Source organism: Tachypleus tridentatus, chromosome 9 (genome assembly GCF_004210375.1).
Source record: "Tachypleus tridentatus isolate NWPU-2018 chromosome 9, ASM421037v1, whole genome shotgun sequence".
Taxonomy (NCBI): Eukaryota; Metazoa; Arthropoda; class Merostomata; order Xiphosura; family Limulidae; genus Tachypleus; species Tachypleus tridentatus.
In genome coordinates, this window is record NC_134833.1 from 94383818 (window position 1) to 94455906 (window position 72089).

General features: G+C 32.8%; 1 long non-coding RNA gene across 2 annotated transcripts; it reads left to right on the plus strand.

Annotated features, from left to right (window-relative positions):
• The first annotated feature begins 20053 nt into the window (after window positions 1-20053).
• LOC143227192 (uncharacterized) lies at window positions 20054-47706 on the plus strand. Of its 2 annotated transcripts, XR_013014928.1 has the most exons (4): window positions 20054-20369; window positions 28299-28561; window positions 45730-45810; window positions 47449-47706. It is a non-coding gene; the product is annotated as an uncharacterized LOC143227192 (long non-coding RNA). The 2 variants fall into 2 exon arrangements; XR_013014929.1 differs by lacking the exons at window positions 45730-45810; window positions 47449-47706 and adding an exon at window positions 28794-28881.
• Window positions 47707-72089: the final 24383 nt, after the last annotated feature.

Consider the following 72089-nt stretch of genomic DNA (forward strand, 5'->3'; position numbering starts at 1 on the left):
GTTTGCGAAGTTTGGCTTCTAGCTCTGTTCTCTGTTCTATTATACTGTCGATCAGATAAAGAATAATATTAGATCACTCTATTGGTGTCAAAGATATCTATATATAGCCATGTACATGTTTTGTTGCATCTTTATATGTTGTGAGATAGTCAAACATAGATTAAAATATTAAAATGTAACAAACAAGACAAGTTCGTCCTGATGCTAATACACAGCCTATTTAAATCATACTTAAGTTGATATTTGATTGCTAACCGATAATCATTCGAAATGGCAAAATGGGCAGATTTTTTTTAGGGATGGAAGTCTGCTTAGTTTGAAAGAAGTGTTATTTAATTGAAGAGAACTAGTGGATAACATAAAGTTACAACGTATTATTTTTGTTACTGTTGAATTTTGTTTTGGTCGGTATAATAAAAGATATATTTGCTTGGTTTTACCACTGCTCCAGTCCAATATATAGTTCTCCCCAGTGACACAGTGGCATGTCTACTGATTTACAATGATAGAAACAGGGTTTTGATACCCGTGTTGGGTAGAGCAGAGATATACCATTGTGTAGTTTGAACATAAGTTCAAACAAGCAAATAAACAAAACAATATATACTCTGTAAATTATAACTCCTCTATTGTGTAACATTTCTTTAAACAATTATCCTGAGGTTAATGGTGTATACCCCTCAACCTAGATCTGTCATTTGCCTGAAAAATAAAGTTAGTTTGTTTTCTTATACCTCGACCATGGTCCGTATGTACTTTTATACTGAAGTTAACTGATTTTGAAACTTCATACTCAGGATTATATGTATGCATTTACATTTAGGTTAATTAATTTGTGTTCTCCCCAGTCACATTTTGTTTTGGGCTTAACCAAGGTTTTAATCAGTTCTTTGTTAGTTCTTGTTTGTTTGTCGTTTAGCACAATGCTACACAAGGAGCTAATTTTGCTGTACCCATATCGCGTATCACTGTTATTAAAGTTGTATTGAGAACGGACTTAATCCATATAAATATGTACACATATTGATATTTTATACTCTTAAAAACCTTTTGATACCACTTTGAGCTCTCAGAAAAAATACTATAACAAAATGGAGAAATATTCAACATCAAAGTTATCTACGTGATTCATTGTTGCTTAGTGAGGTATTATACTAGGATAGATAAAAGTATATAATGTTAGTAAATAGTATGAAGTAGTTTGGTGTATATATATATATACGTTATTTATATATAACGTTCTGCCAAGTTCTTGTATACAATTATAAATAAACAGAACAATAACATCTCTCCATACTTTTACTATGTTACATCACCAAATATTCCATTCTCGTTGAGTCTTTGTGATACTGTCGATCTGGACACTTTTGGAACATGATTGTTTGTCTTATGCTTGAGATCAGCGACAGTCTTTCTTCTGCCCCTAACGCTGCACAAATTAAGGCAGTTGATATCACTATCGTTATGTTTAGGTGTTCTGCCTTTTCCTTTCCTATTTTTAAATTTATCTGTCTCGGTCTCACAATCTAGTGTTAATTTACAATGTTTAGGGACATTTCAAGCGTGTAGTAATTTGTCATGGGGTCTAACTAGCATCACAAAGCTTTTATGCGAACTATCTGCTCTACTGACAATTCTCTCTGTTTTTTGGCCATGGCGTGAAAACAAAACTTAATGTATGGTGTTAATCACTGTTTTGGTCAAGATTTAGTGATGAAGTGCTGTTAAATTGACTTATTCTAGCATATACTGATACCGTATAGTAGCTCCTTGCTAGCTTCTTTAATATAATTAAGACACTTCCAGTTATTTCAGACCCTAAATTTGATCAAAATGCACGTTCAAGCAGAACTCTCGTGACGTGCCCTTGGTACAAGTATGAGAGAATTATAAAGAACAAGTATTCTCACCCTGACTCATTCAGTTGCCAAGAGGAACCAGTGAAGCATTACTATAGTGTAGTGTTGCAATTTATATTCTGTAATAGCATGGAAAAATTAGCTCCATAAAGAGGACAATAGAATGTTCTGTTACTCTTTCCAAACTCTTTTACTCGGTACTGTGTGTATATAACAAACGTTTTCATTTCTAATGATTAATGTTCACAGGGATTTATATATATGCTTTGTTTCATTTGAAATGGTTAATGTTTTATATTAAACATGACATCGTTTCACATATTTTAAAATTGAGAAAAAATCAAAAAGTGAAGCTGTTGTCCTTATAGTTGATAAAATGTATACATGAAAAAGGTAGAATCAATAGAAAAGAAGTATAAGGACCATTATTTATTCCTGTAAAATCCACGAATATTTTTACATATGTAACATAAAAATGCATTTTAAAGAAGATCCTAGAGTACACACTACAATGTAAGATTATAAAGTGTTTTCTTGGTTTTGGAGGTGACTGAGAAGTAGGACCCACACTGCAGTGGAGATACACAGTCTATCAGTCTTAACCTCCAATTCTCTAGCCTCACATAAGAAATAGGCACAATTAGACTAGAAATTAGGAGAGCGAGATGTGGGTGTTCAAGCCCACAACTTCCCATACCTATATCACCCTTCGCCATCTGCAGACAGTTGTGGGAAGGTGACTGCTCTCCCAAGTTAAAATAAGAAAAAGATAAAGGTAAAAAGATAAAATAAGGAAAATTAGGTACTACCGTTTGGGGGGTTAAGTAAGATGAAACTTATCTCTTGATTTTAGCATTCCTGCCTCAATATCGTAGATAGACTAATTAACATGACATTGAACTATACCAGTATAATAAGTTTACTGTGACTACAGTGCTTTTATAAGGGGCTCAAGGTGTACATTCGCATAAAGTAGTGCCAAGTTCTTAAATTACCTTATTTTTAACTAAAAATAATTATTAGTAATTTTATTAAAACTTCTGATTTGTATTTCTTTGTATTTAATTAGTACAATTTTGTATTTATTGCAGAATAATTTAATTTTATCTAAAATTTCTTTATTAAATCCATTAACTATTAATTTTTGTATCGATATTTCAACATTATCTATAAACTATTGTAATTTGTTACAAATTTTGCAATATCTGAATAACTGCAAAATTATAATGTTTATAACAAATTTTTATGGGGCATTACTATTTAAGGAGAGTAAACCATAAATTAGAAAATCAAAATCTTTTGTTTTGTCAAAAATATTTATATTGGTATCCCTATCAGTTACTTTAATTTCTAAATCTAAATAGTATGTATCTGTATTAGACATTGAACTATTTTCAATTTATAATTCTGTTGGATAAATGGTGTTAATAACATAATATATTTCAGAATTGTTTATGCTAATTAAATCATCTATATAACTGTAAATTAAAGTAAAAATATCTGGATTTCGTAGTTTTCAATAAATATATTTTCTTAATATCTTTTATGTTTTTGGAACTATATTTTCTCTTTTCCAGTTCTATAAAAGGATAACAATATTGTTCTATCAATAAATGTAAAATAAAGATTACATCTTTTAATGGAATTGTGGTACATAATGTAAAATCAAATGTTTGAATACTCCTCAGCTGCTAACACATTCTCAGAGATTCTAAAATAGGTTGGTTATTTTTTATTATTCAAAACGTACGTTTTTTATTGTTAACACTTACATTTTCTATTTTATCAAGTAAAATAATGAGTAATTTATTTAATAATATAGCTAGTTGTTTGATAATTGTTTTTACTCAATTGGAAATAAATCTAAATTTAGTTGGAGATTTATGTAATTTTGGAATAGCATAAAGAAACGGCAAATATACATAAGAATTATGTTTAGAAGGAAGTTTATGAAAATTATTAATTACTGCATCTTTGGATTTACTCTAATTGTGTTTAGTTTTTATGTGAGACTAACGAATTGGAGGTTAAGACTGACAGACGGTGTATCCCCAACGCAATGTGGGTCCTATTTCCTCAGTCACTTACAAAACCCAGGATATAATTTTTAATCCCACATTGTAGCTTGTACCCTAGGATCTGTTTTGAAAACATATAGCGTATTTTGTTTAAGTTTTTTGTTTTGATGTGTGTGTTGTTGTGTTTTTTTTGGCTTTTAAAAATTGTGGTTATAATATAATTAATCAGTTGTCGAGATTTGCTGTTTCTAACGCATACCTTTCTCATTATTTTATTTAACTTATTAAACTTCATTTAAATGTACTTATTTAATTTCACTAATATAAATAAGTAACAAATGTTTCATTTTAAGTATATATAACTTGCAAAATGAGTTATATCTGTATTACTTTTAAATGTCAAAAGTCAGGTGACATTTGTTTCTTTTCGATGTGTCAAACGTCGAAGCTTTCTGAAAGAAACCGCACTAACATCATCGTTTATAACTTATTGAGAGGAACTGTTTATATGTCTAATATGACTGCATTACAGTTTTATTATTTCTCATCAGTTTATATATATATATATTTACACACATGTAATAAATATATAATGCAAATATTATTCATGTACTGGTATGTGTATAAAAAGGAATATTACCATGCTAATCGAATGAAAGCCTTTTTTTATAGAATTCTAAATAAACTACTTTCCAGAAGTGACGTAAATAATCAGAAGTCACTGATGGAAACTAAGCGTATAATTACGAATACATTGAATTATCTCTTACACAAATACTTTTATTTACAACTTGGAGAGAAAATTGATTTCGGTTATTAGCTTCGTTGGACATTTAATGCGTAGCTTACGAGAATGTTAATTATAAATTTTATGTTCAAAGAACCAGTCACAAGGTTCCTAACAACCGAGCTGAAACCTTCAATTTGTTCTCACGATACACTTAAAATTCATTTCCTGGGGTTTTATTTCATCCATGAGTAAATTCCTGTATGTCGGTATCGGAGAGTAATTATTCTGTATATAAATATTCTAAACACAAACACAGATCGTGATGTCTCAAAAAGTTGAAAATATTCTTGCTGAATACACTTTTTGTTCTCAATCAAAATGTAATATGATTATCTATATCGTTATGTCGAAATCTGTCTTATAATTACAAAAACAAATCACGGTTTAATTAGCAACAGTTACTTTAGTATGGTGGCGACACTGTTCGATGATTATTGACCAACCCTGCTTAATAACTTACTGCCCCCAAACGCTCAGCGGAAAGTTCTAAAACTTATAAACCGGTTTCGATTCCCGTGATAGGTAGAGCGTAGCTGGACCATTGTGTTGTTTTGAGTTTGAAAACAAATAACTAAATATTAATAAATGTCTCTACTTGAGATAACATACTCAACTCTATTATAGAGAAGGAAACGTAAGGCACTGATATGTTCAAATGAATGTTATTGATAATGAAATCGAAAATAATGTCAAACGCCTTTTGTACAGATTAACTTCACCTTGTTCCGTTCTCAGCTGCTGGACCTGCATCTGTTATAAAACACTCATATAAAAAACGCGTACTGGTGTTATATAGATTATATATACAATTGAACTTGTACCTTTTTAAGTCTTTATTGCTACAAAATAATACACGTAAGTTATTACTATATTAATTGTTACTATAATTTATAATATCAGATCTTGTTTGTTTTTATAAAATATATGTATGTAAGGTTACGCAAAGAACGGAGATAATATATAATTTTTTATTTGTTTGGAATTTCTTGCAAAGCTACACAAAGGCTATCTGCATTAACCGTTCCTAATTTAGCAGTGTAAGTCTAAAGGGAAAGCAAATGGTTATCACCACCCACTGCCAAATCTTGGGCTCACCTTTTACCAGCGAAAAGTGGGATTGACCGTAACTTTATAACGCTCCCACGGCTGAAAGAGCAAGCATATCTAGTGTGACGGGGATTCGAACCCACTACCCTCAGATTGAGAATCAAGTTTCCTAACCTCCTGGCCATACCAGGCCTATATAAATGTTAATAAGTTTATTTTATTTCTCCACGTGAATCGCTTAATACTGATAAAACAAATTAAAATCAATGCAGCAGTCACACATACTTTAGAAGTAGTAAGAAAAAAGTCAAATATAGACCTATGTTGTTCTATATATATATGTGAACAAGACAAACAATAGCAGTAGCTGTTAAAACAAGTATGAGACTTGAACATTTCGATGCAACATTAAAAAGTTGTCTAACTATCCTGCGTTAAATCTCATTCAGATGTTTTATATCGAAACTAGCAACTCATTATTACAAAACTTTATTCTTTAAACTGAAGATCACGTAAGATAAGAACGTTGTTAAAATGTGTTTTACTGTAATTTACTTGCATTAAATATTTGATTTAACGTAAAAACATAATGATAAAACAAATCTTAAAAACTTACTTTCTTATCTTACGTATTCTTATACAGAGTATTCTGACTAAAAATTTTCTTTTGATATAAGTTATTTCCAGTTTTATGAACATAAATAAGACAATACCGTAAATCGACTTGTTACGTATTATAATTCTCCGATTTATTATGGTATTTATTACTAATTTAAATAGCCGGAAACTTGAATTTAAATTTAGAAGTTAATTGAATGTTAATATGTATTAAATTTATGGTTATTTGCCAACAAGTCTAATACACATAATTTTCTTTTTTTTTAACACAAATATATTTTCAAATAAAAACAAACTAAAAGAAAAAATACAATTTGTAATAGCAGTTATTACTAATAGTTATTACAAATAATAGCTTATATACAACAGTTTTACAAACTTACAGACAATACCAGTCTTATATCCAGTTCAGAACTCAATATTTTATGAACGAAAAAATTATTTCTAAGTTAATATTGTCACATCTCCCTGAAGCTTGCTAGCTATCGTTTCTTGGTAGGCCTCACATTGCTCACAAGTTCACTTCTTACCGATGACGATATTTAATGTCCTCGTAGAAATTTTAACATACGAAGAAAAACACTGCAGTGTAACGGTTTCTAGTGCTCGAAATTTATAAACGTTCCTGGTTCAGTTCTGTAATTTTCTGATTAATAGGCGTTAATCAGAATTTTAGCTTTTAAGGCCTATAGCGTACTGACAGTAGCTGTCCAATAATAATACTCATTATCTTTCGGTGCGCCTGTTTTTACATAACCAATCACGCAAGTTTATATAGAATTTTCAACAATAATCGAGCACGCCGACGATTTGATAAAACAAGTATTGTTGATTCTTACACTCAAGAATCTGCAAATGTCAAAGACCAGCAATATGCAGTTAAAATATACGTCACATGAAAACTTGTTTGTTTGTTTTCTTGAATTTCGCACAAAGCAACTCGAGGGCTATCTGTGCTAGCCGTCCCTAATTTAGCAGTGTAAGACTAAAGGGAAGGCAGCTAGTCATTACCACCCACCGCCAACTCTTGGACTACTCTTTTACCAACGAATAGTGGTATTGACCGTCACATTATAACGCCCCCCACGGCTGAAAGGGCGAGCATGTTTAGCGCGACGGGGATGCGAACCCGCGACCCTCAGATTACGAGTCGCACGCCTTAATACGCTTGGCCATGCCGGGCCCTACATGAAAACTAGAAAACTAAACTGAAACAAACGTAGGCACTAAAATAAATGTACAACAGTAAATCCGTTACATAACAAACTATATGGTAAAATTTAAGACTTATGTCATAAACTTTCCCAATATTTTGAAGCGAGAAAAACCACTCTGTTTTTTATTTGTTTATGTACCTTGAAAACAAACGGTGAAAAGAAGTCTCTTATAAAGAAAGAAAGTAAACTTTGAAATGAACCTAATAAAAGTAAAGCCGTACTTTTAAATTGTCTAAACTATGGTAAACGGACAAAAAATAAATAAAATGTGGCCAGTAAACAAGAGAAAACCGGAACTTTGGAGCTGTAAGCAAGTCGGAGGCAAAGGTCAAACACAGAGAAAGAGACGGAAAACACAGATCCGAACAAAGATATTCTAATTAGGTACAAAGTAGATATCGGAAAAACTTTGTGCAGCACTTTGGTAAAGAAAAGAACACTATCAATAAGAGATAAAAACTGTCTTTAAAATCGCTGAAATAAAATATGTAGATGAGCTGCTTGATGGAGAAAATCTACTAAGTTGTTGATTATGGAGCGTAGTGATATTTCGTATGCAACAAAGAAGAACAAATTCATTTGGCTTTACTAATAAAAATCTACAAGTAAAGAAACTTTTGTCCGAAACTGTCATATAATCTAAAAATAAGAAACCTTCCTTCCAGAAGAGCCATACAGCCTATATGTAAAAACCGTATGGTCAGATGGTTAAGACACTCGACTCGTAATCCGAGGGTCGTGGGTTTGAATCCCCACCACACCATATATGCTCGCCCTTTCAATCGTGGGGCCGTTATAGTTACGGATAGTCCAACTATTCGTTGGTAAAAGAGAAGTCCAAGAGCTGGCGGTGGGTGGTGAGGACTAGCCGCCTTCTCTCTAGTCTTACACTGCTAAATTAGGAACGGCTAGTGCACATAGCCCTCGTGTGGCTTTGCGCGAAATTCCAAACAAACCTAATCATACAACCTACATGTAAAAACTTTCTTTCAAAAGTATAATTTAGCTGACATGTAAGAACTAAATAAATGTTTTAAACAAACACAACTCTCAATTGCTGATACTGATTAAGTGAAAATAAAACTGTTTATCATTGTAATGGAAAATTTGTAGCTCCTATTGCAAATCGAGACCAGTCTATCGTAACGATACCTTGTTGTTGTTTTTTTGTGGTTGTTTTTTTTGTTTTTCTTGGCGTTATTGTTTGAGATACAATGTGAATAATTCTCCGATGAATCCACTAAATCTGCTTTTCTGGATATTTTGATTTGACGTTTAATTTTGATAAATTATTATTGTCGAACAAATATTACTTTTTGGACTTCTTAGTGACACGACTTTTAAAGTATTGAACTGTAGAAAACGTTATGAATGAAAAGCTACTGCTGTAACTAATAATTATTGTTGTTTTTTTCATCGAAAATACTTGATATTCAACAAAGAAAATTACTTTATCATGAAGAATGCCCTAAAATCAAAAATAGACCGTAAGAAGATTTAATTACTTATCAGAAAAAAAAACCTAAAGAAAAGCCTTGTAAATTGCTAAGTTGATTGCTGGAGGATCTTTCTATTGTTATACTCACAAGGTCTTAAATAATGATCAATATTTAATAACACGTGCTAACCTATAGAGTAGGTCTGTTAGTTTTGAATTTCGCGCAAAGCTACACGAGGGCTATCTGCGCTAGCCGTCCCTAATTTAGCAGTGTAAGACTAGAGGGAAGGCAGCTAGTCATCACTACCTACCGCTAACTCTTGGGCTACTCTTTTACCAACGAAGAGTAAGATTGATTGTCACATATAACGCCCCTACGGCTGAAAGGGCAAGCATGTTTGGTGCGATGGGAGTTCGAATCTGCGACCCTCAAATTACGAGTCGAACGTCTTAACTCACCTGGCCATGCCGGGCGACAGGGTAGGAATAGCTATTGAATGAAAATATTGCATAAAGTATCCTAAAAAGTAAAAATATGTAATTAAGGATATAATTTTAAATGGTGTGCAATTAAGGTTTGCTTTCTGATTTGTAGAGTATGTCAACTTTTGCATCATCACATCCTGAGAATAAGTTCATTTTCAGAAAAGTGTCTGACTTTACCTCGTCGAAGAAATCAGCAAGAAGTTTAAGCTGTCCTTATTACAGTTTGAAGTTTGTTGAAGAGTTTTCGTGTGTAGTTGAGAGAAGGTTGTATAAATAGTTTTGTATGTAGTTTAAATCAAAATATACCTCAGCTGTTGTTTCTTCTTACAGATTCTGTGGTGAATTCTGGTAACTCCATTCTCTTGAGATCATTTCCTTGTTTTATAACTGTTTCGTTAGTTTTATTGTAGTCTAGCTATACTTATCAACATCCTAGTGCATTATATTTAATCAGGGCATGGTAAGAAATAAAACTGTTAAAAGGACAGAACATATAAATGAGTTGCTTACGTTTTTACTGATTTTTACTTTAATTTTAAACGTAATACGAATAACTTCTGAACTTAAGCTAATTAAAAAATAATGAACGATGCTGTTTATACATCTGCTATAGAAATAAGAGTTTCTATTATAAATGAGCTCCCTTAAAGCTTCTTCTGCTGCTGCCTGGTTTTTAAAGCATTTATTGTTGAAAAGTAAGTTGTGAAAGTGCTTGTCGATTTTGTGTCTTGATTATAAGGCAACAGTCTCAGAATTCTCTCAAAATGTGCTACCTTCAGTCGGTTTTGTTTGATTTGAATTTCGCGCAAAGTTACACGAAAGCAATCTGCGCTAGCCGTCCCTAATTTAGCAGTGTAACACCAGAGGGAAAACAGCTAGTCATCACCATCCACTGCCAACTCTTGGGCTACTCTTTTATCAACGAATAGTGGTAACTTGATGAAAAAGAAAGTTTTATTTCCATTTTATTTATCTCTGTGTTTGTTAAGCTATATTAAGAGATTAATGCGAAATATTATTTCATTTTAAAAATATATTTTTATGAAATCATAAGTTTCTCTTATATAAACTATTGTTATGTATTGTTATTTATCTCGGAGAGTCTCTGATTTATTATGTTGCTTATGTTACGTATTACGATTTGAAACAGCCTGAAATTTAAATCTGAATTTCGATATGTATCACATTTATGATATTTACGAAAAGACTGATACACACATTTTTCTTTCTTAAGACAAATATATTTTGATATACGCGTAATAATAATACAGCTGATAATGACAGTTGTTACGAGTAGTTATTATAAATAATTAATGTATACAAAAGTTTACAAACTTACAAACTATACTGAGTCTCATATCTAGGCTGGAACTTAGACTTTCATCTATGGTCTAGATCCATAACGATCAAATTAATTCTGAGTTGATATTGTTGCATCTCGCTTAATCTAACTAGTTGTATTTTCTTGGTTGACCTCACACAGCTTACAAGCTGACTTTTTACCGACGAAGATATTTAATGTCTTCAGAGAAATATCAACATATAAAGTTAATTCACTGAAGTTAAACAGTTTGTCATATTCGAAATCTCTAAATATTCCAGGTTAAATTACTGTAGTTTTCCAATTAATAAGCGTTTATCGCAATTATAGCATTTGAGGCATACAGTATAGTGACTGTAACAACGAAACAATATTATATTACTATCTCTTGGTGAGATTTTATACAAATTAGACGAGATTCTTAAACGTTCAATAGAACTTGAAGCTATTTTTCTTAAAACATATATTATTGATTCTTGCTTTCGAGAATCTTCTACAATTTTAGTAAACAGGCGGGACTTCCTCAGTAGACATCCAATAACATGCTTCAAACTGAAACAGATGTAGGTGTTAAAATAAATGTATAGCAGTAAATCTGTTACACTATACGTTTTTATACAGAAATAATTGAGGTTATGAACAACTGAGAAACATTACTAATTCAAAGGTTTTCCCGATTTAAAATGTAAGTAACCAGTACATTTTACATATGAACGTTCCTTTTGAAACTAAATTGGTGTTAAAATAACGTAATGTTTAGTTCACCGTATTAATATAATCTAGCAAAATAGTAAAAATGCCTTAGAGCTTATAAAAGTAATCTTAAACATAAGGATCTTAAATTCTTATATCGTCTCCTCTAACTACAGTTTAGTATTTTTTAGATTTTACAAAATAAAGCTTTTCTCCACTTAACGAAACATGGAAAAATTATTATTTTTATAGTCTTACTGCAACCTATTACAACAATGATAATTGTAACGTTGGTCTTAAGGAGATTAGCTCTAGTTATTTAGAAAATATTCCACTCTTGGTTTCGTATAGGTCAATATCTGCTCAAACAACCATGTTTGGAAAACATTTATAAACTGCATACGTTTGAACAACATTCTAGTTTACCATTGCTTGTCCCTACAGATAGATTTTTCCATTCATTTCCTGCTGATGGTGTTATTTTTTAGGATATAAATATACAGTAGGCTATCTGCACACTCTCTACCATAGTGAATCGAATCCCGGATCTTAAAGTACTGAGTCTATAAGTTTATTGCCAAAATACCATGAGATTACTTTCAGCTGACAGAAAAAAATCGCAAATCACATCTGTCTTCTCACAGTATATAATTGAAATGTTTCATTCTATTAGGTTCTTTTTTTTAAAAACGTCAGGAAATTGCATTTATTGACAAAGAAAATTACATTGGAACATTTTATACTCTATTAAGGATTAGGACAGTAGAAATAATGTAGTTTTATCTTTCAGAAACGTTTACTCTAACTAGAATTATTTAATGATATATGTTAAAAATAATTATTGTAACAGATAATTATCTTACTACTAATAATTCGTTTAAATAAGTAAAATCTCATCTTTCACCGCATTACGATATTCTTTTTTAAGTAAAACGTTAAGCCTCTTGAATAGGAGTCACTTTGGAAACAAGTCGTACAGACATTATTTTAATTTAATTTAATGTTGGGTTTTAAGAACGTTCACCTGAAGAACTAAACTTTTTTTACATTACGATATTATAAGAACTCGTAGTAAAAACATTATTTTAAATTAGATTATCTGAACCTGAATGAAACCCAGAAGGAAAATGATATTATTTCGTTGACTAATTAATGTTCATATCAACATGGGAGACAAATTCGTTAAGTATTAAACTACAGCTGTAAAACCCACTGATCATGATCTTTGGAGTTTTCTTTCTAACTTAGATTGTCGACTCTATTCTATCTTTAGATATCATATCCAAAACCAGTTTTCCCGTGGAGACAACGTACAGAAAAGAGGAACTGATCTAAGCTACACTATCGTCTATGAACTTTTATGTCTATCATGAAATGTGTCGGTGAAAGTTTAAATCTGACACTTCTTTATTCTATGAATATTTTCCACTGAAACATTTTTGACATATTTTGCATAAGTTTAAGCATTGAAAGAGAGAAAAATGAAATCATATATTTTTTATTTCTTTCTTTTAATCGGGGACTGGCATGGCCTAGCGCGTTAAGGCGTGCGCTTCGTAATCTGAGGGTCGCGGGTTCGCGCCCGAGTCGCACCAAACATGCTCGCTCTCCCAGCCGTGGGGGCGTTATAATGTGACGGGCAATCCCACTTTTCGTTGGTAAAAGAATAGCTCAAGAGTTGGCGGTGGGTGGTGATGACTAGCTGCCTTCCCTCTAATCTTACACTGCTAAATTAGGGACGGCTAGCACAGATAACCCTCGAGTAACTTTGTACAAAAAACAAACAAAACAACAACTTTCTTTTAATCACACACAATTATAAAATTAAACATGTTTTCTTAGGTAACAAACGTTGGGCTCATTATGTAAGCTGAAGTCTAAAAAGAAATGCATATCCTAAGTATGTCACAAAGAACTTCAGTTTTAAGTAATTTTTAACTTATCCAAATAAATTTCGTTCCTTTATGCACATTACGTGTTTTTATGTCACTTAGCTATTTTGGTTTATGTTACTTGGAAGCGAAACACACAAACATAAGTGGAGTTAAAAAGGAACAGTTACAATGGATTATTATAAAACTTTCTCATGTCCAAAATGAGTTTTTATTTATTTTCAATACCATGGTTTTATTCATATTTCATCTTTGTAACGTACTTCAACCATCTAAACGGATTAATTTAAACTGATTCTAAAAGAAAATTGTCCTAAATTTATCACAAAATAGTCAAACTTCTCTTTCCATCGATTTTTAATGATTAAATATCTCAAAATACAAATTAGAAGGCACTATTTGTGCACTATCTATACATTTCTACGTTCTTTATTATTAAAGGCTTAAGGACACAGCTAGCTATACTTCATTAATAAACGAATACAATAATAAGAAACATGCAATTTATCTTCTAAGTTTTGCCTGTCAACTCTACACTTCATTACTTAAATATATAACATATGTCGCCTCAAACTTGTATTACATTACCCTACACCAACTATTTATTCTCCGGAAAGTGTGGGCTTTCATTTAATAAACTATTTGCTTTTTTTAAAGTCAATAATATTATTTCACAATGATTTTAAATGATTGAAATAATTTAAGTTATACAACAAGAGCAACTGGTTAAATATTTATCACCTCGTAATAATGATAGCATGGAGTTCAATTACTTGCGAATTGTTCGTTCAAGAAACTATAAAACTATCGATATTAAATATCATGTGCAAAACAGTATTACATTCTCTGTAGTGGAGTAATAAAGGCGTAGTGTAAAACAATATTTTTATAGATTTTTACTTGATGAGGGAAAATACTTAGGTACAACGTTACTACGTGTTCACCTTTCATTGTGAAGTAACATACTTTGCATAAATAAAACGTTTTACAGGCGTTCATCCAGCAACATAAGGTAACATACAACATTACATAGGTAAAACGTTTCATCGGTTTTTACCCAGTATCATCAAGTAAAATACAGAGACCATGAAGGGGAGAATTCACAAGTTGAAAAGTATTAACCGACATTATACATGAATAAAGTTATAATGAACGTTCCAGGTGAAACCGCTGGAAATTTTGAACCTTGCATGAGAAGACAGGTGGTTAAGGCACTCAACTCGTAATCCGAGTGTCGCGGATTCGAATCCTCAATCGCACGAAATATGCTCGCCCTTTCAGCCGTGGGGGCTTTATAATGTTACAGTCAATCTCATTATTCATTGGTAAAAAGAGTAGCCCAAAGGTTGGCGGTGGGTAATGATAATTAACTTCCTTCCCGCTAGTCTTACACTACTAAATTAGAGACAACTAGCGCAAATAGCCCTCGTGTAGCTTTACGCGAAATTCAAAACAAACCAAAGCGACCTCCATCTCGAATATTCACGCGATACTCCTTTGCTTGCCTCCCAATCAAAATGTATACTGATTTAATTCCAAATATAAAAAAGCAACAAAAAGTTACTAACAGAACGTTTTAAACGAGAACAATAGTAAATAACGAAGCGCATATGAACTCTGTTTTAAGTACGGAAAATATTAGTCACTCAAACAATTGCGCATGTGTAATTTTATTATATATAAAAAATTTGTGAATTACAACACAAACTGATATTAACTAATAATAAATTTGTTAATAAATAAACTAGCTGTAGATCAGTACTAAACAATAAATCAAACATTAATCAATTATAAGTGTGTGTGTGTGCATATACTGTGGGGTATTTCAACCATAAACAGCTACTGAAATTAAGAGTATTCACAAACTAATATGTTTGTTTTTTGTACTCGGAGATTTATTTAATCCAGTACTACAGTTATGTAGATAATGTTAATTATGTTTTTGTTTATTTGTGTTTAAACACGATTTTACGCGTGTATGTTTTCAAACTTACTGCTGAGCCACCGACAGGTCGATGATTTCATAATAATAATTGTATTATTAATAAAATATGCATCTATCTATTACATTAGAATCCCACTTAACGTAGGTTAAAAGAAGCATTATTTATTTAAATAGAAGCAACAGGAAATATCTTTACTTTCACTTTAAACATACTATTTGTTAACAATGTACAACAGGAAACATGATCTCTGTCGACAATATAGCAGAGGACAATAATATGTCACAAACACTTAGTAAACATTTTAGAATAACAAGACTTCTAATTTCAGCACTCTACAACAACGAAAGCTAATATAATTATGGCAACGTACATGAAATGGTAAATACCTGTCTGTCACGTTTTGTACCTCCTGAACAATTAATCTAGGAAACAACAGTCATAGATAAAAATGTTTCTTTTTTAAGAGCACATTATATGAAAAGTATTTACTTTTGTTCAATACCTAAAGTTCCATATCAATGTCAACATCGATCCATCAGTTTTTGCCAATGCTGGACACTCAGTCTCAGTAAAGAAAGAGATAATAACAAGTAATTTCTCGTACAAAAACCGGGACTTTTTTCTGTCGACTGATTGAAAGAAGTATTTTAAACATAGGTGCATGGATTGAAGAAACACATATAGGAGCGTATTTGGACATGTATTTGTTGTTGTTCGGTTTCTGAAAACGTATATATATTTCTTTTTGGTATGCCGGTATCATACACATGCATGATTTTGTCGTACCATGTCGAATAAATGAAATCGAATTCAATTGAATATCTCTTTTCCTTACAGAAAGAACAACTAGCAAAAAGCTTTCACTTCCGTTGCGTTCTTTCCTTGCGCTTAAAAATAAGAACGGTGACATCCAGAAGGAAGAAACTCCTCCCCCCAGCTACGTGACAAACTTAGTGTTCTGTTGTGCTAGATGCACCCCTTACATCGGAACCCAAAATATTTTGTGAACAATGCATTTTACTCAGTGACCTTTGCATCAAAACAAAATAAATGCAATTTTCCTTATATAAATTACCTCAAGTAACATGGCGGTATGTTGACAGATTTACAACGATAAAAACCGGGTTTCGGTACCTCTAGTGTGCAGGGCAAAGATAACCCTTTGTGTAGTTTTGTGGTTAACTGAAAAAAATAAACACAAAATACCCTTATTGAAATAATACATAGAATGACAAAGATTGTTGTTAACAGAAGAGGTTCCATGTACCCTCTGATCCAAGGGATTGGCGGTCCGGCATGGGCAGATGGTTAAAGTACTTGACTCGTAAGCTGAGAATCGCAGGTTCGAATCCCCGTCGTACCAAACATGCTCGCCCTTTCAGCTGTGGATGCGTTATAATGTTACGATCAATCCCACTATTCGTTAGTAAAAGAGTAGCCCAACAGTTGGCGGTGGGTGGTGATAACTAGCTACCTTCCTTCTAGTCTTATACTGCTAAATTATGGACGACTAGCATAGATAGACCTCGTGTAACTTTAGTGGTAGTAATAATTCTAAGATTTGGTTTGTTTTGAATTTCGCGCAAAGCTACAGAACGGCTATCTGTGCTAGCCGTCTCTAATTTAGCAGGGTTTACTCAGTGTGGGTGAAAAGTTTCAGGTTTCTAGATTCTTTCCTCTTGGAGTTATGGAGATCACATATACACATGCTCTTTTATTATCGTCAATAAAATGCCGTAAAGGATGATAAATAGTATACCAACTATTAATTATTAGTCTAGATATAATTATAGTATAAAATCCCCTTTGGTTAAATTACCTTAAATGATTCCTTCACAATTCCCAACTTTGACAGCGATAAACTCACAAACTTGCAATGCTAAAATCCGGTGCTCAATTTCCTGTAATAGACACAGCTGATAGCTCGATGTGAATTTGCTCTAAGATAAATAAACACCGCTGCGCTTGTGAGGACATGATTGTCAGGTCTATCTGTTGGGGTAATCATTGGTATTTATATTTTATATTAAATCTGAATATACACGTTTTTCAATTTCTACTCTGTGTGAACTAAAGAAACAGAATTCATGCTTCAATACTGTATTTGGAAGCTACCCGTGGAAATTGCGTAAGAAGTGATTTTTTTTTAGTAATCCGTTCTTGGTAACTGACTTTTTTGTTTATTTGTAGTTAAGCCCAAAATTACGCAGAAGGACTACTTGTACAGTGTCACTGGTTTTCAGACCTAAATATTTATTGTTACTCTACTGCTCCAACAGAATAGTTTGCATTAACTATGCCTCCGGATGTCCACATAAAACTTATGTATTCTGATATATAAAAATATTAATTAAAATAAATACAACTTTACAGTGGGTAAATACTTCCCGATACTATAGTATTCTAGTTTTATGAGCCTGCCAATTATTGCATCATATTCGTGTGATTTTTAAATAAAAAACTAATACTCTTTCTTTTAGTTATTGTGATTAACAAGGCGAGTAGCAGAACAATTTGGCTGAATTTCGACGAGTAACCCATGATATTGGAACACAATTCCACAATCGTATGTTCATAAACTTTCTGCTAGCATAAAAGCAATGTGTAATGCCATAAGTAAAGAAAAGAATTCACAACAAATTTCTAGCGTATTGTATAGCTTGTCCTTTTTTCTATTGTACTTTCTGGGGAAGTCTCGTAACTATATCACTTCTGTGTTTCCACAATTATTTCCAGTCCTTTAAAGAAATGAATACATATATAATATGTATATATTCACCTGTGAAGTTTGCATATAGATTGTAATTCTGAAAACAGTATGGGTTCCAACTGCTTATGACCTTGTATGAACTGACCAACTTAGATATACACACGCACATATAAAAGTGCAACATCTTTTGTCACACTTAAAACACTGTTCTCTCTTTTTAAGTAGAGAAATAGGTCATGAAGGGGTCGATATCGTCCTTCACATGAAACTTAAATAAACATATTTTAAAACGATGAAATTAAAATACCAAATCTTTTAACCCTGTTATTTTTTATACTACGCATATGTGATTTCCCCTGAAGGCTTCGAGCTTTCTCTGTGTTGGTATTTGGTTAATTATGTGGAATACCCTGGAGGGTCAGGTGCACTAGACCTCTTCCTCCATCCCGTACTTTGATGGCGTCTATAGTTAGGGTGTGGTATTTAATCGTTCGAGAAACTTGTCTGTCTGTCCCTCTTATATAATTTTTATACCCAGGAGGGTCAGGTACACCGAGACCTCTTCTTCCTTCCATTACATTGTTGAAATTGACTGGTTAGTATGGAGTAATATCTACTTTAGACTGGTCCTTTTCAGAGCAATGTCCATTTATATTTTTTTTTTTTTTTTAAGTCTATTACGTAGGTGGCTGTTTTAATTTAGCACTATTTCATTAATTATTATTATTTATTATTAAATTTGATTTTATCAGATGTACAAATTTAACAGGAAAAAGTGTTGGAAGCAATAGCCCTCTGGATATTGATGTGTAATACTGTGAATTTATCCATATTTAATAGAGTTCATGATGTATGTTAACATTTGTGGTAGGTATTTTTCGATGTTTTTCATAATTATTTTAATGATTATATCTGTTAGATTATTTTCATTATTTGGATTTGTGTATTCTGTCAATATTTCAGAAAAGTGGAAGTAATGGCATTGGTTACTGTGTTTTCAATATTCATAGGAGTGGTTTTAGGTGAATCTTCATTACTTGTTGATGGTTTTTCATGCATGAATTATGTTTTCTTGACTACTACAGCATACGAGTGTGTTTGTGTGTTTGTGTTTTCTGGTGCTGGAGTGGTAGTTGGTTTTGATGGTTCGTGAATTTTGTTTGTTTGTGGCTCGTTCGTGTTTGAATTTCTAAGTTCGTATAAGTGTGTCTTAATTGATTTGTATTTCTGGCATGCTTTATCGTTTGCCGTATGTTCTTCCCCACAATTGCAGCATTTAGGTTTGGGGTTTTATTTGGTGCATTGTGAAATGCGGTGGTTTTCTCCACAACCTACACAACGCGCAGTTACTTGGCATGCTGCTGCTACATGTCCAAACCTTTGGCATTAGTAACACTGTGTTACAACCACTGATGGTGTTTTGATATGCTCTACTGTGTATTTATGATACCACAGTGTGATACCATTATTTATTAGCTGAGTTATTTCTTGGGTATTTTCCGTAACTACTTTGATTAGATTAGTTCGTTTTTTAGTTATATTAGAAATTATTCGTTCCAGTGAAACGTGTTTTATGTTTAGTTCAGTTAATTCATCCTTAATATCTTCTATGTCGATAGAGTGGTGCAACCCCTTGATTACAAAAGATTTGGATGTTGGCCTTGCTCCAGGTAAGTGTATAATTATGTTTCCTGTTTTAAAAGCGTCTGAAGGCCATTCTTTCAGTAATCAATTAAAGTCAGCGAGTTCCCGTCCTTGAACGAGGACCCCGTCGCGAGACAGACGCTTGATGTTAGTGACGTTAATTTTAGGTTTAGACCTGAATATTTCTCTTACTAGTTGTGATTGGTTGTAGTTTCCTGGTATGCCTTGTATGATTATGGCGTTTTTTGGTAATTTAGATACACTTTTTTTTTTTTAGTTCATCAGAATTTGTTTCGTTTGGTTCCAAATTTGTGTTAATTTCAATATCCAGAGTGGGGTTTTTAACATTTATGCTACTAGTTGTTAGTTTTTCATTGTCTAACAATATAGCCTCAGCTTTACTGTCGACAGCAGTAGATTTTATATTTTCTTCAAATATTTCATATATTTTGTTCTTTTTTTCCCTATCTTTAATTTGAGTAACATCCACTGGGGAGGCGATAGTTTTTAGTTCTTCATTAGCCAGTTCTATTAAAGTTTTTAAATTTATATTTTAATTTACGGTTATGCCACCTACATTAGACTTATTGTGAAACATTGACCTAGGCCTTCAATTTTCGACGCCATTGCATCTTTCGGTTTGCCGGTCTTCTTCGGCATTTCGGCCGGTATGGCTCGTAACTTCAAATGGTGAGTAGCCCAAATAGAATTGTATGAAGTGATAGGTTTTCGACAAACTTACTCTTCACTCAATTTTCCGTTATAAATTTGCTAAGATAAAAAATATGTCTGCTTTCTTTCACTCTCGCCAACAAAAAAACCTCTCCTGAAGGCTTAGACCAGGGGTGTGCAACATTTTTCGTCGGTGGGCCATATAACCAACTTCATCAATCAAGCGGGGCCACTTAAAAAACAAGCTTATTCGTGTACATGCACAATAAATTAAAAAAAAATTTCAAAATGCAAGCAATAACATTTTATATTTTTGCATGAGTGATCATTTTAGTGCGACACTTGAAATTTAGAGTCCTTGCAGAGCTTGTCAATATCAGCTTTGACAGAAGAGGTTGCCACTCTTAACTGACTGGTCAAATGTTCATCAGTCAGCTGACTTCTACATTTGGTTTTGATGAGCTTCATTTTGGAGAAAAATTGCTCACAGCAGTAGGTGCTACCAAAAAGGGAGGCAATTCTTTGTACATGACGGGACAAATTGGGAAACTTTTCACGTACACAGAGTTTGTAAAAGTCTAGCAAACTGTTTTCAGAGAATTTCCTTTTAGTGTCCATGTCAGCCTGCAGTTCAATGAGTTCCATTTGGCAATCATCAGGACTGTCTTCCACTGCCAAATCAAAAGGTTGAGCGAACAATTTCAATCTAATTTCAGTTTGTCTGAAATCTGGAAATCTGTTTGCAAACTCATCACGCAGCTTTTGTACACTGGTTCCATATTTGGTGCAATCCAGATTAGGAAATTCCAGTTTCCTGGTTGCAAGACACGTAAAATGGGTCAATATGGCTCTTCTCAACTGAACCTGGAAAAGTTCCAATTTCTTCTCAAAAGCACAAATATGCTCAAACAACTTATTCACAAGTTGACTTTTCCCTTGTAGTTTTAAGTTTAAATCAGACAGATGCTGTGTAATGTCTGTGAGGAATGCTAAGTCATTCAGCCAGTTCTCATTGCTCAAGAAGTCCACATTCTGACGTTTGCTCTTCATGAAGAACTTAATCTCCTCTCGCAGATTCCAGAATCTCTTCAAAGTAGTAGCTCTAAGCCAACGTACAGCAGAGAAGTACAAAACATCTGAATACTCACTGTCCAGCTCATCTAAAAAAGTTTTAAATTGTCGATGATTTAATCCTCGTGTTCGAATATAATTTACGCATTGGACAACATTTTTCATGACTTCTGCAAAATCCAGAGCTTTGGTGCACAAGCTCTCTTGGTGAATAATGCAATGGCTTACAACTACGTCTTGTGCTCCAATTGCAGTTAGAAATTTCTTGGTGAATCCATTTGTCCTACCTGTCATGGAAGGAGCACCATCTGTTGTAACACCACATAATTTATAAGGATTCAGTTCAAACTTTTCTACAACCTTAAGCACTTGTTCACAAATATCCTGTCCTGTGGTTGTGGAGGAAAGGCTTGCCATATCTAAAAACTCTTCGAAAACATCAAAGCCTGCAGTAACAGCTCTGATGAAAATGACAAGTTGGGATGTGTCATTGATATCAGTGCTTTCATCCAAAGCCAGACTGAAAGTTTCACACGAATTCAATCTCTCTTTCAAAGTTTCTTTGATGTCCTCTGAAAGATCTTTTGTCCTGCGTGAGACAGTAAAGCGGGAAAGGCTAGTTTGCTCCACCAAATATTTTTTCTCTGGACATGCATATTCTGTGAATATTGTTAAACAATTTTTAATAAATTCTCTATCACTGAAAGGCTTTCCCTTTTCTGCCATACATTCACAAAGCTTAAAACTCAGTTTTGTCACCAGTTCTGAATTTTTCTTGAAAGTGGTAAAACACCTTGTTGCTTTTCAATGGATGTTTTAAATGTTCAATTTTGTCCTTTCGTGCCTGACCAACAATTTCATCAAACTGAGGAGTGCTTAGTTGCGTAATGTCGCTTAATATTGTACTCTTTCATGACTGCAATTGTAGTTTGACAGACGAGGCAGACAACACCTTGATTATGTGGGACAACAAGATATTTTGTGCACCATTCACTGTTGAATAACCTTCCCTCATCATCAATTTTTCGTTTCTTAACTGCTGACATTTTACTAGCCCTGAAATCAAAACAAAAATTATTCTCACGAAAATAGCAAAGTAGAAAAACATAGAATTTATTTACACATGGAACCTCTTATGGACAGAAACACATGTTTCTAAATTGGCACCCCGATCATAGCCTTCCGGTACTTAAATTAATTGAGAATAGCAAAATACAGTGTGACCTCGCCTATTCGCGGTTCGCCATTCGCGGGTTATACGCGAACTGCGTTTTGTAGGTCACAGAGACTGAAAGGGCTTTTCGAGGAGATTTCTGTTGTATTTACTCAATCAAGCCGTTTTATCAATTGTCGTCTTCACCAAACAAGATTGGACTGCTATTGGCTGACTGCCTCAGCTTCCCCAACAACGCAAACGGCAAAGCACAGCCCGGTAACGCACGGTACAATTTAGTGAAATACATAACAGTATGCAATATTGCTACATTATTACTGCATCAATGAGTATAAGTATCATTAGTGTTTGGGAAGCATTTCATATAGTATATAATCGCATACATATACGTTTTAAAACTGCGTCCAATATTCGCGGTTTTTCGCTATTCGCGGGAGGGTAAAGAACGTAACCCCCGCGAATAACGAGGTCACACTGTACATAGAATCAGATGCATCTGAAAGCAAAATTTTAATAAATTCAGTAAAGTCACAACAATATGCTAAATAATAATCAATTTACCTTCAATCTCTTGTAGTAACTGTAAAGGTAATAAAATTTTCACCAATAATGAATGACGGACAGCAGAGGTTAGGGAAAATTGTCGCCAGCGGGCGAAGGCGAGGTTCAGGACATGACGTTGAGTCGTAGACAATAGTGCTAGTGCACGTCACCTATTCATGCCCTAAGGAGGCCGACCAATCGAATTCGGCCTGCTCCTCTCTAGCAAAGATAATTTTAGAAGTTTGTCGAGTCGAAGCCTAGGAATCCCGTAGGATCGATGCTTTTAAAAATATTCCATTTGCGTTGGATTACAGATCAGGCCACATGGTTAGATTACAACAACTAGGGCCACACTAAATGGCTTGGCGGGCCGGGTTGTGGCCCGCGGGCCGCCTGTTGCACACCCCTGGCTTAGACGCTTAAAATTGGGTTTTGATAACCGCGGTGAACAGAGGACAGAAACCTTATTATGCAGTTTTGTGCTTAATTATAAGCAAAAGAAGCATACATATTCATATAGCAAATATATAGTAAATGGAAAAAAAAAAGATGAACAATCCACCTTAAGCACATAAAATGCTCATTATATAGTTAGTTTAGTATTCATGTTTGGCTGCTACCAATGGCGTTTGTAATACATCGCTGCTTTCCTCTACGTATGTGTACTAATTCCATCTTTCATAAAATTCAAACGTGATGTGTGTCTACATGCTCTTCATATATTTGTAAGGATATATGTGATAGGTATGTCGTGCGTACTTTTCTATTCTAGACTTGCATTCAAACATTACTATTCTAATGTCATTGATAAAAACAAGTGATAATTTAGCAGCAACATAAAGAACTTCTGGCAATATGCTTTGCTCCTTTCTCGTATGGTGCGCGTGAACGTTTATTGAAATACTTCTAACACAAACCAAATGTCAGTATTGTAGATAAGTTCAAGTTGTGTTAATAAAATTTCACTGACGTCTCTTTTTAAATATACGTTTATGAAAAAAAGTATTGTGCTAGTTTCAACAATATCGATGTTAAATATGTCACAAATAGCTGCTGCAGGTTGAAGTAAGGAGGTTTGTTTTGTTTATTTATTTATTCTTACTCAATGTGCAATCTGTTATTTGACCACTGCTGGTAAGAAGCTCAATTTTCGCATAATAAACCATAAAATTTAACGCATCGTACTGGCTTATAAATTAATTTACAAAATCCATATTTTCTCTTTTAAATCTCGACAGAATTTTAAGAAAGCGGATAAAATATAAAATGCAGTGTTTCAGATCTTTCTATAAGACTCCTTGATTAATCGTCAAGCTAATCGTATTTAGTATAAAAGTAAATAACATAAGCTTTTATCATTACACAAGCAAGATCAAAGCAAAGGGAAAGACTAGTTTTATTAAATAAATAATAAATTACATAAACTATACAGTAAGTGGTGGTATAGAGGCAGTAAAGCTATTGCTTCTGTTATTGTTGAAGGTAATATAAATAAAAACACACAGTTAAACCTTTCTTGCTTCTTTACCGATACATTTTACAAAATATGTTTAAATTACTATTTTTCTCTTTAAGTGATGTGTGCTAGTTTCATAATACTTTTATTTCTTGTAACTTCTTCCACAGTTTTCATCGAGTTAAGAATATAAATAGCTTCGATTCTGTTGACTCAATTTCTAGCTACCATTGCCTACAGACACGTATAGCTCTTTACTAATATTCCAAATTCCAAAACTCGAGTTATCTTCTGTTTTCATAAAGTGCTTGTTATAAATATTTAAATACTAAAACCAACAGCTCGTTCTTCCATTCAATTAAAAAAAAAATGAAGGGATATTTCTGTAAAACAACCTCATAGCCAAGATGCTTATATTTTATCAGCCGTTTTCTGAATTTCACATGTCAAAAAGGTACATGACCAAAGTGAACACGTAAAATATAAGAAATCTGAAAAATTATCGATTAGCTTTTCTTTTTCAACTCCTTGTGTAATTCATATTGCACAGGGCTGTTTGTTAAAGAAATAAGGTTGATAGCAATATATATATATATAAAATAAACTTTGTATGTTTCATCTAGTGCATATTATTTCCATTAATTCTGTTTTTATGTATGTACGGCCTTCATATATTAACTAAATAATTTCACTTCCATTTCTCGAGATACTTTACTGATAAAATTCAAAGAAACGATCTCTTCATAACAGTTATGCTAATTCATGAATCATAAGTAGCATATAAACATGTAAAAAACTGTACTGACTGCTTAAATAAACAGCACTCTAGGTTGCTACAGTGATGTTGAAACTGCCCGGGAAAACGCGGGCCTGTTTGTCATTGTAATGGAAAAGATTCAGTTATTGGTCCTCATAAAATTCCAAACTAGCAAGACTTTTCGCCAATAGTTTAAAAACAAAACGACCGTTCCTTTTCAAATAATAATAAAAATACGTTTTATTTCAGCCAGCGGTTAATAGTAAAAGAAGGCTTTGGTATTGTTGCTGTTTGTTAACAAGATAGCAGGGCAGTTGTTCGGGGTACATTGTAAATAAAGCTCTGATGACTTTTGAAATATTTCAGTTTTATTCTCATTTCTATTATACTTATGCATTTGGGGTTAAATAAATAATGTAAATAAATGTTATTTACTGGATTCCTTACGTGTTTGTTTGTTTGTTTTGAATTTCGCGCAAAGCTACTCGAGGGCTATCTGCGCTAGCCGTCCTTAATTTAGCAGTATAGAGGGAAGGCAGTTAGTCATCACCACCCATCGCCAACTCTTGGGTTACTCTTTTACCAATGAATAGTGGGATTGACCGTCACCATATAACGCCCCCACGGCTGAAAGGGCGAGCATGTTTGGTGCGACCGGGATTCGAACCCGGAGCCTCGGATTACGAGTCGAACGCCTTAACACGCTTGGCCATGCCGGGGTTCCTTACTTTAACATGGACGCAAATGTTGGAAAAATACCAGAAGTACAAAAGTTCAGCCATTGAAGAGAATTTAAAAGTATCAAAATATATTTGAATTATTTTAAAAAATGATATATATCATAATATCTTGGTGGCGCTGATAATTATCGTTTAATTTTCTTATATAATTTTAATTTATATACAAAACACAGATTACTTATAATTTTATTTTTAAAAAGATCCCTTTCTAGTTTCTAATGTCGAAACATAAGATCCAACTGAAATTCTTGTCATTAAAATATAATTGTTTCAAATTGCAGAGCTACAAAATAGACTTTGTGCGTTTTTCTCGCGAAGAGTATCGAACACCGAATTTTAGAGTTATAAGCCTTTTTAACTTTTAGCTAAACTACGAAGAGAGGAGCAGTATCCTTGAAGTTATGGAAAACTCAACATTTTTTTAGTAAAACTTATCATTATACAATCTTAGGAATTACGCTTTCTTTCATACCTGAAAATATTTGCATAAAATATCCAAAACTGAAACTTTCCAGTGGCACAGCGATATGTTTCGATACCGTGGTGAAGAGGACACAAAAGGCCCATTGTGTCTTTGTGCTTAATTACAAAACGACAACGTGTGTGTGTTTGTGTTTTTCTTACGGCAAAGCCACATCGGGCTATCTGCTCAGCCCACCGAGGGGAATCGAACCCCTGATTTTAGCGTTGTAAATCCGGAGACATACCGCTGTACTAGCGGGAGGCAAAACGACAACAACCAACGTGAAATTATAAACAAAGTAAAGTTAAAATTAGGGTTAGTCATCTTAAGAGTAGAACGTGTGCCAAACGTATAACTAAACAATACTGAATATGTTACGCTTTTAAAAACCGTTTGAATTTATTATTCAAAGAAACATGGGAGAAAAAATCAATCGCGTCAGTTTGTTATAAATACTTCTGTGTAGTTAAGGAATGTCCTATCTTTGTATTCCTATCTGCTTTCAGGTGTTGAGCGCTAATTTCTTATAACCTAATATCAAATAGATCATCTGTTTTGTTTGTATGTGACCTTTATTTCATTAACATTCGTATAACTATAACAGAGCACGTTAAACAACTTAGTTAAATAACTCATTTATAGAAGTGAAGTGAAGCTTTATGTGATTCTCATGAATCGTTTGTTAAAAATCACTAATTTGCGATTTATGAGAAGAAATTGCGCGGTTTGAAACGGAATCACTTCAGAAAAAGTTATAATGATCAAAACTACCGAAAGAGTGTATTCATTTTCAGTCTAACAGATGGACTTTATGTGGTCCAGTAGTTATCTTGTCATGAAGCGCATCGTAGGGTCTGTGGTTCAAGACTTTCAACTATGGACGATTTATGAAAATGAAACGGTCCGTTCAAGAAGACCGCAAAAGACCCCGTTATGGGCGATTTATGCTGGACGACTGCTTTATATTTAGCTATACCCGAATCATAAGGATTTCAATAGTGGGCGCTTAATCCATGTGCGCAAAGCACCTTTCACAGTTAAAATTCCATTATTTTTTAAATACATAATATATTATCGGACATGATTCAAGCAAGTTTCTAAGCAACATAGTCGATATGTGCTTTTCCACTTGTTTAAAAAGAATCATTTCTGACTTGTACAGCACAATTTACCAGATTCTCTAATTGTTTAATCATCAAACTCATGTGATCTAGACGGCTCATATTTTACAGAAAATCGACTATTGTAACTGATCCATACCAATAAACATTAACAGATATAATATGACAAATATTCGTAGCACAAGATAATTGTTGTCTGTTTGATTATCATCCACACAGGGATTTCTCGAGAGTACAACAGCCAAATGTTTATCAAATTTTAATAACTATTGGGAACTCTAAAAACGTAGCTAAACTTGTATTGATAAACTATATAAAATATAAAAAAAATGTCTTATTATGTTTTATTTTAAAGCTTTTGCAATAACTGTGTTTAAAGAGAAACTTACTATTTGAAACATTTCTTATTTCTTAATTGTTTAGTGATTTTTACTACACAGTAAGAAGTATAATATTAAAGTGTGATAGCTTATTGTTTTATAAATATACGGAAGTTACACGAAAGGATTAGTTTAATCTTATTTATGGAACAGATATGCACGACCTAATAAATAGATGGATGCATTTATTGATGACCAGTAGGTAATAATAGTTTGTTTCTTTGTTTGTTTTGAATTTTTAGGCAAAGCTACACGAGGGCTATCTGCGTTAGTCGTCCCTAATTTAGCAGTGTAAGACCAGAGGGAGGGTGGCTAGTCATCACCACCCACTGTCAGCTCTCGAACTACTCTTTTACCAACAAATAGTAGGATTGACCGTTACATTATAACGCCCACACGGCTGAAAGGGCGAGCTTGTTTGGTATGACGGGGATTCGAACACGTGACCTTCAGATTACGAATCGTGCGCCCTAACCACCAAGCCATGCTGAGCCCAAATACCTTAGTAAGTCTTCCTTCATTATTAATGCGATATTTGAGAAATTAATGTAACGTTCTCGAACTCGTATGAAGTCTTTAATACTTGATATCGTAGATATCTTCCACTTTCAGTGAGATATTTTAGCCAGCAATTAAAAAATGAATAATGATATTGTTATACCCTATACTTATATGCTGGTTTTATATAATTGTCTGTTGGTTACATCTTTTGATTAAAATTCTTGTATTTCCTATAGACAGTTTCTATAAGAAGTTTCGATTAAGCAGAATTTAAGAAAACATATTACTTGCAAAATATTATATTGACGGCACAAGGAGCACACCGAACAATTGGTACTTATTTGTAAGTTTGGATTTCATTTGGCATTCATTCTACATATATTCTTGTTTGTAAATAATTTTTATTATTCCAGCCAAAATTTCGTATTATATACTTTTATTGTCTTCGTCTTGTTTTATTTAGATGTCTTTAAACCAGTTCTTGTTTCCTGTCACAACATAACTTGAATGCTTACATGTTGTTTTCGTACTGAAATACATATAAAGTGAGTGAAAATATGCATGAAACAAACTATTAACAGCAAAGGCAAAACAGGTGGTTGTGAAAATCAGCGTTTAGAACACAGGCGGTTGAAGTTGAACTTGCTTAACGTGAGAGCCACATACGATAAACGATAGACATGAGCACATATTACACACACGTTTTATTGATACATGCACATTGCGTTACATAAATTTTATATAAATGTTAATAAATACATGTACGTAACAATATTTATTCATGTATGTAGATTTTAAACTGTTACTTTGTATTAGTTTCAATAATCACAAAGTACGCATACATAAACCAACTGTTTTCAAACTCCTGGCTGATTATTGTTTTAACTATATTCGCGTATTTAATATAGTAATGAACTACGGACATATCTAAGAAAAATATGCAAATTTCCATTTCATTAACATAAAATTAGAGTATCAAAAATAAAAATAAAAAAGGTAAAAGCAGATATTTTTGATGATATTTATTGTCTTAGTAAATATCTGGTCAAAACATGGAGAAAAATGTGTAAAACAATAAAATTAGAGATATTTTAATCAGATTCCACCTTACAAAATTTTAATCTTATCATAATATGTCTGGCACAAACAGACATTGATACAATTATCAGGCTATTTACTGCTAGTAGAGGTCTTGTGAGTCTCCATCTTCTTTATGAGTTGTTGAAATTCCGGCTGATAATGTTATCAAGGCTTTACGAATTAGCTCCGTCAGGTTTTGATTTGTAATGATTGCACGATGCTTCGACTTAACAAACTTAATTACAGAGTACAGTGATTGACAACAGTATGTTGTGCCGAAAAATGAGATGAGTCGCACACTGGTTTTCTTCACTTCAGGATATTTTATTTCTGGAACTTGCTTCTAGAACTCATTTGTAGAATGGGATTTATGGATCATTTTTTGACTCAGGTCCTACTGTAGGTCTATTAGTTCCATTTCCACAGCAGATGATTCTGTAACCAATGGTTCGAAAATTGGACAACCATCATTGATCACATCAGCCATGAATAGATTTACAAGAAAGGTGAAGCAGGGATTCAACTTCTACAAGTCTTCAAACCTGTCTAGGAAATTATTAAGCAGTCCTTGTAATTTAAGTTTGTATTCTTTTAGTTTGTGGTCTTTTTTCCAGTATTAGAGAATGAATTTTGAGATTGGGAAAGTAAATGAAGTTTCTTGACAATATGTCTCTTTGAAAAAGTCTTATTTTATTCTGAAAGCTGAAAAATTTCTGAGTAAGATTAGAAACAATTTGGTCCTTCCCCTGGAGTGCCAAGTTGAGAGTTTGTAGATGATTCATTATATCAGTAAGGTTTGGTTTATATTGAATTTCGCGCAAAGCTACAAGAGGGCTATCTACTCTAGCCGTCCCTACTTTTGCAGTGTAAGACCAGAGGGAAGGCAACTAGTCATCACCACCCACCACCAACTTTTGTGCTACTCTTTCACCAGTGAATAGTGGGATTGATCCTCACATTATAACGCCCACACAGCTGAAAGGTTTAATGTGATGGGGATTCGAACCCGCGACCCTCAGATTACGAGTCGAGTGTCTTAACCTCTCGGCCATGCCAGGCTATATCAGTAAGAACATTAGATCTTGCATCTATTCATCATTTCTCTGAAAAGCTGGGATCACATTTCATAAGTGCAATTAATCCTGCATTTTTCCCCACCATTGCGGGTGCTCCATTTGTTGCAACACTGACGAGCTTATTCAGTGGAATATCAGCATTTGTTTCTTTTACTGCCACTAAGTCCAACATATCTTCTTTCACAGTTACATCAGAGGTAACATAACGAACGAATACCACCAGTTGTGGGTTGTCTTGTATGTTTGTAGATTCGTTAAAGGCGAAGCTAAATGCAAAAGAATTTTTTAAATCATTTTGCATTTTGTCTGCAACGTCAGCACTGATCTGGAAGATACGTCTCTCTGATGTGTGGCGTGAAGCTGATGTTTGTGCTATTAGTCGCTGAAGTTTTGTGTTACTTGGATCTAACACTGCAACAACTTCAGCTATATTCTTCTTAAGAAATTCACCATCAGAATATGGGCGTGTAGCAGGAGCAATATTCCATGATATAACAAAACTAGCTTAAGTCGTTGTATCAACTCCATTACTGAACGTTGTCAATAGTGTCTGCTGGGATGAATTTAACACAGTTAACTTGTTTTTCTCATAATTCTGATTGAGTTGGATAATCAGATGAAACGTTTTTGCGATTTGTTTCATAGTGGCGTTTCATGTTACTAGCTTTGTTATGGCTGAGTAACACATTGCAGATAACAAACATAGGTTTACCTCCTTTAAAGAGGAATGCAAAATTTTCCTCCCGCTCTGGCTTAAAATTTCTGTTTTCATCTTCATACTTTCGCTTCTTACAATTTGATGACGCCACTTTACTTCACAAAATTTTCACAGACATTTCTAAAAAATTAGTGTGAAAAGAAACAAAAAGCTCCAACACGCGCAACGCAACCAAACTCTACAGTGTCCAGCATCACACTACCACTCCGCTAATTCACTGCCTGCAACACAGCCACACACACCACAACCATGCCCACTAAAGCTAACATTGTCAGCTCTGGCTTGTATGAATATTGATTCTCCAGCATATTTCCTCTGTAATCTTTGCTGATCCGAAATTTCTTTAATCTCTGACTCAAATCTAGCATTAAAATTAGGGTTAAAATTCTTAAATATATTTACTCACCATGAGCGTTAGACTTACGTTTTAATCCAGTGGACTCTCAGTTTATACCTGGTAAATAATTATAAACCTTGTATTAATTGTGATGCAAAAAAGAGCTCAGCCATCATATTTTCGTGAGCCGCACATTATATGTCAAAGAGTCGCGTATTGCTCGCGAGTCGCGGTTTGGCCACTCCTGGTTTAAAACAATAATAGTCAGAAAATTATCCGTATAAACATCAACTGGCAGAACATCAGCTGTCACATGATCATCGCCCAAGAAAAACAGCCATCACAACATTAACCGTCCGGGCATCATCTTTCAGAACATATGAACATTAACCGTACGAGTGTCAGCAATCACATCATCATACTCCAAGAATATCAGCCACCATAAAATTAACTGTACAAACATCATATTTTCATTTTATGATTTCTAACATCTTCAGATACTTTTGTGTGTGCGAAACTAAGTTATGGTGTTTTATAGGAGTTCTATTACAATGGAATTCTCATTTTTAATACAAAGTATGCTTTATCATAAATAACGGTAGAACCTTTTTGTTTAACGTGGTCACATGATAAATATAGAGTGAAATACATTATCATTGTTACATTATTTAAGAACTTTGTTCTGTTTTTATACAGACAGTATTGTTATATTCGAAAGCGTAAGTTTCATGACATCACTTTATAAAAAAAAAGTATCAACTTATCATAATATTGTGTTATTTACTGCGCAACAAAAACAGTTTCAGAAAACATGGCCTTGCAAACTCTCAGCTCACCTTAATAAGTATAGATTAAATAAAACTTTTTCTAATTTCTTTATATTAGTGAAAACTACGTCCCTCGAGATTTTTCTCTTCTCTTCCAATGCTAAGGAAACGTTGTTTTTTAAACAAATCAGTCATTGGCTTTTTGACCTTACGGGGGCCTAGCTTAATCTCTGAGCAAGTAAGACGTGTGTTCTCCCACTGCTTTGCCAGCATGACGTTTTCACTACCTGGACCTGCCGTGCCAATCACGCCACCGGTAATCGTCGACGGGCTGCCACCCCACCTTTCGCCTCTACAAATAGCTACGTTTATCGCGCAGGCTAAACCTGGCGCTTCCCTAAACCCTTGCAGAACACCGATCCTTCGATACGGGGAAATTCTCCTCCAGCCGTCAACGGCTGCTGACCTATCGTACTTTTGCGAGCCTTGGTTTGTTTGTTTGTTTGTTTTGGAATTTCGCACAAAACTACTCGAGGGCTATCTGTGCTAGCCGTCCCTAATTTAGCAGTGTAAGACTAGAGGGAAGGCAGCTAGTCATCACCACCCACCGCCAACTCTTGGGCTACTCTTTTACCAACGAATAGTGGGATTGACCGTCACATTATAACGCCCCCACGGCTGGAAGGGCGAGCATGTTTGGCGCGACTCGGGCGCGAACTCGCGACCCTCAGATTACGAAGCGCACACCTTAACGCGCTAGGCCATGCCGGGCCCAGCGAGCCTTGGAATACTCAAATTAATATTAAATGTTTACCAACCAAGATCCCTACAAACCTTTTCACTGTTTTCCTGAGAGGAGTAGACCACTCATTCAATCGAGTGAAATCAAATGCACCATTGAGAGCCAAACCAAGTCCGTGATATACGCCGTGCACCGGACATGCTCGAAATCCTCCAGACAAGCTATCAACTTCATGAAAATAGTAACAACCACTAAACATATTGCCGATACCATTCTACGGAATGGCTGCTACAATCACATCTTTCATTTTAGTGCCGAACTTCCCCGCCGTCGCTCAACTAGACCTTTGATACCCAAGCAAACAGATTCTGTTTCGCCCCTTTTCATATCATCTTATCCGATTATCCGCCCCCCCCCACAGTCTACAGACAACTCGTCTCCTGTAAAACCGATATCCAACTCAACACAAATTTCCACCGAGATGTGCGACAACCATTCTCAGACAAGCGACAATTCGACCTCCGATCATGGACAGAAGAAATCTCAGAATCTCAACAAATTCACTCAGACGTCATATATTACTTTACGCGCTACAACATCTTCCCAGATGCAATTTACACAGGTTACCTATTCGGATAAGTCAACTATGACAGACAAGCGTCCAACCATCTCTCGGGCTATTCAAACTAGAATACCTAAAAAACATAAACTGTCCCAAACGACTGAGGAATACCCGGATAATGTACCTTTACAAGTTCAGACGCCACACTCACCGGAACCATGATCATCTCAAACTTATGCAGAGGATCACGAGTACGACTCGATGTATGAGATGAGACTTCAACCCCCTGTGCGAAAGAATATATTTCCAGGTCTTGACAGGATCATAAGAGAAGAGCGCCTGAGAAGCTATGGGGCGATTTCAAAGTTCAATGCAAGGTTGCAACGAGCACCGTCTCTCTCCAGTGATGAGTGGCCGCACCTACTCCCCCCCCCATAATTATTAGTTATTCCATTTCAGCTATCCCCTGCTATTCAGAGCACTAGGTAGATAATTCGGCGCCCTGAACGTGAAAGTGGGTTTCCTCGGGGTACTTCCGTTTCCCCCAACAACAAAATTATTGGGTATTTTTATACCCAGGCCCTGAAAAGAGGTCCGTTATCCTGTGTCAGTGCTGTTCCTATACCTTTCTACATTTCTTTATTTCATGCAGTGCCTACATTAATATGATTCCCTGCCCTCTTTGCCTTCTCCCACTCCTGACAAAAACATAGCTCGTCCCTCCTGTTCTCCTCTGACCTCATTGATCTCCTTCGCGGCTACAACCAACTAACCTCAAGTCGACCTTTAGAAATCGTTTTAGACATAAACTATCCAAGTATTCACTTTACTCATCGAGAGGTCTTTAACCCTTATACAAGTGCGGGGCTGAAGAGAAACAAACGTTTCTGAGCGCCCCAGGTTTGACTTAGGGGTCTCTCCAAAGGTCTTTAAAACCTAAACTGCTACCAAGTCTTTAATTCATAAAAATGAGAAGTGTGTTTGTGTGCGCGTTTTTCTTATATATCGGGCTATCTACTGTGTCCACTGAGTGGAATCGAACCTCTGATTTTAGCGTTGTAAATCAGAAGACTAACTGCTGTCCCAGCGGGGAAACTGACTTTCTGAGAGAAAAAAAAGACGAATCATTACCATCTGTATTATAGACTAAATATCCCATAAAGCTAGCAGCCCCAAATTTAGCTGCGTAAGAGTAGATAAAAGGCAACTTGTAATCATCACCCTGTGCCACCTCTTTGGCTACTCTTTTATCGACGAATAGTGAGATTGGGCGAACCTTTATAACGCCCCCACAGGTGAAAGGACGAACATATTTGGTGTAATGGGATACAAGTCAGGGAAAAAAGATACGGATAATTATAGCCTAATTTCCATTTTACTTGTAATTGAGAAAAATAATGGAAAGGTATGTTTACAGTAAAATGTTGAATTTTATTAGAAAAAAATGTAAACAAATACCAATATGAGTTTATTAAATGTAAAAGTATCACAATACTATTTAGAAAACTTTTAAAATGATGTAAATTTACAATTAGATAATAATTAAAAGATACTTGTACTATTTCTTGATTTAAGTAGAGCTTTTGATACATTAATTCATAAAATACTGCTCTACAAATTCCACCTGATGGGTATAATGAGAAGCTATATAAATCATTTCAGTAATAAAGTTTCAATGAGAAAATTTGGCTAAATAATGAGTGATTCAATTACTATAAAATACGGTGTTCTAAAAGGTTCAATTTGGGTCCACTGCTGTTTAATTTGTATATTAAAGATGTTGTAAATATAGATTTACACAGTAAAATATATCAATGTGCAAATGATACAGCTTTGTCCGTAACTCGTGAAGGTGTGTAAGTTGGCAAAGTCATTTTACAAGTTGATTTTATTAAATTAACGTATTCGTTTAATATAAATGAAATCTATTTAAATATTGATAAAAAAAACCTTGATGATTATCACATAATATACATGTTATTTTAAAATGTTTCACAAATTATGACAAAAAGTAATAATGAATACAAACACACTGATCATAAATGTATGTATATTGAAAAATGTTAATACTAAGACATACATAGGGCTAACTATAAATAATGGGTTTGCCATGACCAGGAGATTGTGTTTTTTTTTATTTCGTGCAAAGCTACACGAGAGCTATCTGCGCTAGCCGTCCCTAATTTAGCAGTGTAAGACTATAGTGAAATCAACTAGTCATCACAACCCACCGCCAACTCTTGGGGTACTCTGTTACCAACGAATAGTGGGATTGACCGTTACATTATAACGCCTTCTAGGGGCTGAGGAAAAATAAAGTAAATGTACATCTTTCAGGGAAGTTGCTTACTTAGCAATTAAAATTGAATAAAATAAAGTTTCAGATAAACAATTAAGCTCAACTTCTTGAAGTCCTGAAAATCCCAAAGAATTAATTACACAACTGCTTACCTAATATGAAAGAAGTAAACCGCCGAATAGCATGTGTTTCAATTTTAAGTTAAAAATGACATATTGTCAGAAATTGCATAGAAAACTCCTTTAAGAAATAAAAACTGTTTTCAAAGGATGACAATTAAGTATAATTGCTATTATCCTGGAAAACAATGAAACAAGTGCCGCAATTATGTATCTCGGAACGGCTGGTATGGGTATTAGCTCTTTTACTAATAAAGCAGAGAACAACATTTTAATTTTAAATTAAACTAATATAAAAGAACACCTTTAAATTATAAATTAAGCCAATATAAAGGAGCACCTTTATACCTATACCAATTATATAACCTATCATTTAACTTCATCGCCTCCTACAGTCTCATGCCCGTTTATACTCTTTTTTCTAAGACGTGTCCGGCAACAGTCATTTGCAAACTCTCCCTTTGTTTACCTGAAGATGACCTAGGAAGGTCAAAATGTTGTTCTCTCTTTATCAGTAAGTGTTATTACCCATACCACCCTTTCTGAGATGCATTTTTATTTCAAGTGAGTTTCTCGCCATCAAGAATTACTGCCGTAATTGTGATAAAACTATTAGTATTAAACCACTGATGACTTCAAAAACCTAACCATGTTAAAGTGGTAACAGAAAGGTAATCAAGCAGCAGAAAAAGGCCTTTATCAACAATGGTTGCAAAGAAAGTAAATTGTTTATATCTGGAGTTGCTAGAACAAACTTTATATCTAGTGATTGAAAGTGACATCGCACACAAGCAGCAAGAACTTTAATGGGTCAGAAAGGCAAACATATAATGATTAAGGCCATGACTGCGAAAACACCTCAAAGTCCAAGTGAATTCTGGGTGGAACACTACAAATCTTAAGTTTGCACAAGTAGTACTTTCACACTAATATCTATTTGTAAGTAGTCATCCTACAAATACAATATAGTATGTTAAATAAGGGATCAAGTTAATATACTTATATAGTTTAATCCTAGTGATTAGTATAGTTGATTTAACATCAGTAGTAAGTCTACAGATTTACAACGCTAAGATCAGGAGTTCGAATTACATTCAGTGGACATAGCACATTGCCCGATGTAGTTTTACAACAAAACTTACGCGCACACACATACATTTAACATGCCAGTCTAACTATAAGCGTATGTCATTATGAAACCAAACAAAATGTACAATGAGTAAAATATTTTCATTCATTAGTCGCCACACCTCACTGCTAGGGATGTTTTGGGCATTAATTTGTTCATTAAATCGATTCATTTAAGTCATTAAACATATGACTCAGAAATGCTGTACAATCTTAAAAGGTTTGGTAAACAGCGTGTCAAAATTACTACAACAGGAAAAAATGAAAGATCACTTAAGTCTCGATATCATTTTCAAAGCATATTTATTGTTTATAAGTTTCGTTTCGTTTAAACTAATAAAATACGCCCCTATAACAATTGGTATGAAACGTTATTTGCAGATGAGAAACGTTTCTGAAGCGAAGATAAAAAAATTATTCTATTGTAACGTGTTAATAAATAGTCCATTTTACACTTGAACGCTTTTAGTAGAAACTAAACAGTTCCTCGGTGAAACACTGGTAAAGGTATTGCCTTAAAACTCTAACAACCGGAGTTCGATTTTCTCTCACGAATATGGCAAATAACCCAATATGTCTTTAAGACGAACAACATTTATAGAGAATTAAATATTTTGTAAACAAAGTTTTAGTTCACAAGTTAATATATGACCATCTTTGTCTTATAATTTACATAAATAAAAGCTATCTCATCTTATTACTGTATAATTAAAACGTTGTTCTCTTTGGAATCCGAAACACTTGAAAGGCAAACATTTTACTTTCAGTTTCATATCAATCGATATCTGCTCAACCAACCAGCTTGGGAAGATAATCAATTTCTTTTCTCTTTTCTTTTTCTAATTTATCTTTGCTTGTCCCTTCAGACATGTCTTCCTTGAATTTGACAGAAGAGAGTTTAATAATTTTTTGTTTGTATTCACGCATCAGTTTTGTTTCCTCAGTAGTATACAACTGAAACTGAGTTTCGACTTGTTAACTTTTCACAAACCCCAGGGAATTACATTGATAAGCAATCTAAAATTGCATAGGGCCATTTTCCCCTCCACTAAGGATTAAGATAATGGAACCAGTGTAGTTTTGTCTTTCAGAAACAAATATATTTGTCCTGTTGCTACGATTGTCTGATGCTATATATATTATATATATCCAAAATTAATTACATGCCAGATTAACATCTGGTGCTACCTCCAAGAAAATCAAATCAAATCTTCCACGTCTTCAATAAGATCTACAAAATGTAGGACACTTTTTAAAAGCCGATGTCGAAGGAGAACTTCTAGCAGGAACTGTCATTGGTATTAAAGTTATTAATCATGTATAATTTGTCGAAAGGAATTATGACCATTACATAATTAGGACTCAAAAACTTGTACTTTTACATAAATTTATGAATCAAAACCCAGGTCATTTTATAAGTATATTGAGATACTTGATAAAATATTAAATTAACAACTTAAATGACATACACGAGGTCTATCTGCGCTAGCTGTCCCAAATTTTGAAGTGTGAGACTAGAGGGATGGCAACTAGTCATCACCACCCACCGCCAACTCTTGGGCTACTCTTTTATTAAAGAATAATTGGATTGATCGTCACCTTATAACGCTCCTACGGTTGAAAGGGTGAGTATGTTTGGTGTGACGGGGATTCGAACCCGCGACTCTCAGATTACGATTCGAGTGCCTTAACCACCTGGCCATGCCTTTTTCTAGGCTTATACTAGTTTCACCTATGTACGATATATACCAAATGGCCAAAAGTATGTGGACACCTCTTTTAAATAGTGGATTTGGCTATTTCAGTCACACCAATTACTAAAATCAAGCATACATCCATACAATCTGTATAGATAAACATTGTCAATGGAGTGGGTCGTAATGAAGAGCTCAGTGACTTTCAACGTGGCACTGTCATAGGATGCCACTTTTCCAACAGGTCAGTTCGTCAAACTTCTGCCCTGCTAGAGCCACCCTGATCAATTGTAAGTGCTGTTATTGTGAATTGGAAACGTGTAAGATCAACAACAGCTCAGCAACGAAGCTGTAGGCCATTCAAGCTCACAGAATGGGACCGCTTCTCGATGCAATGTCAGCATAAGAACTGTTCGTCGGGAGCTTCATGAAATGGGTTTCAATGGCCGAGCAACCGCACACAAGCCTTAGATCACCTTATTGAATGCCAAGCGCTGACTGGAGTCGTGTGAAACACACAGCCATTGGACTCTGTATTAGTGGAAACGCGTTCTATGGAGTGAGTAATCACGCTTCACTATCTGGCAGTCTGATGGACGAATCTGGGTTTAGTGTATGCTAGGAGAAAGTTACTTGCTCTGATGCATAGTACCAACTGTAAAGTTTTGTGGAGGAGGAAAATGGTTTGGAGCTGTTTTTCATGGTACGTGCTAGGCTCTTTAGTTCCAGTGAAGGGAAATATTAATGCTACAGTATATAATAACGAGAATTGTGTGCTTCCATCTTTGTGGCAACTGTTTGGGGAAGGCCTTTTTTTGTTTCAGCATGACAATCCCCCCGTGCACAAAGCGAGGTCCATAAAGACATGGTTTGACGAGGTTTGTGTGGAAGAACTTGACTGGCCTGCACACAGCCCTGACCTCAACCCCATCGAACAGATTTGAGATGAATTGGAACTCTGACTGCGAGCTAGACCTTCTCGCCCGACATCAATGCCCGACCTCATTAATGCTCTTTTGGCTGAATAGGAGCGAATCCCCGCAGCCATGTTCCCAAATCTAATGAAAAGCCTTCCCAGAATAGTGGAGGCTGTCATAGCAGCAAAGAATGGATGAACTCCATATTAATGCCCATGGTTTTGGAATGAGATGTTCAATAAAGACATACGGGCATAATGGTCGGGTGTCCACATATTTTTGGCCGTGTAGTGTATTACAGAAGTGAAAATTCATTCGATAAATTACATTATTCGTGTTTTTATTACATTTCTTAATTAACAAGCTACCTAGTATTCTACCTGGTTTTGTTGCAAACTTCTTGTCCATATCAAAGTTATACTTTTGAAAATGTTATTGCAAGTTCCAACCAATAAAAAATATAAAGTGCATCGTAATATAGACACTTCAGATTTTGATTATATAATTTCTGGTTATCGTGTATAAACATTAATTCTTTTATTTTATAAGTTCTTCTTACATTTTTTTGAGCAGTTTATTATAAAAGCTCGTACCTCAATTTTTTTATTTCCCTTGGTAGAATCAACAAATAGCCCGATGTGACTTTGCTATATGAAAACACACACACACTCAACTTTTTGTTCCAACAGCTACAAATTTATGACATATTTTTGCAACCTAATCTCACAAACAACATACTTCGAGCTCCTCATTGTCGGATATTTCCTAATTTCACACGAAACAGAAAATATTCGAAATAAAACTGTGAAGTGTAAGATGCATCCAGAATAGGTGTATTTGAAAAATTAGTTAATTTCTTTCTTGCTTTTATAAGGCTGATATGTCATGGTGGTTAAAGTACTCGACTCACAATATGCTGGTTGCAATGTTTAAATCCCTTCACCAAATATGTTCCTCCTTGCATTCGGAGGTATTAGAAAGTAGTGTTCAATTCTACTTTTTGTTAAAAATAGTAATGTTCATTACCTACCTCCCTGTTATCTATCACTTCTATATTAGGAACAAGTAGGGCAGCTTGCTCTCGGGTAGCTTTTCGTAAGATTCGAGGGACAGAAATTTGTTTTTATAGCTAATGCTGTATAACGTTGCCTATTTTAAAACTCACTAAAAATGGAGAATAAATGACCTATGCCTGTTTCAACTAGATGGCACATTTTCAGTTAATTTTTTCTGTATTCGGGTCATTTTTCATACCTTAATATAAATAAACTTGTTTCTCTTTCTATATAGCCTTCACTGTAATATTCATGTGTAAAATCAATTTTTCAAAAGTATATAAAGCGCATGTAAAAACTAAACAGGTTTTTAAACAACTACAACTCTGCTGCTATATAGATGGCATTCTACTCCTGATATTGGTCAACCCAAAATTGTTTGTTTGTTTTTTGAATTTCGCACAAAGCTACTCGAGGGCTATCTGTACTAGCCGTCCCTAATTTAGCAGTGTAAGACTAGAGGAAAGGCAGCTAGTCATCACCACCCACCGCCAACTCTTGAGCTACTCTTTTACCAACGAATAGTGGGATTGACCGCACATTATAACGCCCCCACGGCTGAAAGTGAGAGCATGTTTGACGCAATGGGGATGCGAACCCGTCACCCTCAGATTACAAGTTGCACGCCTTAACACGCTTGGCCATGCCGGGCCAGCAAAAATGAATCTTTTTATTATTATAATAGAAATGATTCAGTTCTTGCTTATAATAAAATTCCAAACAAGGACGATCTTTACTTGATGATTGTGCTTCAACAAGATGTCAGTATGCTTTTACAGGATGCTTTTTAAGTAACACTAATGGACCCGCTAAATCTCTTGTTGCGGATATTTAGGTTTCATTCCCTATTTTACATATAAAAATGGAATATTACACGTAAAAGAACTATTCAAAAAATATTACATATTTGATTCAATACTCTGAGCAACATAATTATAAATACATTTTATTTACTGGGTTCTGTACTTTGAGAAAAAGAATAAAACAAAAATGTTACTTTCTAGTTTCAGTAAATTAGAAACTTTTTTGTTGTTAAGTGCAAAGATACACAATAGAGTTACCTACTCTATGCCTAACACTGGTATCGAACACCGATTTTTAGTGTTTGTAGCCTTCAAACTTACCGCAAAGAAACTTAGGTGGCACTGAAAGAAAATTAATAACAGATAAATTTTACATTCCTTATTGTTGTAAAACTAGGTAAAATATTTATCACTCAATAAACATTTCGTGTCATGGAAGAGTCATCTATTAATTGAGAAGAAACCTTACAGAGATTTATTTTTATATCAGAAAAACCAAAAAGAAAGCTATTGTAAATTACCGAGATCATTCCTGAATGGTTGAGCTACAGGTTTTCCATTTCTTAAATAATAGTGAACTTGTTTGCCCTAAGTAATATAATTCAACTATTTGTAACCATATTTTTGCACTGATAATCATACAAGAACATAGTAATGGTTAGTTAGTGAGTGAAAAATATTTGTATTAACGATCCTGCAAATGAAGTACAAACAAAGGGCAAATTTTTTGAATAGGTCAAAATTAAGGTTAGTCAACTTGTATGTAGAGTTGATGCTAATCAGACCATAAAAATAAATTCTAAAATTCTTACCTTTTTAGAACAAAGAACACCTTGAGTGATTCGTGATGACGAGAATCCCGTTTGAAGTTAAAATGTATCTCAAGACGGCTCGTATGAGTATTAAAACTTTTATCAAAATGAAGTACAGAACAACGTTTCGACCTTCTGAGGTTATGTTAAGGTTAATAAAGAGTTTGCAACTGACTGTTATCTATTTTATTTTAATAAAAGTTTTAATACCCATCCTAGCCGTTTTGAGATTCAAAATTCGAGGGTGAATTAAGCTCCATGGTCTAGAATTCAAAGTTTATTATTAAAGTAATTATTTCTAATGTACTTTAGAACATGTTATATATTGACTGTAGTTTCCACATGATTTTTACCTTCATGATATTTTATGTAATAGTTTCTGATAACCTATTATTTGCAATAAAATTTCATTACATTCGAACCCCTGTCGCGTCAAACATGCTTACCCTTTAGCCCGGCATGGCCAAGCGTGTTAAAGCGTGCGACTCGTAATCTGAGGGTCGCGAGTTCGCATCCCTGTCGTGAACTCTTTTAAAGATTTCTATTTTCTTATATAGCTATGTGATTATCTTTTAAAGATATCTATTTTCTTCGCCCTTTCAGCCGTGGGGGCGTTTTTATGTGACGGTCAATCCCACTATTCGTTGGTAAAAGAGTAGCCCAAGAGGTGAGTGGTGATGATTAGCTGCCTTCCCTCTAGTCTTACACTGCTAAATTAGGGACGGCTAGCACAAATAGCCCTCGAGTAGTTTTGTGCGAAATTCCAAAACAAACAAACGAAAACAAAGTAACTAATGTATGATTTATCAGGAGAAAGTGAATCATTCAACTTAAAAGAGAGGTTACTTCTGATAAGTGTCAATACATTGTGTTATTTGTTGGAAGACAATAAACAATCATTTAATTCTCACCACTCCTCAAATCATGTGCTGGGCATCATCTGACATGCGCATCGCCTAATCTGAAATTTGAGGTATGATGTTGCTCTTACAGGTTCGGATAGATACATTTTAAAAGATGCAACCCAATATTTAGTTACAAGAGCTGGAAAAAATTGTTGCGGCGTATACTCCAGAATAGCCTTCCCTCTGCTCAGTGGTTCAAAATTTGGAACGACTATATTTAAATCATAGGTACAGGATTCTCTGACCTGCCCGTTTGATACATAAACTTACAAGGAACCTTTCAGGTTAAAAATCCTGATTCTTATTTTTGAAACAGTACATATTAGAAATTTCCATAAGACTCCAGTGCCACTTTCTCTCTGATCACATTTGTAAAAATGAAGTAATCTATTATCCACTCGTCTTTATTCGCCACATTTTCAAATCAGTTAATCAGTTTTCAAAATTTTACATAATACACAGGTTACACAGTACTGCAGAATGTGATTAATCTCTACGAATAAACATTAAGAGAGAAAGTTCGTCAAACTGTTCTCAGAACTAATGTTACAAGACTTACTTATATTGGTTAAAATAAAAATGTTTTAGTTTTATAACGTTTCGATCATCTGTGTAATCATTACCTTTGAACCAGCTGCAACAACTAATCTTAATGTATCTTAGTTAGTGGGAGACTTTATAGCTTGAATCATTAGACAATACGTGCAACCATACTCTCGAGACATGATATCACTATGCTACACAAACAAATCGCCTTCATATAAGTCCCCCAGTGGCACAGTAGTATGTTTGTAGACATACAATGCTAGAAACCAGATTTCGATACCCGTGGTGGGCAGAGCACATATAGCCTATTGTATATATTTGTGCTTAATTATAAACAAACAAAATCTTCATATAAAAACAACTACAGTTATTTTGTTGATTGCCTTACAAATATGGATAGATATGTGTATGTAAAGAAAATAAAAAGATAATAGCAAATATACATATATATACATATACATTTCTTATTTGCCCTTTCATTTTCAAGCTTTTGGCCTTCATTAATTCAAAAAGTACTAGTTGAAATTTCTTATTTTGTTCTTAGTTATTAAAAAAATTAAACATTTAAAACCAATAAACGTTTTTCACTACACAGCAACAAATTAAACACAGTTAAAGTATGACAGAATTTATTATATCATAATTATGTGAGAAGAATACGGATGAATCAGTTTCATATCTCTTCAGAGGGGGTGAATCAGCGTGTACTGCTTCAGAAATATATGGTTGTATTTACTGTTGTATTGAATGACGAAGCGTCTTCTATTATTCATCTTCTTCATTATTAATAAAACTAGTGTGAAGTAACTCGTGCTAGTTCTTTGATACTTGATTTATTTCTTACGTGAAGCTATGACTTTGAACTCAGATTTCACTGAGCGAGTTACATAATTGAAAAAGTAAGAGAGGATATTACTGCGCTTAAGATATTGTTTTCATATTATCATATACGTGTCTAATCTCTTTACTAAAGCCTTGCCTGGGCGCTTCTATAAAAGCGGAAAAAAACAAACACAGCCATTCAAACTCGGGTATAAAAGCACAAGTCTGAAACTTGTTCTTATTACTTCAACAAGTGAATTAATTCAATTTTTTTTTTGCCTCAAGAGGAAGGATACGTTTTATATAATAATTTGATTTTCTGGAACACACTTCACAAAAGCCTCCAGTGGCACAGCGATATGTCTGCGGACTCACACCTAAAAAACACAGTTTACGATACCCTTGGTGGGCTGAGCACAGATATTCCATCATGTGGTTTTGTGCTCAATTCCAAACAAAAATCAAGTCCTTAACAAAAAAATTTACATGACAAACATTGACGTAATGTTCTCCATATTTTGATTTTGTTATTATTAAACACATAAATATATTGAATGATCTAAAAAAATTAGGTTTAGAGGAAATATTTACGATGCTTTAAAGCTTAAAATTATCATGGCTAAGTATATATTACACTTATTTATACTACGTTATAGACTTCTGAATTGAATATACTAATAAATTTCAGACACCAAATGATGTTAACTCTTCAACTGAATTGTCTTAACCTACATCACCGCAATTCAACCACAGTAGTTAAATAATGTTTATTTGTTGTTTTTTCTTATAGCAAAGCGACATCGGGCTATCTGCTGAGTCCACCGAGGGGAATTTAATAATGGTAATGGTCTAATCATACAACGTAACAGCGGTAAGGCTTCCCTTCAATTCTGTGATGATTGTACTCTTTCAACCGATGTCAATAGTGGGGCTTAGTCTTTATTGATAAATATATATTAGTAGTTCAGATACCGTACTTAGTCATTATTGATGTGTATAATAGTAGTTTGTATGTCTTGTAATTTGGTGCATTACATTGTTTTGGATTCTTGGTGTGTTTGTCATAAGAGCATCGCATCGGCTTCTCGTATAATATTTGAATATTTCCTGTCACTGTTTTCCTTTTAACCGACCTTTTAGTTAACTTGAAAGTCTTAGCTATTCCAATCGCTGTAATTTTCAACATAAAAACATCTATATTGTTTAATATAGTTAGTTCTCAGAGTAATTTGGAGACAGTTGAAAATTGTTAAATCTAAGTTTTACCCTGAGTATGACTTGTTTAACTTTTCACAAACTGTTTTTAAACTAATTTATTTATACTTCTAAAACAATACAGAGTAACGAAGTACAAGACTCTTGTCCTCGTAAATCGTTATATAAAAGCCGGTTAATAAAAAATATATGTTTATACAAAAACAGTGCATCTGTATGACTTATTCCAATTGAATATTAAAGCATTTAAATTTTTATGACTAATTTGCTGTGGTTTCTAAGAAGAAATTTTTTGCAGAAAATGTGTCCTCAAAACCTTGGAGACTTAATATTTTAAAACAGAAGAATGAATGTTTAGTATCCTGTATAATAACGTACTAGGTGTGAAAAGTGAAACTTGCTATATATAAAAATGTATTAACTAATACTGCCTAGAAAATAAGTTGGTACGTTAATAACTATTATACTAACCACGACCCTAAAGTATTTGCTGTAGTTTTCATGTTTTTGCTTGATTTTTTCTTATTCTATCATTTTCACGAACTGCATTTAAGCAACGCTTTTTTGCAAGCAGTATGTGTTAAATCGATAAATCCTGGTCTGTTACAAAAACATTCTTGCTGTCAGATAAACAAACTCATATAGATGTAACTTAATGTAATAAAACTATATGTAGAGCAAGAAAGTAAAGTAATGGTATTTACAGCAGTGTACAGAGAATGTACAGAACAGTGTACTGCTAGGAACATTCAGTTTATGAAACAGTTGTAAAACAAAGAAAATAACAAAAATGAAGAATAATACCAGTAACAAAGGAACAAACAGCTGAACAATGTTCAACTGAAGTTACGTTATTGAAAACTAAACTAAATGTAAAGTTAATAATGAAGACAAACTTAGCTGAGTATGCAGAAATTTAAAATGCGCATTTTAAACCTAAAAAAGCTGAAAACTCATATAAATTACACACAGGTTAGGTATTGTTTGTTTGAAATAATTTGCAAACAAAAAACTAAAGTTGAGATGACAACAATAATGTTTAAAAATAACTTTTATCGATAGATCTTGCCCCCCGCTAGTGCAGCTGTGTCTCCGGATTTGCAACGCTAAAATCAGGGGTTCGATTCCCCTCGGTGGGCTGAGCAGATAGCACGATGTGGCTTTGCTATAAAAAAACACACACTCGATAAGTCTTTATTTATCTAAAAGCTCATTTTGTTACTGAATTATCGTACAAATAAGAAAAAAAATTATTTGAATATATTTCTTTACAATTTTCTTTTCTATTTTACAGATAAGGAAATCGAGAAAGGAACGTTGGTTATGATATGATATATATATATATAATATTATTATTATTATTTTATTATTTCATTATTCTTGCAAATATGTTATGGTAACTTGTATATACTGTCTTCTCGGTAAATTAAAAATCAAATAAACGTGTTAACTACATGTATGCTTGTATACATGTGTGAATTAAAGGACAAGTTCTTGTGTGAACGCAATGAAAATATAAACAACATGAGCATTATATGAATTTCCCAAAACGCTAGAACAGCGTAAGAACTGGACTATTTTGTGTTTTATTAGGAAGTGTTATTGTTTCAGTCAGCCTCGGACAACTTGAAAATTAATGTTATAAACCTCATGTTTCTTTCAGTCATCATGGCTTTGCTCTTCTATTTGTCTCAACGTTTTACACAAGTAATCTCATTAGCACCATCAATAGAGCTTTCCAGGCGTTGAATGGAAGACAGGAAAACGTAATGAGTGTTTAAGGCTTTAAGCCAAGTTATTTATTGTCTTCAGCGTTGAGAAATTTTGATACAAACACTTCAGTGCGTAACACTGAAAGCTATTGCGATACTTGGTACAGATGGAAAGTGTTCTAAACGTTATGAATAAAGTTTAAGATATGCCTCTAATTCATTTGTATTGGTATACTTTAAAAGCGTTAAACTCATAAAAAAAAAAAGTCATTTGGGTAAAATGGTGATTACAGAGTTTTGGAGTATGATATTTATCATGCGATTACTCTGTTTCTTTATGGGAAAGTGAGGATATTATAGCTCAAATGGAGTCAGCTTTTATGAATCCCATCATTTACACATGGCTGTAAACTATCTAACGGTTTGTTCCTACTTCACCATATCGTTTACACACCGATGTAGACATTAGTACAATGTTCTAATGTTTCAATTACTTGTTTAGGAATGGAAATTACAAAAATTGGAATTATTTACAAGAAAGGGCAGAGTCTCAACAATGACTTTCCATAAAGCCCACACTTTTATGGTTTATACATGTATATGTATATGTGTTTGTGTCTGTGTGTCATTTTTTAATTATTATTCCTATATGTGTCTATACTTAGGTTATCATATTTTCGCTATACGTTTAAAACATGTCAACATTTCACGTTAATAGATGACATTACAATTATGTAAAAAATAGAAATAAAATGTAACAGCAAAGATATACAATGAAGTTTTGAAAAACAAAACATGATCATATGAATTTGAAAAACATCCAGTAGTTCCATTGTCAAGTAAAAATATAATAAATACAAATACGACTGTTTAACTCCTCTCGAATAGATCTAACTTTGATCGACAATAGAACACGAGCTAAAAGCATATATATATACTCCAATATTTAAATTTTAATATAAACTTTTGTAACAATTCTGGCACAGTCCTTAAACGAAACTTTCATCAAATTGTCACCTTCCCTCACGTTTTCAGGGTTTGCATTTTAATAACAGCATTGCAAGAGTAAACTTTTAGGAAAAATTACGGATCCAGTTCAATCCGTCAGTATAACCTAAGCAAAGCTTCACACTGTATTTGATGCGTTTCTTACCCAGTAAAATAACCTCGTATTCTTCGTTTCTTTCCTACAGTCGTTCTAAAGCAAAATTTTTCTTGAAGCTGTTTTAATATAAATGTGATTCAACTAGTTTACATTGCAGAGATCTCCTGCAATACAGTACTTATTTTATTTCTTCAAGAAACCATGGTTTGAACTTCTTCCAGATATATATGTTTTAACGACAATAAAAACAGCAAATGTAAGTCGCATTCTTACGTTTAGCCCTTAAAGTAAAAAATATACCTATTTCTGTTGTTTCTTGTAAGTGTATTTACTTAATACAGCACATCATAATGTAAATAAAATACTAACTTTAAGTCACTCTTATAATTATCTGATAACCTGCCACAAAATATTCTTCAACTTAACTGTTCTTTTTTATTTTTTATATTATCAACATAAATATCTTATTCTCTTTTCCTTTATCTGTTTATGATTTTCTTCACAATTTATGTATGTCTTTCTTTTCACAAACAATTTTTAAAAGTATATATCCAAACGACAGCATTCATAAAATAAACAAATTTTCCTCAAAATACTGGTATAAACATATAACTGGCACATAAGATAAAGGTTTCCAACAAACAAATCACAAAGACCCACAATAAAAGTCGGACATTATGGTATATGCATTATTTTGGTAATTGACTTATCATATAAACTCACTTCTTACTGGTCCGATTCTAATAGATGATCTTAATAGTCGCTTATTACGTTCATAATGTGAATTTATTATTTTATATAAAAACACAAATGTCATGCCAGTGTGGTTTTAATGTCACATCTCTACTGTTTGAATAATTATTATAAGCCTCAACTGATAATTACAGCTTCTTCACTGTAAATAATGATGTATATGCCTTATTAAACTTATTTCCTCCAAAAATATTTAGGAATCGTACATTTATTACGCATAAGATCGATAATCAATTACAGCGTTTTATTTTCTTTTATGTAGCATTGACATATTTACTCCATTATTCAGTTTACAACCTTAGTCGTTTCTTAATCATTTTGTATAGCACATAACTACAAGTACTACTCGTTAATCAATTTCCGGTTCAAACCTGAGATACTGCGCGTAAACAGGAAAGAAGTGAAACCAATCTTATCGAAATCATTTAAATTTGAAACTAAATGAGAAAGAATGAGAAGTATAACCTACTTCTTGAAGACTCCTTTTCCAATTTAAACATGAGATATTCTAAATGAAAGACCAGGATACAATCTTTTGCTGACACAACTTATATTTTAAACCTAAATTCTGTAATTCAAAAAAATGGGAAGCAAAAATATCTTCTTACTGAATAGAGTTCCCATTTAAACCTGAAATATTACGAGTAGTCAATGGTTAAAAAGTAAATTTTGGTAGAAACAGTTCCAATTTCAAACTGAAATACTTTACGTCAAAGTATAGGAAGCGAAACTAACGTCTTATTGAATTAATTACCAATTTAAGCCTGAAATACTGAATGTCAAAGTGTAAACAAACTCTGCCTTTTGTGCAATCAATTTTCAGTTTACAACTGAAATGTTGTAAATTGAAGGGTAGCAAACAAAAATCAGTCTCTTATGAAATCGGTTTCCAATTTAAGCCTGAAATACTGTAAATAAAAGACAGGAAGCAAAATCAGCCTTCTGTTGAATCGACTTCCAGTTTTAAACTAAAATACTGTGAGTCAACAATTGGGAAGTGAAACAATGCTTGTGTTATACATCCATTTCACTGTCTCTATCTGTTCTATCAATTTATTCCGAACGAAAATGTATTTATCAAGAATCTATTGCCTTCAACCTGAAACTCTGGCCCATCAACAGATTGTAACAATTTTAAGTCAAAATAAAAACTGAACGGGACACATGGTTCTCTTACTCTTGAAGATATCATAATATAGCATTTTTTTAAACTAAAGTTTATCAAACATTATTTTACCTCTCTATCCTCTACATATCTCTTATATGTTTAGAAATGTGCTTTAAAGATTATTGACTCTGGTTGAGTGGAAAAACTTTAGGTTCTTTAAATATAAAGTTCACATTCAGGTTATTCTGGCGTTCAGACACTTAACTTTTCGTCACGTTCACTGATGTGTAGAGTAGTTTTCTTTAATTGGCTACATCCGTTTTGTATCTTTATCAAATTATGTTTATCATCCATGTATTTCCTTTGAAAACTACACATATCTTTTATCCAGTTTTCCCAATTGTTTTTTTATTATCGAGTTTCAGTTTCATTGTTTTCATCTTCTTTTGCTTGGGTCATTATTTATGGGAGAAGGTATTACTTCCTTACTGATAATCAATGGATCAGTTATATTTACTCCTTAATAAAGAAATGTGAGGTAAGATAAAATCGGTTTAAGTTTAAGACAAAACAAGGTAAAATTATATATATATATATACACACACACATAGACTCAATGTGGGAGACTTTGGACTTACAACGCTAAAAACCGCGTTTCGATACCCATGGTAGGAAGGGCACAGATAGCCCATTGTGTAACTTTGTACTAAATTCAAAACAACAAAAACAACAAGTTACACACTAGAAAAGAACCTAAATAACGTATTAAAACAGTGCTTATTCAAATACGATATTTGTTTTGTTTACAACTCATTTTCATGGAGTAAAATATTTTAAGAAATTGTATTTACAACTGACGTATCAAAAATGAGATTTAGTTTTAATGTGCTGATTTTATTAAAACTGTTATAAATTACTTCCAATTATAGATTGGTAATTAGATTATGTTAAGACAGAAAATCGCTAGGACACGATATTTTTACTTTTGTATATCAAAATACACTATGTTTTTATTCAATAATATTATTGCATAATATTCTATATTTTTACCTCGACTTCCTTCTACATATCTCCTATATATGTTAATATCGAATATAATCTATTAAAACCTGTTTACTGAAAACCTTGAGCATGTGAATTATTTTCATTACTTTGTGTATTGTTATATGGTTTATAAAAGTTACAAAAGTTTATTTTTAAAATTAAATTTAAAACTCGAAAAACTCGTCTGTTTTTTTTCTCTGGATTAAGTACGTTAACGAAAACTGCATTCATAATGACGCTTAAAGTTTGATGCACTGCTTTCAATCATGCTTCTGATTCATTTCAATTGTTTATGTTTTCATCATCTTAACCTGAGGATCTGAGATAGATAGAACATGATCTGTAAGCCAGCGTTTCTCTTTTGAAACTACTTTATCTGGATTTTCCAAATTCTTTATTCATGCAAAGACGCATTTAAAAATACATTTTGTCTTTCATAAACGATAAATTGTCTTATTCTTCACTTTAGATTAAAACTGAACGAACACTGCAGAATAGGGAGTACTGTTCATCAAAATAATTTTTTTTTATTCAGCCCTTATTTATTCAACCCATTTCTCATTTAGTCAGTCAAAGATGTGAAATTCTGCTATGCTGTAAAAGAAAAATATGTGAATGGATCTGAACACATATTTTCATCATTGCGGAAATTTAACTTTTCGTTTTATTGCAACAGAGTTTCACGCTCCATGGATTCCGTTAAACTACAAGGCAGTAATTTAACATAGAGACGATCTGTGGAGTTAATTCTGAGTAAAACCTTTCGGTGGTTTTTGAATGTTGGTAGTTTCATCTAAAGGAAACGTGAAAGTCATATAAAAAAACAGAGTGACGCCATAACTTTATGAGGTTGTCTTAACCAAGCATAGTCTCTTCTGTCAGTCTTTACTTCAATGTTTTATCTCAGATACCATTTTTTTAACAATTATAATATAATTCCCTTGATATAACTTGAACTATTTGCAATAGTTATATAATATTGGTGTTGGGAGTATTTTTACAACAATGAAATGTACAATGACTGAGATTCGAACAGCGTGTATTTTCGCTACGCGAAATGGTTTTAGCAGTGTTTTCACGTCGTACATCATCTATAGTATATCAAATACTATAGTTATCTTGATAATGCACTTTAATTGATGAAGTCAAATTCAGTAACAATATAACATTCATCTAAAAAATCAGTATACTTTTTTAATTGTCGTTTGTTTCCATAATAACGTCTATAGGACAATACCAATGGACAATTACGTTTCTACAATTTCTTAAAAAGCGACCCTCTATTTATATTGACTGTCATATAATTTACAGTTTATTCTATATATAGATAGAGAATATGGAACAAAGCCATGCTGCTAGTATAGCTTACCTTCACCCAGGTCCCGACGTGGCCAGGTGGTTAAGGCACTCGTAATCCGAAGGTCGCGGATTCGAATCCTCGTCGCATCAAACATGTTTACCATTTCAGCCATGAGGCTTTATAATGTTACGGACAATCCCATTATTCGTTGGTAAAAGAGTAGCCAAAGAGTTGGCAGTGGGTGGTGATGACTAGCTGCCTTCCCTCTAGTCTAATACTGCTAAATAAGGGACGGCTAATGCAGATAGCCCTCGTGTAGCTTTGAGCGAAATTAAAAACAACAACAACAACAAACCTTCTCCCAAAACAAAAATATAAAACAACGTCAATATTGTTGTTACAATCTTGTTCTTCGTGTGTAGCTTCAAATTATAGTGAAAATCATTTTAATATTGACGCAAAAAGATATAAAGAACATAAAATAAACAGCTTTAAAATAAATTAAAATTAAAAAAAATGAGAGAGTGAAGTTAACTAGACAGAAATTGAAACCACAATAGCGACACAGGACGGCATTATGACCCTCAGATTACGAGACGAGCTTTCGAATCCCTATCACACCAAATTTTTCAACCGTGGAGGCGTTATAGTGTAACGGTCAATCTCACTATTCGTAGCGGTGGGTGTTGATGACTAGTTGCTTTCCTCTGGTCTTACACTGCAAAATAAGAACGACTAGTACAGACAGCTCTCGAGTAGCTTTGCGCAAAATTCAAAACAAACAAACAAGCAAGCTGTATCAAATATTTCCTTTTGTACGTGGCAGTCAGATGTTGATCTTCTACCTTTTTATACACAGTGACCAATTATGGTATTAGCATATTTTTTGGGTTGATTTACAGCTCTTATGTGTTCAACAAATCCTTCATGTAACGTCTTTTGGCTCATAGGTGACGGATTTACTATTATATATTTATTATAATATCGATGGTTGTTTAAGTTTTAATTTATATTAAGGAATATACATAACTTATACTATTAAATCTGTATTGCGAAATTTTCGACAACTCACTAAAGCTTTAGAAAACTTTTGCGTGTAAACATGAACAATGAACATGTGTATGTAAATACTAGTGTATCATCAGTATTGTTGTGCAATGCGACATTTCTAGAAACTCTTCTCACGCCTATTAATGTAATCAACACAAGGCAGTACATATATATATATATACATATATACGTATATTGTTCGTTTGCTGCAGGTGGTCTACTACAAACCTCGGAAGCTATAATTGTGATTAACGCTTATTAGCTGGGAAATTACAGATATTTGATTCAGAACATTACGAACTATTGAACTTCAGTGAATTTTCGTCGAGCATTAGTATTTTTCAAGAGAACATTATACAACTTAATTAGTGGAAAACTCAACGAATAACACAGAACTAGCTCGCTCCCCATTAACTGAATAGTACTTATATGCACTCAGAATTAATGCACCCATCGTGAACCTCAATAACATATTCGTTTCCAGACCAGATGGAGGACTCAATATTATTTGTAAGGTTGTAAAACTTTTGTATATAAATCATTATTTGTAATAACCGTTATTAAATTGTGTTATTGTTTGTATTAAGAAAAAAAACTGTGTGCACAAATCTTGTTAGCAAATATCATAAATTGGATGCATAACAACATTTAATTAACTTCTAAATCTAAATTAGAATTTAACTCAGTTTTAGACTATTTGAACCTAAAATACGTAATATAGGAAACGTAGTACATGCAATTTAGAACAAACACCTGCTAGATAATTCCAAGGAAAATTTTCCCAACGGTTGATAACAAATGCTTTTTTTTAGTATGACGTTCTCTACGACTTTGGCTTTACTATTTCTGAAAATTCTAACATAACTATTTTTTACTACAACTCTTATTATTTTCTGAAAGTATTATAACAATTTCCATTAATTTCTATTTGTTTTTTCGGCAAATTACAATAATTTTTTTCTACTTATAAACTCAGATAAATATGTATCTAACAATAATTTAGAATAACAAATGATTTACCTGATTAACTATGCATGAATGTGATAATAAACCAGAAGGACAAAGGTTTTAATCAGGTAACTATGTTTGAATGTAACAATAAATCTCAGATAAACAAAGGCTTTAACTAGATGCATGAACCTAACCCTGAAGAACCAAGGTTTAACTTACATAACTGTGTATGCATTTAACAACAAAATCCATAAGAGCAGAGGTTTTAACAAGATAACTAGATATGTATCTAACAATATCTAATTTTATTATGCATTCTTGTCATTTGTATCAGTTTAAAAGCTAAGAATTTGGGTTTTCTAAACAAACTTTAGATGCACAGAGATAAAACAACAATAAAAATAACTATAAATAAACTGATAAGTTGATCTTTAGCTTTATACGTAATGAAATGTGATATAAACTTCAGTTCTAAAAAATCACTGTTCAACTTAGAACAACATAGCAACCTTAGAAATACAAGGTTTTCAAATGGAACAACATTCCCTTCAACAAAACGAAAACATTTAATCTCTGTCATATTTGATAATAAAAAAAATGTTTCTTCTATGTTCTTCTAGTGTGAATGTTCTACTACAGCATATATTTTGTTAAGCATATATTCGGATAATTTTAAAAGCTATTTTTTCAGAATGCTTAAATGTAAATCTGGTGATAACGCTGTATTTTACAGTAAATCGAGTTTTCCAAATGTATTGTTGATTTCACTTAACATAGCACAGTTTTTGGCCAATAAAAAACATAGGCTTATGTGATTCTAAACATTTATAACTTATTAACTTCTGATCAAAGCAAGAGATTTATTGAGAACGAAACTGAAATTCAACCAAGTAATGAATATGCCTAATTATATATAATTTTTTTCATCTTTACTTATAAACGCTAGAATGCAATATATCGTCAGTCATGTGCGGTTGCTGTAGATAAAAGTAGTATAAACAAAGATTGAGTACCTTATATTGATATTATTTTGAAGCTTTACCACGTCATCACAATCCATCCGGTTGTCCTCTAGGTGGTGACCGTGTCAATTGCCAACAGTCCTGAAGTGTAGTTTTCATTGTAAAGACTCTGCTGCAAGGCTGCCAAGTCTTAAGTACAAAACTTCTCCCTGTGCTTTCCATAATTCATACAGTGTATGAAAGCAACGGTTTCCTAGAGCATGTTTCAACAGACCAGTCGCATATAAGTCCATATGCACTCTAGCTAGTAACTTGACTTGTATTTCTTTGTATCTTAGCTATCAGATTGACTTGTATATCTTTGTACAGGTAACATGAATATCCCTTCATTCTTCTGCTGCTTGGGGTATGCTTCTGTCAGATGGATATGTCATGCATGCAACTTATGTACAATTAGCTTTGTCGGTTTTGCAGAGAAAGAACATTTTTGATTATATTATGTACTCTTGTTTCTAATACGTCAAGAACTTTTGCTACTGACCATTGTGTTGGACATCCATCTATTACAAGGTGCCTCATTTTGCTTATTGTAACTGTAGTAAGACATCTTGTAGATATATTTCTGGACGATAATGATACCATATTTCTTTGTTTCCATTGTCATTAAGTAAAATGGATATCCTCGTCTTGTAAAATCAAAATTCTTTATGATCTGAGTGTTTCGCATTTAACTTCCTAATGGAACGTTAAGTTTTAGATTACATTATAAAACCTACGTGATACCAAACAATGTCAAAATGTAGTTCTGACATACACCATTTCACCACAACTTCAAATATAACGTACTCAACTTTTTGTGTGAGACCGGTAGTGTATGCAAATTTTTTAAAAATCAAAGTTAACAAAACTTGTAAGATATCCTCAAAAGAAACTTTATGATAGAATAAACACTTGTATAATTAAACACAAAAAATATCAAACAATATACACCAAGAAATATATTTAAATTATATAATAAATACTTGAAATCCTCAGTGCTTGAAGTTCTACAATCATATAATTGAAAGAAACAATGCCAATTGTACATTTCACAAATATTTCATATATTACCGCTATGGTTTCTCCTAAAGAGGGATTTTCAGTTGCACACTGAAACAGGCACCTGACGAAACCTTTACTGGCAAAGTCATGGCAGTAATAAATAAAATATTTGTGAAACGTACAATTATCATTGTTTTTCTCAATCCTGTAATACTGAAATTGGAACCTTTAAAAAGTTCTTCATATGCAGTAATGGAAACAATTAAGAAATAGTTAATAAAATGTGTATAAAATACGAGTAGGATGGAATTTTTTCCTCCTATATTATACAAAAATGAGTTTCATCAAAATAAGGTCACAAGAAAATAGTCTACATTGTGATTCGTTGTCATCTAACCAATCGGACAGTACCTATAAAAGGTATAAACATTAATACAATTTCTAGCAGTAGTCTGGTAAATGCACTCATGGTTCCTAGAGCAAATATATGATATTTAAAACATGCAGAAATCACAGTTTATCTGGTAAAAACTACAACATGCGACAAATTGAGGTGAAAGCTCATGTTTCACTGAAATCTATAAGAAAACTCTGAACAGTGTAAGCGAAATTAGCATTGTTAGCACTCAAAGCAGTCAAGGTAAAAAGCTCATATACTTCAAAAATGTTCATAATTAACTCAAGGTAAGTTTTAATTTAATTGCAACAACCCATTAAAGCCTTTGCCAGTGACTTACATGAAAGTATAGATATGAAAATTATCCTCTTAACCATAAAATACACATTAACACAAAGTGGTTTCCATGAATGTCTAACTGCTCAGAAATTACTTCTCCAGAGAAATGACCAAACACAAAACTGAAATGAGCATCAAAATAAGAATATGGAGTGAGCAGAGTTGGAGCATTGTGACTTTTATAGATGATTCCAAATTTCAATTGTTTAATAATAATCAACAATACTTTATTCGATGGCAGAGAAGTACGTGGAATATGAAATACATGTGCATCATAGCCACTGAAATTACAAGTCTTAACAAAATTGGCAAAACCTTAAGTGATGACAAATGCAACTAAATTCTTCTTTATCAAGTCACATTCTTTATTGAACACGAGCAACTCATGAATTAATTGCCTGCATACAGTCACGATATGAATATTATTAAGGTTGTACGGGCTTATATGTAAATTGAAAAGGTCAAAATGTTATATTAAAAGTCACAGAAAAGCAACACTTTCTAACATAATATGCAAATATTTTCCAAACTCAAAGCATTCATATAAATGTCTGTATTTCACTTAATTAAAGAAGAGCTCAAACCAGGTCAATTTAATTGTCGTTATTTATAGAGCACTTATTGTGAATATAGGTGCCAATTCTCTGGACTTAATGTGGGAAATAAATACAAATATTTTCAACCTTCTATTAATGAGAAATGTTAGGATACAATGATAAACTTTTATACAAAAAATAGCATTTCGTTATTAAAACTCCGTGGATCAGCAGTGTACTTACGGAATTGTAATGGTAAAATCCGAGACTGGATTCGAAGTTTCCAAGTGCGGAAAACACATATAGCTCGCTGTGTATATTTGTGCTAAAACAACGACATTCCTAAAGCAAGTTGAAAAATTTTGAAACGGTAGATAAAGAATAACAAAAGTATTAACAGTGATTCGATTTTATATTAGTTACTCAAGTGGTTGTGTGATATATTAATTTAATAGTAACATATTAATACATACTTATTTGTGGATTATGGTGCAATTTCCAGTTAGTGAATGAGTAGATCAGTATTTTCTTGTCAAGTTAATGTGACTTAATGTTTAGTGGAGGAATATGTGGGTTTTTTTTGTCCCATTTATAATGTATGTATTGTTTGGTGGGAACGGTTTTATCAAGTTTGTGTAATGACAAAGTAAGTAATGGGAATATAAAGTGTTTCCAGCCAACCTGTATAATGATGTATTTAATGTGTGAAGAAAGATACTTATACTTCCTGCGTAAGGTGATGTAAGTGGGGAGATGGAAATGTCTCTAAAAGTTTTACAAAATAGTGTATTTTGTGGATAGATAAAGATGTTTTTATTAGTCTCACGTGATCATGTATTTAAGGTATGTTAAAAGTTGTTTTAACTCTTGTATAATAATGATATATTTAACCGGTATTTCTACCGGTACTCTTTCATGATTTATTTACTAGATTATAGAGATTTACTAGTCCTAGATGATGACGCATTTAATAGGTGGAGGGCAATGTTCTACTTGTCTTGAAAGATGTCTTAATAGATCCTGTATGATGATATATTCAGTGAATGGAAAGATATGTTTCAACAGGTCCTGTAAGATAGATGTATTTAATAAGCAGAAGGAGACGTTTCAAGTAATCCCGTAAGATCGCATCATGTATTTAATGAGTAGTTATCGGGCTTGTTTGATATGACGTTTTTTAATGAAAGGAAGTTGCTGCTATTACCGGTACTGTATAATAATGTATTCAGTTAATGGATAGAACTGCTCCTTCCGGTTTTGTATAATAAAGTATCTACTGAGTAAAGAAAGACGCTTTCACCAGTGCTGTATTATTTACGTTTCATATCACACACTAATCATTTTGTCATTTCACACATAAATGGAACAGAGAACTTTATGCGATATGAATATGCAAGATATTCCGAAATTGTAGTAAGAATGTCTTGTTTTCAGAATTAATAATTATACTTAATTAAGCACGCTTATTTATTTCTACACCACAAAATCAACAGACGTCAGAAACGATGTCATTTAACCTGTTCTTTTTACACATTGTTCATGTTTTATATTACGTTATATTGATGAAAAGATATATTTAGGTTCATTTCGCTTATCAGTCTTTTATTATACTTGTTGAAATGGCAACTACAGTTAAAGATAACTAACTTTTCTAATTGCTTTGGACTGAGTTTAAAATGTAAAAATTAGAAACGTTATTATTTGATAAGAAGGTAGAATGAAATAATCAAATATGGCTTTTGAAGGTCGTGAAAGTTTGAGCAAACAAAGCTTTATTTATTTGGTTTATGCGTAAAACTACATGGTAGATAATTTGTGCTGAGCCTATCTCAGGATACCGAACGCCAAATTTTTGGGTTATAAGTCTCAAGTATCATAATATCCATTTGTGATACTGACAGTGGTTATTGTTTTCGTTATTATAGTTTGATTATTCTGTTTCTAACTTCGTAAATGTTTAAAATACATAAATAATTTTTATGATTTGCTCACATACGCTAAGAAACTATTATAGACCTTGTTAACTGGCATCTATTAGTTAGATCATTAATTATTGTTTCTTGTTTTAAAGATGAACAGCAAACTACCATCAGTACCTCCACTAGACATAATCAAAAAGATCAGTTAATCTTCTCTGCTATTCCTCCCATGAGTATTTGGTGAAAATATGATTTTTCAGAAAGGAAATAGATACCAAACTCATTAAAATGTAGAAAACGTAACATCGTGAAAGCCAACGACGAGTTACATCAATCTGCACTCAAGAGAAAAACTTATGATTTAACGAAAGGTAACTTGGGATTTAAAGACTAGCGCCATCTTCAATGTACAAGTTAATAAGAAGCTTTTAAAAAATCATAAAAATTCGGCAACTGTAAAAAAATTAGTGAAATAATTGAACATCTTCTCGAGACGTAGCTTTCAAGAACTGATTAGTAAGTTGGTGTTTGTCCACTAACTTCATATTTTATACACGAGTTGGCAATAGAAAACAAAAAAACATTAGATGTAATATCATCATCAAAGTTCGCTTATACAAACAATTGTTGCTTTTATAGTTATTTAACAGTGTATGTTTTTCTTATAGCAAAGCCACATCGGGCTATCTGCTGAGCCCACCGAGGGGAATCAAACGCCTGATTTTAGCGTTCTAACTCCGTCGACTTACCGCTGTACTAACGGGAGGCAGTTATTTAAAACAATTTTATTATCCAAATTATTTGCTTTGTTCATCTGCTCTCGGGCTCCAATACCCGTCACACTAAACCTTTCAGCCGTGGGGGTGTTATAATGTTACGGTCAATCCCACTATTTATTGGTAAAAGAATAGCCCAAGATTTGGCGGTCGGTGGTCGTGACTAACTGCCTTACCTCTAGTCTTATACTGCTAAATTAGGGACGGCTAGCACAGATAGAGTAGCTTTGCGTGAAATTCAAAACCAAACCAAATAGTTCATCTGCGTTGGATGTTAAAGTACCAGTTGCTTATATATATTATCTAAATATTTTGCATTTAATAACTCTCTTTGTATATTTGTTTTTCTCATTTTTGTAGGCTGAACAAATATATCGATACAAGTGTCAAGACTGTACTTTTAGCAACAGATTGAATTATATACGATTAATTTTGTATTACAAATAATGCGATAGATTTTGTTAAAGTACAAAAGAAACTAAAATGTCGCGACTGAAAAGAAGTAAGCTTACGTGCACAATGTTTGTTTGTTTTCAGTTTACAAGACTAAGTTTGCTTTGTTTTCGAATTATAGTTTCGTTTGTTTCCTTGTTCGTATAAAACTGCACTAATGCTATTTACCATAGAGGTCCATAATAAGTAAGAGACCAGAAGGAAGGCAGCTAGTCGCCACCACCTTCTGCCAACTCCAGGGTTAATCGCGTCAGACCGAAAAGTAGGATTTGACCCTTACTCTTACAACGTACCTACGGCACCAAAGCGTATCGTTTTTTTGTGGCTACAAGACAACAAAAGTCCGTGAATCCTCGGTTTCACATTCCGAGAACGCCATACACTAGAATACACCAGACTCTACAGCACTTGAAAATTACCACTATTTTAATTTGTTTAACCAAAATATAAAATTTGTATTGTGAGAGTTTTCTTATAAGGAGTCCACCGAGGGTAATCGAAACCCTGATTTTAGCGTTGTAAATCTGCATACGTACCTCTGCACCAGCGAAGGACTGTACTGTGAGACATTGTAGTGAAATGTTTTACTCTGTCTCATGTGAGGCGTAAGTAAGGCATAATGTCGAATGCCAGACGTTTCAACCGATGTCAATTATGAATCATCAAAAATGTGCCTTGAATAACACAGAAGATAGAAACCTTGCAAGAAATTGAAAATTGTAACAAAGAACCATACTGAAATTAGGATAAAAAACTTGTTGTGATTTCGTTTTATTCTTTTAAACTTTGTTCCGCAATGTTATAAATATTACTTGGTGTGAATGTTATTATTTAGAATATCAAAAATTTATTTAAGTACTAGATGTAGAAACGCTGCTGATTGAAGTACCACGTGTTGAGAATTTATATTTAATTCGTTTTGTTTTTGAAATTATGTCTCGCAACGTATAATGAACAAATTGATATTTACCAAACCATTCGTTACCCAGCATGGAAATTATCCTAATGGAAGTTACAATGGTTGAAAGGTTACTGACTTTCTACAGTGTGGAGATCAAACTCATAAAGGCAGGTAACTAGAAATTTAAACAACTAATTAACATACATCAGGGTAAACATACTTTATTTTACGTCTCAGTCTAAGGGTTTTATTCTATTTAAGTGTTTAATATAGCAACAAAACGTTACATTCTCTATCTCCAACTTGTCTTCTCAGCATAAAATATTCACTTTCCATATAAAGGAGCTCATTCTAAATTTTCATAACATTTACTTAGCCTTTATCCGAGCAGTTTGAAAAAATAAAAAATTATTTTGATCTGGACTGATATAATCGAAAATTACAATTCTCAGCTGGTCAGACAGTTGCTACTCAACATCAAGAAACAGAGTTCACATTAGTTGTTCGATTGTTTTGTAATTCAAACTCATCATTCAAAATAAAAACGTATTCTAAATACACTTGAACAGGGACTTACAAAGAAAAAAGTTCTATTGAGTTATCTTTTATGTATTGCAATATATAAAGGAACCTACTTTAAATTCAGCTGCTACCAGAATGTTTGACAAACTAATGGAATTTGACGAGAACGATGAGTGAAAAATTTTGTGTTGATCATAGAAAATTGAATAAACCTCTGAAAATTCCATAAAAATGTTCGTTTTTTTAGCGCAAGAAAGAAGATCGCATTTGAATTCAGAAGTTTTGTCACGAGTAAAGAAAGTTTTACTCATTTAGTTTTCTAACGAACACGATATATATTTTTGAAAGACACGTTATGCAATTGTTTACACCCACAAAGACTAGTAGTACTGCTTTAGAACCAAAGCATAACGATAAGTGCTGTTTCTGATATATCATTTTACAATGAAAAACAATCTTTTAACTGTTATTTTATTGTTGTGATCAAGAAATTGAGCCCAATTTTATCTAGTTGAACAAATTAGAATTTAAAAACTATTTAAATGTGATGTACTATCTAATCCAAACCTATGAAACAACTAGCTGATCCTAGATTTATGTTTAATTTTATTACAAGATTTTCAAACAAATTCATAACAGTAAAGTAATTTTGTTTCTGGCATTTTTGACTTTCATTCATTTATTAAATTTTCGATACAAACGTTTCCCTTTTTAAAAAGTCGTTTAATACAAACGATTATCTTTTAAAGATATCCTTATACAGCTATGTGATTGTCTTTAAAGATATCTATTTTATTTTTTTTAACTAAACCATACGATATCTATTTTCTTCTTCTAAACAAAACTATCTATTTTATTATATAGCTATGTGATTATCTTTTAAAAATATCTATTTTCCTATACAGCTATGTGATTATCTTTTAAAGATATCTATTTTCTTATACAGCTATGTGATTATCTTTTAAAGATATTTCGTTAAGTCAGGTCATGATAAATTTCAACCTCGTTTTCCAAGAGTGTGAAACATTTATTTAAAAATGTAGTTTATAGTATTTAAAGAATTGAAAATGTACTTTGTGGAGCTTTTATTTAAAATTGAGATATGTAATTTGTAAAATATAATTTATTAAGACCTTATCTGAATTGAAAAGGGGAAAAAATAGTAAGAATATTTCGTTGTACCATTAATTTGAAAAATAAATATAATTTTTATTCCTTACACCTAAATACATAAAACAGTATGAAAAATCAACACTTGACGCAATCGAGTTATTATGTCGGAAAGTTTTTCTAAATATTTTTACTTCAAAGTTAAATTTAAATTAAATTTATAGCCTTTATTATCATTCTATTTTCTCCCGCTAAAGTATATTTTTTTACAAATTAAGAAAATCAAAAGGGTTAAATATTGTTATTCTCTAATTTTATAATGATTTAGTGTTGTAGATAAGCTTAAAAAGTATTGTGTTTTCATAAAACGTTTTGTTCTATTTGACATATAATATTTCCATGTTGAACAATCATGTTAGAGTTTGATTCACGCGATACTAAAACAAAAATCAAACATAAATACTAAAATTTCCTGATGCGTTCTAACACACGCTTCATGCGGAGAAATCTAGACCATTGAATAACAGCAACTAAAATCTCTCGAAACTCGATATTTTTACAATTTTAGTATACGTTTCCACAAATATTATTTATTGGATTTCTTGTTGTCTACATCTACTATACATCTGCCATTTGTTTTTGAACTTTTCTTCCAGGATCAATGGTAATGTGTTGCCGTTATTTCTTTAGAAACTTATCTATATGTTTTAGTGATAGTATGAGTCTGTCATTTCTCCAGGTAATTTTTCTGGTTGATGTATATATCTGTTATTTCTAAAGAAACGTGTTTTTATTTCTCTCCGGTAGAGTATGTTTGTGTGTCTGTTGCTATTTTATGTTTCATATGTTCGTTATTTTTCCAGTATCCATGCGTATGCATTATTGGTAAAATGTATTTTTTTTTTATTTTTCAACGAATATGTGTTTAGGGCTCACTGGAAATATATACATAAACGCATAAACCAAAACCAAGAGGTTTAGTGAAAATCCATATATATATCATTACAAAATTGACCTTTATAAATTTTGTAAATGACAATTTAAATAAAACAATTAGAAATCATTACGATTATAAACAAAGTACAAAATATATAATTTTTAAAGAAAATTGGCTGCTGTTTTACAACTCAAAATAGTTGGGAATATTCCATCTGCTAGATACAATCGAGAAAACGCAAATGAATAGAAAGTTATCTGCCACAAAAGATCAAATAAGGGTAAGGTAATGTTCTGACCCACAAATTACAAACACCTACTACCATTTACCACCTTTAACCGATTGCGACATAAACCTTTTCAAAATTATACGTTATTTTAAATTTCGCGCAAAGCTACTCAAGGGCTATCTGCGGTAGCCGTTCCTAATTAAGTAGTGTAAGACTAGAGGGAAGACAGCTAGTCATCACCACCCCTCACCAACTCTTACTGACAAACCTTTACCCAGAACAATATAATTTTTTACAAAAGGCTTTATGTAACATTTCCCTCATCGATACTTCAACTGCTGCTGACAAAAAATCGTAGTCTTTCCCCTACAGCAATTGAACAAATACTGCTAACAAAAATTCGTTAGTTAAAGTCTTTCCACCGTAGAAATTTACCAAATATTTCGAATAAACATCATGATCCAAAGTCTTTTCCCTCGCAACGAAATATCAAGTAGGAAAACATTTTACTCCACAGCAAAATATATACTGCTAACAAGAGGCATAAAAATACTTTTTCCCTCACCTTAATGCATCATATACTGTTAACAAAAGTTATTGCTTAAAGGGTTTTTCAACAGCTATGTATCAAACAATGTGAGAAAAAAAAATTGCTCAAAGCGTTTTTCCGCCAAGACATACCACCTATTGTTTATTCTCAAACGAAGCTTAGTTGTCTCATTATGACGAAGACTTATTTGCCATTTTTTAATGAATACGCAATGCAAATGTTCCTCTCGAATAAATACAACTTAGGTAATAAATTTACTCAGTTTGTTAACATTAACATGTGATTTTAGAATACATTTGTTGGTTTTGTAGGTTAATTATCAATGTTTTAATAATTATTCATTATCAACTTTTCCCCACATTTTTATTTTATCACTAAATATTATTATTACTAAATAAACAGATAAACAAACAGCGCGAGTGCATTTCTATTATTTTACTAACTTATTGTAAAGAATTATTATAAAGAAAGACTCACACTGAAATGATAATATCTTTAAAAATACTTCTCTTAGAAGGACTACATTTCACCAGAGGTGCATGGAGGACCATCAATTGCATTCGGAATGGTTTGAACATGGTATAAGATATTTCAACAAATGTCACAGAAGGTGTTCGATACACTTTGAGTCATTCTCAGCTAGCTTATTAAACTTCTCCTAAATGAAGAAACCGCAAGAATAATCGTATCTGTACAGTGTTCATTGATACTTGCAAGGTCATGTACAATAACATGAATTTCATTTAGTTCACCAATGTTAAAAGAAAGAGAAAGAAACATGGAAATACTACTTCGAGAAGAGAAAGAGGCTTAAGTATGCAGAAAAATGTGATTGTCCGATCAGTCCTGACTAAAACTGATAATTTTATTAAGCCTCTGGTAAAATATTATTCCACTAGGAGATGTAGTTTTAAGCTATAATCATTTTAAAGTTGGTATTTTTATGACTATTGTGTGTATACATGGACAAAGGAGAAAAATAAAAAGTTGAAACAATCACTCAAGGCTTTAAGAGTCGAAACAACAGTATATTTAGTTGTTACACTAATCAAAGTTCTATAAATTACATCATGCGTCTAATCTGAGAACGAGAAGAGCTCGAACTTTTGTTTAAATTGATTGAGCGGAAAAATAAAATGGACAGTTATGATCAGCCACATGTTACTTCAGACACTGTTCTGTCAACCTGCTGAAGAGAATTATGTTATTTGAAATTGTTTGGTGAAAACTTCCAGTGTGATGTCAATCAGAAGATATACAATTTTTATTAAAGACGTTCATAAAGAGTTAAAAGCTAACAAAACCAGTTGATCTCTATTACATGGCAGCAGTAAACGACAAATCTATATTACATGGTAGCCGTAAACGACAAGAAAAGAATATAATTCAGAATTGTAAAAGGTGTAACGTTGTCTGCTGTCCTTCCTGATCCATTTATATTACCCCTTTAACTGGCCTCGGTGACTTACTATTGAGCAATATTCTTCTGTTACGACTTTTCACTGTGCTAGAATACTGACATCCTATCCCTAAAGACAACATAATTTGTTCTAACGACACGTTTGGGGATGAACTTCTAATGGATTTGTCTTCACTACAATGCTGTGTAAGTGTCCATGAATCGCAGTCATGTTGGTTCCTGTCATGGTGGTTCTTAAATTCCACCTATGTTGAAAAGTGAAACCGTCAAATGGAAGTATCGATAGAGCCTGTAACAACATAGTTTTCTGTTGAATATTATTTTTATTATTACTTTAAGATTTCAATCCATTATCTTTCCCTCCATCTAATTGTATTGAGAAGTAAGGTGAATATTAAATTACACAAAACTGAAAAAAGCGCCAAAATCTAATTTAGTTTTTGCTTTTCGTTAATATCTTTTGCTTGTCTTTCCTGCTTAAATTAGTTATGTTATGATTTTCACGCAACATTTTCTACTACTGAGGAATAACTAGATCATCAACAAATCTTTCCTATATATATATATAGATTTGGGTTTCTTTTACTTACCAGAGTGAACCTATATAGGAATTGAAGAATGTATAGCATTAATGCTTCTAATTTATTATCGTAAGTTATTTAGCTGACAAACTGTTTAACACACTAAAAATAAATAATTAGTCCAATCTACCATTCAGTTCATTATCTGCCACTGAGTTTTATCGGTTTCAATAAATTACACCTCTTATCGATAACTTTGGACAAGGAAAAAGAGGAAATACGTTTTAACGCTTCATTAGAACATGTTTCGAATCAGTATGACGCGAATGGCTCAAATACTGCTTGAGAAAGTACATATAAAAATAATACTATTTAATACTCTTACTTAAATTTATTTATTTATATATTTGTATGACCGTTTATCTGTATATTACTTTCTTTATCAATCAGATTGAGGATAAAGTTCTCATTGTTTGTACAAATGCTAACAATTTTGTTGCAAATTCATCAAACTTTAAACTAAAAAATAATCTCAGTTTTCAGGTTAGAAAAAAATTAATTTTTCTACATCATTTTTTCAATTGCATTTGTGCAAACATATTTTAACACTTAATCAAACTATGTGAAAGTACAATCCAGTTTAAATAATAATCACTTAAAAGGGTTCTTTGCTATCGTTGTTCACCAGCTTTGGTGTTTACAAGAGCTCCACACAGATTTATTGAAAGCAAATGAAATTATCTGGTTAGAAAAAATTAAGAAAATGCATGTGTCAGTATAATAACATTATAAATAAGTTGAATACTGACAGAATGTTTACAGAACACATAATTATTTTTCTTAAAGAATAGACACGGTCCCAATTCAATCAAAGTAAAATGATAATTATTAATTTTATTATCAGGCTCGTTATTTAATATTAATATAGAAATACAACTCAGACATCCTCGTTCCCGTGGGTTGTCGCATCAAGACGCATGACTCATTATTTCTATGAAATAAAAATAAGAAAAATATTATTACCTAGTTAATCAAAGAACACCAGCAAAAATCAGTATTCAGACAGGAAACCTTTAATTGCTTTCTGATATGATGATGAATTTTTAGTTCCTGTTAATATAATTTCCCAAGTCTGTAATATCTTTAAAAAATATTGTTCGTATTTCTCAGACACCATTTTTTGGATGATTTTATAAAGAGCTCCTACAACTTGGTTTGGTTTTTGTGTAAATACCATTTAAACTATTTCTAGCTGTTGTTACTGTGTTAATAGAACATACCAAAATCGTTTCATTTTCAACCTAGATATTTTTTTCATATAGCTTTATTAATATTCAATTGCTCAAAATCAAAGACTTAGGTTCACTTCACAAACTTGGAAATTGCCCTGAAAAACATATCACATGTAAATTATTTTAAAGTAAAATACAAGGAAACTGATTTTAACTTTGCTTGAAGTGTTTACATTTGTTTTTCTTTAGAAACAGATTCAAAGTTCACATAATATTTTCTGTAATAAATTGAGATTTTAATTATACGATGTGCAAGTAATCACATTTTTGAATTAATTCAATTGCATTGGTTTTAGTTTTTCAAAGAGTATATTAAATACGCAGTTTTTGAAACTTCTTATTGAAAGTTACACCAGAAGATCACATTCAGTCTTAGCAAAGAGACATGTAACAAGAAAAATGGATTAAAGATATTACGTAAGATGTGAATAAAAGATGAGTTAAAATATGAACATAAACAAGGCTACCAATAAAATATGGTGTGAAATATAGTTAAAACTCGTTGTAGAAACTAATATTAAATTAGAATACAAAATAAATGCGTTTGAAACGCAGATGATATATGGACAAAAAAGAAATATAATAGAACTAAAACAAGAGGTAAGATGCACTTAAAATACCAAACACAATATATTTGAAACACGAAATAAGATTAATTAAATTACGGAATTATATGCTGATTTAAAATAATGAAGATATTATTAAATGAGAGGAAGGATACAATTAAACAGGGAAAAAAAATCTGTTAAGATCCTGGTTATAATGCGAATAAAGTATAAGTTAAGATGTAATTAAAACCCAAAGAAATATCAGACTGAAGTACAAGGTAGGATGTACTTAATATGCCAAATACGAAGGGAACCCAATGTAGAACACGATATTGAAACACTTACACATCTTACGTTTAATCACATTTTATAACAAATTTTTATCAACTTCTTTCGAGTTTTGATATCATGTTTTACATCTCAACTCATTTTTGTCAGTATCTTCCTCGTGTCTTACCTCGATTCATATCAGGCTATCTCCTGTGTCCACCGAGGGGAATCGAAGTCCTGAATTTTGCGTTGTAAATGCATAAACTTACCTCTGTACCAGGGGGTGATTAAACGCGGGATAAAATGTTATTAAAACAGGTAGTGAGGTCTGATTATAACAAGAGGTAAGACACGAGGAAGATGCCGACAAAAATGAGTTGAGATATAATTAAACACAATGAAGGGTACGACAAAAATATAAGTAATATGCACTTAAAATATCAATCAAGATATGGTTAAAATACGATATAATACGTAGTTGAAACACAGGATGAGATTAATTAAATCATGAAATAAGATGTTGGTTAAAACTTAATGTGATAAAACGAAAAGCAAGATTTGATTAAAACACAACGACAAATGTGGTGAAAAACATCCAAAAAGATATAACTAAACCATAACGATGGACGCGTTTGCATTATTAAAGAAAGATGGGGTTGAAACACAGGATAGAATGTGATTAAATCACGGGTTAATAAATTGTTAAGACATCAGGTAAGATACTATTAAAATAACGTAACATATAGACAAAAAAGGATCATTCGGTTCAAGGCTATTGTTAGATACTCATCCTTGATTTTAGAAAAGCAGCATCCTTAAAAAATATATTAATAAATAAACACCAACTTTGGTGGATCCATTTTGGCTTTTATTTATGATATTATATTTCACCTATTTTTTTGAAATTTTTATCGCACTTGAATTTTTCACTCGGCAGAAGTATGACTAACTGGCCTATAGTTTCCAGGACAATCCTTATTACCTACTTACTCTTCAATTCTTAGCACTGCCCACTGCCTTGAATGAAGAACAACAAAAAAATGATAGAGAAAGACTCACATATGTGATCTTTGAAATTCCCTGGATAAGTGTTTATCTGGCACTGGTTCTTTCTTTCTTCTTAAACTCTTAGTCTTTTTTATTAATACCAAATGAATAACATCTTGATTAAGGTCAATTCCAACTTGTCCAAACTGGAATTAATTGACTCTAATGCTACAAAATCCTTGTACTTCAAAACCAAAAGAGAAAAATTAAATTTTTAACCCTCTCATATTATTCAATAACAATTTTATTATCATTATTCTTTAATGATCCAGTCTGAATTTTAACACTTGTCTTGTTTTTAATATGCATAAAAAAACCCTTGCTGTTAAATTTAACATTATCAGGAAGCTGTTTTTCATAAAATATTTTGAATTTTCTTGTTTATATTTCACCAAAGCTCTAGCTCTCCAAAAGTTTTATTCATCTTTTAACCTATCTTTCGCGTAAAACTTCTTGGACATTTATCCCTAATAATCTCCTTTACTTGGTTATTAACTGAATTGGATTTGATCTTTTCCTATATTAGAAAGACTCGTAACATGTGAAACATGGAACCCAATTAGCAATATTCATTCTTCACCAGAAGATCCATAATCCAATATTTGCGGTAATATCCTCACCAATAGTAGTTAGAAATACATCTGGTTGGCCCTCAAGCCATTTGGTACAGAGAAACCGTCCCGAATCAATCCAAGATATGTTTTATTCTCACTATTTAACTTCATATGATCGCAATCGGTACATCTAATAATATTATCAGAGGCATTATATTTGTAATAACTTCGAGCTCCTTAAGCAATTCCACATTTACTTTATCTGTGTAACCAAGTAACCAAATACAATTGTCAATTAAAGACTTACATCTTTTGAAGTCCCTGATTAACATCCATACAGATTCAGTCTTTGAACTGTTATTTTGATGTTTCAAATCTTATCAAGATTAATTCATCCTTTATATAAAGAGTCCTCATACCTCTCTCTTAAAAATCCTAAATAACTTAAGGCCTGGAATTTCGAAATAATCAACAATCTCCAAACATAACTCCATATTTCAGTAATTACTCTTACGATATAATCTTCCATATAAACTGGAGGCCTATATTTATTTTTTTCTTTTGTAAATATTCCTCTTATTTGAATAA